Source organism: Carya illinoinensis, chromosome 16, assembly GCF_018687715.1.
Source record: "Carya illinoinensis cultivar Pawnee chromosome 16, C.illinoinensisPawnee_v1, whole genome shotgun sequence".
Classification (NCBI taxonomy): Eukaryota; Viridiplantae; Streptophyta; class Magnoliopsida; order Fagales; family Juglandaceae; genus Carya; species Carya illinoinensis.
The window spans coordinates 815,549-867,232 of record NC_056767.1 but is presented as its reverse complement, the minus strand read 5'-3'; the positions used below and the strand labels follow the sequence as shown (position 1 = coordinate 867,232).

The window sequence follows — 51,684 nt, the reverse complement described above, 5'->3', positions numbered from 1 at the left end:
TTTTGAATTCTATTTCATAATTATTCGGTTGAATTATTGGAATGAAATATTTTGATATTGATATATTTTGATGTATTATTTTAAAATTAATTATTAAATAAAATATTTTAATATAAATAGGTTTTGAGATACCGTTTTGGAATTATATAAAACTCACGAGTTCAATAGTTCATAGTGGACAACATTTTACAATTTATATTTTACATTTTACAATAATGGTTTTTAAAGTCTAGATTTTAAAACTTAACGACAAAATAATTTATTGAACCCTTCAAAGAGAGAGAGAGAGAGAGAGGGGTAGGAATTTAGGAAAAGTGAGGGATGTAGCTGAATAGCCACGAAGAAGGCAATTTTTTTTTTGATTTATTTTTTTAATATTCGTAAATATTTTTAAAAAAAATCACATCACTAAAAAATAAACTCTTAATCATTAAGTTATAATAAAAAAAAAACATTTCGGGACACAATTTGAATCCCAAATTCGGGATCCAAAACATTTCTCAAAGTGAAAACTACTAAATGAATTTAAGAATTTAGGAAGAGATATAAGATGGTAGAAATATTTTTCAAATTGTCATTCATTTTTAGAATATTTCTCAAATTGTCATTTAGCCCAATTCAGGATCGAAATGTGTGTTTAGGCCGAAATATTAGAATTCGGTCGAAATGGATCAGAACAGGCCAAAACGGCTAAACTTTAAGCCAAAATGGAACAATCGATTATAGCATACCTGTTATTATTCCGGCATATTCCAACCATAAAGGAACAGTTTTTAAAACCTTGAATCATACTAAACAATTTTGATAGGTTACAATTTCTGCTTTATGTTGTAGCAGTGAGTAAGGCTTTATTTGGTTATGCAATACAGATGAGATACGATAAAATGTTTTGTTAAAAATTGAATAAAATATTGTTATAACATAATTATTTTAATATTAATTTTGTTTTAAGATTTGAAAAAGTTGAATTATTTATTATATTTTGTGTATAAATTTAAAAAAGTTATAATGATTACATGAGATGAGATGAGATGAAATGAAATAATTTGTTTTTTATTAATCAAACCAACCCTAATACTTAATAGATTATTTCAAGGAGGAGAGAGAGAGGAAAGCATTCAATATATCCTACAATAATTTTTTTTTAATGTTTTAGATTTTTAATTTTTTATTAAAAGATTTAATTATATGGGAAGATTCATACGTATGTGTTATAAAACCTATGTTTTATAGTTATAAAATTGCCAAGATTTTATTAATAAAGAAATTCAAAAACAGATAACAAAACCTTATATGTTTCGGTTCTAAAACTCAACAAATATATTTCTGTTTCTTGACTTAAAACTGAAATGCTCAAGATTCACAATAGCCACAATATTACCAACTATGTTCACAAAACCAACAGAATACCAACACAGATCTATACAAGAATATACAGCACCTTCCAGATCCAATATAAGCACGAATCAACAAAATAACCGAGAGCAAATATACCATAAATTAGCAAGGAAATAAACATGAACAATGAAATAAGAAATAATAAGTAAAACATAGAAATAACACACCGAGATACGTGGTTCGACCCTAATGGTCTACATCCACGACAAGAATGGCCTCAGAGATCTTTATTGATAACCAATACAACATAGAGAAGTCTCAGTTCAATAGAGTTACAAGCCCTTTCATAAATCACAAGAAATCGCACAGATTTCTCTCTATAGAGATCAAACCCCGAAATCCTAAATAGCCTCCTTCTCCCTTTTCTCTCTATCCCTCTGCCTCTCGAGAAAGACCCAGTCGCTACACACACAAATGACTCAACACTCTTAGGGTTTACACGGTAATGATGCAATATATATGTTACAACAGATGGTGACAAGTGTAACAATCCAGCGGCTTGGCTTATGAAGAATCAGATGGAAGCACGGGCTCCTCACGTGGTCTGGCAGCTCATCACTTAATGATATCAACGGCCCTGATCTTTCCACCTTATACATCATTCACTTATTACACATATAAGAGAATACATTAATTGATTAAATAAATAATGTAATAGATAAATGTATTGACATACATATTACAAATCTCCACTTTGGCAAAACATTTATTTGCCTTATGTTTATAAAGACCCTCATCATTGGCCTATTCCTGCACTGTCCCCCTAATGGGAATTGACTCTTGACTCCATACCTACTAAATTCAGACAATGTCTGAACTTTGACCATGGGACAGACTTGGTCATCATATCTAAGGGGTTATCCTCAGTTGAGAACTTTTCCACATCTACTACTTTGGATTCTATAACATCTCTTACAAAGTGAAGCCGTATATCAATACGTTTAGACCTCTCAAGAAAAACTTGGTTTTTAGCTAAGTGAAATGTGCTTTGATTATCACAATGCACTATGATTTTACCACTGAAAATATTTAATTCACTTGCAATCTCTTTTAACCATATGGCCTCTTTAATAGTTTTCGTCAATGTTATATATTCTGCTTCTATGGTGGACAATGCCACTACAGATTGTAAGTGTGATTTCCAGCTAACAGCGCCCCCAAAAGCAGTAAATACATAACCAGTTAATGACTTCCTAGTATCTATGCTCCCAGCAAAATCAGAGTCTACAAAGCCAGCCAATTCACAACCCTCTTTCACATTATTCCCAAAAGTAAGACCCAAGTTAGTAGTACCAGCCAGGTATCTTAATACCCATTTAATGGCCTGCCAGTGGGTTTTCCTGGATTACCCATAAATCTACTAACTACACTCACTGCATAGGTTAGATCAGGCCTAGAACAGACCATTGCATACATTATACTTCCCACCATGCTAGCATAAGGGATTTGTTGCATAAAACTAATATCAGAGTTTGTTTTAGGAGCTTGATCTAAAGACAATTTGAAATGTTGTCCTAAGGGTGTAGCTCCATGCTTAACATGTTCCATACCAAATCTATTGAGAATTTTAGAAATGTAATTTTTTTGAGATAAGTAAAGCAAACCAGCATTCCTATCTCTTTCAATTTCTATTCCTAGAATTTTCTTAGCAGGACCCAATTCCTTCATTTCAAATTCTGATTTTAGCATGCTTTTAACTTGATTAATTAAAACAATGTCCTTACAAGCTACCAGCATGTCATCAACATACAATAGGAGATAAACAAATATTCCCTTTTCTTTCTTTTAATAGACACAACTATCATAGCAGCTTCTTTTAAAATCATTATTAATCATGTGTGTATCAAATCTCTTATACCACTGTCTAGGTGATTGTTTGAGACCATATAAAGATTTTTTAAGAAGACACACTTGATTATTTTTAATTTCTTTGGTAAAACCTTCAGGAGGATGCATATAAATTTCTTCTTCACGTTCTCCATGCAGAAAAGCAGTTTTTACATCTAACTGTTCTAGATGCAAGTTTTCAAAAGCCGTATAAGCTAGCAGTAGCCTAATGGAGCTGTGTTTAACCACATGAGAGAAGATTTCATTGAAATCAATTCCTTCCCTCTGCGTAAATCCTTTGGCTACTAGTCTAGCCTTATACTTGGTCCCTTCTATCCCTGGCATGCTTTCCTTTTTCTTATAGATCCACTTGGATCCAACAAGCTTAACCCCTCTAGGTTTAGGCACTAAAACCCAGGTTTTATTTTTATTTAGAGATTCCATTTCCTCATGCATAGCAAGGGTCCATTTGGAAGAATCCTTGCTAGCCATTGCCTTTTTATAAGTTTTAGGTTCCTGATTAACTATTTCATTAGCTATTGTTAAGGTATACATAGTTAAGTCAGCTTGACCATACCTTATAGGAGGTTTAATAACTTTCTTTTGCCTATCTCTTACTAGATTATAGGAGTTAGCTCCATCTTGAACCATGTCTCCTAAGTCTTCTTCCTCAGGGTGATTACTTTCCCTAATTTTAGGTTCAGATTGGGTCTTTACTTGCTCTACCTCAATCTGAGATCCTCTTAGGGACTTAACAGTTTCTTGGTCTACCCTTTCTCCCTGTACCCGAGCCATTTGTGACTCATTAAAAGTCACATCCCTGCATACTATGCTATTATATCTTCCTGGTCCATCTACCCACAGCTTGTAACCCTTAACACCTTCAGGATACCCTATAAAGATGCACTTAAGTGCCCTAGGTTCCAACTTTTCAGTTTTTTGAATGTGCATAAGCAACACACCCAAAAACTCTTAGGTAGTCATACTTTGGAGGTTTTCCAAACCATAACTCATGAGGAGTTTTAAAACCTATGGCAGATGAAGGACACTTATTAATAAGATGTACAACAGTAGTGGTAGCTTCTGCCCAAAATGTTTTGGGTAGCCCTGAGTTTGACAACATGCACCTTACCCTTTCCAAGATGGTTCTATTCATTATTTCAGCTAAGCCATTCTGTTGTGGGGTTTCCCTCACTGTCTTATGTCTAAGAATTCCTTCCTTTTGACAGTATATGTTAAACTCATATGAGAGAAACTCTAAACCATTGTCAGTCCTTAAGATTTTGAGTTTTCTACCTACTTGATTTTCCACAAGGGTCTTCCACTCCTTGAACTTTTCAAATGTGTCACTCTTGTTTTTAAGGATATAAATCCAAACCTTCCTAGAGTAGTCATCCACTAAAGAGAGAAAATAGCTCCCTCCACCATGTGAATTTACTCTTGCTGGTCCCCATAGGTTAGAATGAACATAATCTAGGATTTGCTTAGTGTTGTGGGTTGTTGACTTAAAACTAACCCTCTTTGCCTTTCCATAGATACAATCTTCACAGAAAGGCAAGTTTCCTAGATTTGGATCACTCAGCAGCCCTTGTTTTTGTAATTCTAAAAGCCCCCTGACTTACATGCCCAAGCCTCTTATGCCATAGTATAGCTTTGTTCTCTACTATGTTTTGAGTTGGGGATACTTCCCCAACTACTGTTTTTCCAAGTAGTGTATATAACCCATTTTTTATTTCTCCTTTCATGATAACTAGAGAACCTCTAGTAACTCTAAGTACCCCTGCCTCAGATTTGAAAGAATAACCTGCCAAGTCAAGCATACCAAGAGAAATTAAATTTCTCTTTAATTCAGGTATGAATCTGATCTCACTCAAAACCTTTTCAATTCCATTATGCATTTTAAGTCTAACTGACCCTATACCCATGACTTTACAGGCCTTATTGTTACCTAGAATTACATGTCCCCCTTCTTGTTCAGAGAATGTCTCAAACCACTCTCTTACTGGACACATATGAAAAGAGCATCCAGAGTCCATTATCCACTATGTTTTTGAATCAACCTCACTCACTGTGAGTACTTCAACACTCTCATACCCTTCTAAAACCACAGAGGCATCCCCTGCCTGTTTGGTTTTATTCCCAGGATTATTTTTCCTATCAGGGCAATCTTTCTTAAAATGTCATTCCTTGTAACAGTGGAAACATTTGAATTGTTTCCCCTTTGACTTAGACCTATATATCTTATTTTCATTTTTGCCATTCTTTTCTCTCTTTTCTGTTCTGCCCCTAACAGACAAGCCTTCCCCATGTTTCTGTTTGGTATCTCCCCTACTTTGAAGTTCCCTAGTATGAAGTACAGATTGTACTTCATCAAGTGTCAAAGAGTCCCTACCATACATCATGGTTTCTTTTAGACTTAGGTATGATGAGTCCAAAGAACTCATCAAGAGGATGGCCTGATCCTCATCCTTCACCTTAATGTCTATATTAGCTAAGTCTAATATTATTTTGTTGAACTCATCTAGGTGCTGTCCTATTGGAGTCCCAGGGATCATCTTGAAGGTATACAGTTTTGTTTTCTTGTGTAATCTGTTTGCTAAAGACTTTGTCATATATAGGTTTTCTAATTTCAGCCAAATGTCTGCAGTCGTGTCTTCACTAGCCACCTCTCTCAGGACTTTATCCCCAAGAGAGAGGATTAGGGCACTATCAGCTTTCTGGAGAATGTCCCTCTGGACAGACCCCTTATCTTCCTTTTTCGAGGAAGAGCCCTTCTGTTTCTCACCTATGAGAGCATCCTGCGGTCCATGTTGGACTAGCAGTGCTCTCATCTTGATTCTCCATAGGCCAAAATCATTTTCACTAGTGAATTTCTCTATATCAAATCTCATGGTCCCTATGAACCTGGCTCTGATACCAATTGTTATAAAACCTACGTTTTATAGTTACACATATAAGAGAATACATTAATTGATTAAATAAATAATGTAACAGATAAATATATTGACATACATATTACAGTATGTAAGTAGATTTTGATGTAGATCTTGGGTTGCATTCATTCAACCATATGGAATGATTTGAAAGAAATAATATGGAAATATAAATACCATAGTCATAAAAGATCTTATAAAAATAAATCTGTAAATTAATATGATTTTATATGATACGTTCGCTCTACTTTACAATAAAAATAGTTTTATAATTTAATATACCATATCAAATTATATCAATTTGTGCGATTATTTTATAGTTAAAGCATTTATCATATTTTGAAAATATAGAAGTAATTCGACATGCATTCAAAGTTCCTTTGAATTCAACTCAAGTTAATGATGAGTTCTAATGAAAATAGGAAATTAATTAACTACGTTTGAAAAAAAGTTACTTAGGTTTAGCCGTTTCAATAAAAGTTAAGTTTTTTCCAATAATTATTAATCCAAGACTAATTCGAAGTTTTCAAGAAAGAAGCTTTTCAATTTCTTATTATAACATCAAATTATTAGAAATTCTTCAAATTTAGATAAGATCATAGAAGTAATGCTATGTATAATTTTTGAGTGTGTAAATATCGTGCATTTATTTTAAAAAAGAGTGAGATCTATTATTAAAAAGAATTAATTTTTTTTTATATAGATTTCATATTTATTTATTTTTATCAAAATGATTGTACAGTGCTTGCACATTCACAACTACAAATATCAAGTGTCAAATAAAATATTACATACAATTGTTGAGCGTGTAAATGCCGTATATTCATTTTTAAAAAGAGTGAGATATTCTGTTAAAAATTAATTTTTTTTGGGATCTATTGTTAAAAATTATTATTATTTTCATATAAATTTCATATTTATTCATTTTTATCAAAATAATTATATAGTACTTGCGTATTTACGATTGCAAATGTCAACTACCAAAAGAATGAGACCAAAATAAGTGGACACTTGTAAAGATGCCAAGTGCCAAGTTTTCTCCATTCACAAAAAGGCAATTACCTTTTGGATGAGAAACCCCGCACCAATGTTTGAAGATTACGACTTCCCCATTCCAACTAATTTATGTAAGGGAAGGACTTTTAAAAACATTGGCATCATTCTTGTTGAGCAATAACCAAAAAGGGTGCCAACATTTTCTCAAGAAAATGCAAACATGACGTCTTATGCTAGCTAGAAAGATTGGATTGTTGTATAAAATGAGTTTTAAAATATTTATTATTATTTTATTTATACAGATTGCTCGAATAGCATTAAAATCATCTCGATAAATGCTGTAAGATCTATTTTATGTATTTATATATCTTATACTTTTAATTATTAAGTAATTTAGATAAAAGTTTTAAGACGAGATTATATATATATATATATATATGATATGGTTTTTCCACCTTTCTCAAGCACTAGTGCATGTACGTACGTCCTCAACCATATATGTAAATAAACTAAAACCCCACTTTGTACCTCTTGTTTGGCATTTCAAAATGAGTGAAAGACACCATCATTTTATCCAAAGAAATGGATGCCGAGAAGGACGGGTTGGACTCTACTTTTGTGACAAATGTTGCTGCATTTTCAGCCAAGAATACCTAAATATCAGTAAAGTCTTGTGTGTGGGAAGACATTAACCCAAAACAATGTATATATATATATATATATATGAGAATTAATATATACAAATCTCAAATACATAAATTCGGTACAAATATTTTATAAAAATAAGATTTTTAAAACTTATTTTTTAAATGGAATCTATATTTTTATAAAATGCTTATACATATGAGTCGACAGACTTGTACCAAGCATTGTTATATAGGTAAGCATAGAAAGATTGAAATTAAGACATGAACGTACGTACGTACCAAGCTAGCTAGTCTTGTAAATGGTCCTCATCAATGTAGACTCGAATTAAGGAAATGCTTGGTAGTGATCAAGCCAAACAGATTTTTGAAAGTGAAATGATATTCACTGTCATAGAGTTTATAAGTACTGTATAATTGTTTTGAAAAAATGAGTAAATATGAGATTTACATGAAAAAAATTAATTTTTAATATGGACTTCACTCTTTTTCAAAAGAATTATACGACACTAACACACTTAATAATTGTATCTAACATTACTCTTTTTGGAAAGAAAAAAAAAAGCAAAATTCGGTTGGAATAATGCTGCATTAATTAGAGCTAAATTTAATTTACTGATCATATCATTACAATATGTCGTTATATAACGAGAACTGACTTGTTTTGATATGAAATAATTATTTTTATATCAAATAATAACTATCCATAAATAAATATTTTTCTTATAAGGTGTGACAATTGCTTCATTCTTTCCATTTCTTTATTTAATTATACCCAAATTAAGCCTTATAATGAGTTGAAAGTAGAAACTGAGTTCTCAAATACTTTGTTACTACTTTGGTCTAAAGCCATTCTTCCTAAAAAAGAAATAAAAAATAAAATCTAAACTCCAAAGCCATGTTAGTCCAAAGTTTCAGATAATAAAATAGAAAGGATCAAGTATATACATGTTGTCACTTATTTATTGTAGAGTTTGTAGGTTTATAATATAATTTCTATTTTTATAATTCACTTAATAGGCTAAGTATTTGTCTGAAATAATTATCCAAATTTTAACTAAACAAAACAGAAAGTGAGATATAATAAAATAAGTCTTGCGATATTTATAACTTTTTTTGTGCATTTTTCTATACAACCCATTTTATGTATTTATTTATATTTCATTTAAATCTTAAAATTCGAAAAAAAATGCTTCAGCTATAAAGAAATCTCAAAAAAATAAATTTACAAATTGACATAATTTCATATAATGCTTTAGATCTATTTTATAATAAAAGTAATTTTATAATCTTACGAACGACACAAACACATGTCAATTTATATAAATTTACTTTTATGATACATCTATTTGACTAAAACATTGTTTAACGATAAGTGTTACAATTATAAAGAGGTATCGTAAAAATAAATTTATAGATTGACGTGATTTGATATGCTATTTTAAATTTATTTTATAATAAAAGTTGTTTTATAATCTAATTTATTATATTAAATTACGTCAATTTATAATTTTATTTTTTATAAAATTATTTTACGGCTAAAACATTTATGTTTCTTAATTTAAAAATAAGTTTTAAGTCCCGTTTGGATGTTGAGATGAATTTAGATAAGTTGAGTTATTTGTAAATAGTAATGAGTTAAAATAGTGAATAAGTTTTGTGGGGCCACCTAAGATATATTTAGATGTATTTATAGAAAGTTGAAAAAGATTATGAATTCTGCGTGTAAAGAGATGTTGAGTTGAAAAAAAATTATAGATTTCGTATAAATATTTTAAATTGAGACGAGTATAATAATTTAAAAATTATATATATATAAATATTAGATTTAATTTAAAATTAGATTAAATTAAATTGATTTCAATTAAATATAAATTCCAAACGGAACTTAGTAGATGATGATGATAGCAACAAGGAATAAAAGAAGAAAGAATGGCGATACAGCGGAGAAAGCAATGTGAACTGGAGTCCCAAGTCCAACCATACCATAAAAGCCGTTTAAGAAAAAAGAAAAAGAAGAGATCCCCATTTTGACGAATTGAGAAGAAAGGAGACCGAATCTGACGTGGTAAGAATGTGGGGCCACGTTACATTTTTTATTCTAATTTTTAATTTGGTTTTGACCAGCAAAAAGAAATTCACTTTGAAAGAGAGGAACGGGGAGTGGTGGTCCCTACCTTGTGTCACGTCATTTTCCACGATATAGCGCGCAAGTAGTTTTGACTGCGTTCGGGCAGCGGTCAGCACCGTTTCGGGCAGCTCGCCCCCCGTCCCCCCTCTCTCTGTGTCTGTGCACGCTTCACTCTAAAAAAAACTTATAAAAAAGAATATGAGAAAGAAATAGAAAAAAAAAAAAAAAAAAAAAAACAGATAGATTAGCAATCCCACACACTTGACACTCTCGCACAGAGTGAGAGAGAGAGAGAGTGTGAGCTAAAAGGGAAAGTTCTTTTCTTTCAAAAAGGGAGAGCATAAAATGTTTTGAAAATGATTTTTTATTTATAAATTTTTTATAGTGTGGTAATGTTAATGGGTTGCTGGCTTTCGGGGCACTCTGTCGAGCGTTCCGGACGAGATCGGGCTTTTGATTGAGATTCTTTGTGGGTGTAACTTTGTTGTGTATTTTGTCTTGGGGAAAGTTACAATGTTGGACGTCGTTATGTGAGATTTGGGTGCAAGGTTTTTTGTTGAGGTTGTTTGTGATGGTGGGTTTTGTGGGTGTGGCATATTTTTTGGATCTGACATAGATTTACTGACAGATGGAGGTGAAGGTTATTTGGGTTTCTGTTTTGCTCTGGTTGATCTTGGTGGTTCGTCCATTATGCTTAATTTCAGCTAACATGGAAGGTTTGTTTGAATATACTTGCTCTCTAGTTCTTTCAGTGGTTTTTTTTAACACTTTTGATCTTTTTGTTTTTGTAATATTTATCGATTTTTGTAATTTTGGAGAAAGAGATTTTTTGATACAATTATGCTTGGGGGGGGGGGGGGGGGTGGGTATGTTTGAATAAGTTTAGTTATTCATATTATAATTGATATTGATGTTATTTCTAAAGTTTGATTATTTTTTCATTTTATTGATTGCTTTGTGTTAATCGGTTTCCATTGAGAGTTCGAATGGATGGGTGCTGATCTTTAAGTGCAGCCGAGATATTATGCCGGATATGACCTGCAGTGTGGTATTTACTGTTAAAACAGTTTTATTGATACTTGAAAATTTATTTTTAAAGGCAATTCATTCTTTTCTGGATGCCCTTACCAGCTGCTTCTGATATGCTTCATGGTAGCCGCATGCAGTAGCGTTCATTGAGTAATGGTAGTGGATGATCCTGTGAGCAGTGGCACTGTTAGACAAATTGAGTAGCCTACAAACCAAATATTTGATGCAAAGGGATCCATTTGTCCCTATTATTGATCAAATGGGGATCCACTAATTTAACTGAGGCACACCTGATTTCTTTTTAACATTCAGTTTTAGTTCTCTTCAAGTTGAGAAGCATGTCTCCTGAAATCTGCAAGTTTCAATGTATTACATTGACCAACATTATGCTAAATCCTGAATTATTTAAGAGATTTAGTGCTGTCTATGGCAATTTTGAGTTTACTTTCTCATTATGTCTTTTCAGGTTCACGGTCTCTAATTGTGTTTTCTTGCAACTCAAAACAGGTGATGCTTTACACAGCCTAAGAACCAGCTTATTAGATCCTAACAATGTCCTGCAGAGTTGGGATCCTACCCTTGTTAACCCATGCACATGGTTTCATGTCACCTGCAACAATGATAATAGTGTCATAAGAGTGTAAGCTGTCTGCCTCTTTGTGGCTTTTATTTATTTTTTATTTTTTAAATTTATAAATAATTCAAATTTCAGCAGTAGTGTAAAGCTGCAACTCAAGTACACATTGTGTGTACAATGGAAAACACTCGATTAGGAAGGAGAAAAACAATAACCATGAGGGCCAGAACCACTCTGAGCCAATATCCATACTGGAGTGATTTTGGATCTAAGGAATTAAGCTCGTTCATTGTCTTCTTGCAATATTCAAAATCTTGCACATTGTGCACATTTCATTAATAGTCTTCTTGCTGAATTCAATTTGAGAAAGGTGTAATAGATATTTCCTTGGTTGGTGGAAATTTCAACATGGTGGACTTCTCTGGACTTTTCTTGTTGAGTAGGGTCTTATGGACTTTTCTGAATGGTTTTAACGTCATTTGGTTTCTGTCTTCTTAGTGCATGCATATGATGTTACTTTACTTTTTTGTTTTAATGTAAATTATAAAAAGTGCTTTGTATCACATTTTGCATAGACATATTTTTATCCTAATTTTAATGTGTTATTGCAGTGATCTTGGAAATGCAGCTTTGTCTGGTCAACTTGTCCCACAGCTTGGCCTGCTCAGGAATCTACAGTATTTGTATGTCATTCTTGGTTGCTTCAAAATCATTTAGCTGTTTTTGTCAATCGAAATCGTGTATTAATATATCTAAAAAACCGAAACACAATACTTGTAAAAAAAATCAGAAACACTATCCTTTAAACTCTCTTTGTTCCTATGCTAAATGATATTGTCAGTAATCTAAAAAGCCGAAACACAATACTTATAAAGAAAAAATCAGAAACACTATCCTTTAAATTTTGATCCTATGCTCAATGATATTTTCAGTAGGATGTAAACTTTTCCTTTGACAGCTGCTATAGGCTTCAAATGGGCTTAAAACTTTCTTGAATTTCTTGTATATTTTTCTACTCCTAGATAGGTGTTTCTTTTGTATACACCCCATGTACTTGGGTTGCGACTTTTAGGCTTTTTTATAAATTTTCAGGTTCACGTTGGTTTTATTACTTTATGTACTTGTGAATGTTGTCTGGAGCTGTATCCCATTTAAGTGGCTGAAGGGACGTTCTCTTAGTAAAAATTATGGTTAAAGGGACTCTTTCGGTGATTTAACCAGATGCTAGTATTTTATATGTTTTTGTTGATATTGTGTGCTACTTTAAACCTTTTATTGCACATCATTTTTTTAATTTTTATGACAGGGAGCTTTACAGTAACAACATAAGTGGACTGATTCCCAGTGAGCTAGGGAATCTTACTAGCTTGGTGAGCTTGGATCTTTACTTGAACAGCTTTACAGGTCCCATCCCAGACACATTGGGCAGGCTGTCTAAGCTAAGGTTCCTGTGAGTATACTTGTCTTTGATTTGCTTTCCATGTTGTGTGTGCATGTAAAATTATGTCTCATATTGTGTCAGTTGTGTATTCTCCATATCACGCTTTATCTAGTGTTGGGGCTGGAGATAAGTTTAGAATTCTTTTGGAAAGGAAATCCCGAATCAATTTTCTGGGAATCTACCAAGCTCAAGGCCTAACAGAGAGTACAAAGGTCCAATAACTGCAATGAGCACCTTGAGAAACAAAGATTTAGGCTACGTTTGGGTAGTGAGGTGATCTTAGATGATCTTAGTGAAAACGTGGTGAAAAAATATTGAATAGTAATGAAAAGTATGTGAAAAGTAATGATAAAATATTGAACAGTAGTCTACTACCCAAACACAGCCTTCACATAACAGAACACCTATGCTTCATGTTTAAGGTTGGTTTTTTTTTAATAATTTTTTAATTTTTTATTACAGCCTAATGAAATACTTTTGGGGGCCTTGGGTTGGGGGGGGGGGGTGTTTAAAGTATGAACATATTTTTTGATAAACATTTGCATGACTCAAGGAGCTTCTACATTTTAAAATTACAAGAGAAAGAGAGAATTTTTATTGGTTGGTATCCTTGAATTGCTCAAATCTCTTTTTTGCATCCAAATAGGATAATGATGGTTCAACTTTTATATATCCCACGTGGTACAAATGCATAAAAAAGGGTACTTAGGTTTCTAGGTAGTTTCCTTTTGACGTTTTACGATCCCTATTCATTTTGATTCTATCTGAGTAGCATCCCTTGAATTGTTTTGGTTTTCAGATCTTAACATTATGTTTACTTGTATGTGTGAGGATAGCCGGCTTAACAACAACAGCCTGACGGGTGCAATTCCTATGTCATTGACTAATATCTCATCACTGCAAGTTCTGTGAGTGTCAAGATTATCTCAACTCTCTCTCTCTCTCTCTCTCTCTCTCTCTCTCTCTCTCTCTCTCTCTCTCTCTCTCTCTCTCTCTCTCTCTCTCATTTGTGTGTGTGTTTGTTGTTGTTTTGTTTTTTTTGGGGTGCCGGGGGGTTTGGGGGGGGGGGGGGGGGGGGTGCATTATCTGATTGCAAGAATTTTCTGTTACAACTTTGCATTTCCTGAATGCAGGGATCTGTCTAATAACCGCCTCTCTGGGGCAGTACCAGACAATGGATCCTTTTCATTATTCACACCAATCAGGTTTCCTCGCTAATGTGAACTGACGTTGTCTCCACTGACTGATTTGAAGAGTATGCTGATAGCTTGTTTTTCCTATTTGCAGTTTTGCTAACAACCAAGGTCTATGTGGTCCAGTTACCGGCCACCCTTGCCCAGGATCTCCTCCATTTTCGCCCCCTCCCCCTTTTGTACCACCACCACCGATTTCTGTACCAGGTGATCTTTTTGTTAATTAGGATTTGTTGCTAAGATGGTGCTTGTTGCTATATTTTCTCTCAGTATGTCTGCATTCTGTGGTCATAATTGTGTCAGTTCTATTTTTTGATAAGTATGATTGTGTCACTTTTTCAAATCTGATATGCCTTTTTGTTTATAGTGTGTTCCATTGATCATCTGTTGTCAATGACATTTTAAATTTCATTTAAGAATTAGTCTTTAACTGAACATTCATTATATAGCAGCCTAGCATTTTACTTCCCTTTATTTTTTATTTTTCTAATTTTTAATTTTAGTCTTCCATTTGCAGGTCAATTTCATTGCATCTTGCACAGTCAAACCTCTTTTTTTTCTTCAATGCTATCTTTTTTCAGTACCCCTTTTTTTATTAGTAATTTGGTTAGGAAAATGCTACATACTACATCCTCACCTCACTTTTATCCTACTATGATAAGGTAACATTACTCATCAATCTTTGAATTTTCTAAAAAATATAAAGGATGATCCAAGTGTGATGAGAAGTGACACACCTACATAGTGAGATAAAAAGTGAGATAAGAGTGTAGTATATAACATTACTCATTTGGTCAACAGAGTTGAACTCCACCTCCAAACAATTTCTTTATGCATTGACAAGTAAGAAGATTTTCTGTTAATTACATTTATTTTTTATACATGCTTTTGATCATGCTTTTATTATTTTAGGCTGCTGCTATGTACATGAAGGCATATCAGAAAGTGGATATGGCATTTCTGAATGTTCTAACTTTTTCCTCATCTCATTTTAGGTGGGAATAGTGCCACTGGGGCGATTGCTGGAGGAGTTGCTGCAGGTGCTGCTTTACTGTTTGCTGCCCCTGCAATTGCATTTGCTTGGTGGCGTCGAAGGAAACCTCAAGAATTTTTCTTTGATGTACCCGGTTAGTGATTTAACCAAGAAAATAACTTCTATCAAGACCTGATGAAAACCAAGTCATTTTTACCATCCAATACTCTCTTTTAACTTCTATTCTGATGGACTGGAGAGTCAAGAAATTGGCCACACAATTATCTATTTAAAATAAGAAGATAAAACAAAACAGATACTAAAAAAGGCATGGCTGACCACCATTTGGAGGCCTGGTCCAACCACCGTAAGAGGGCTGGTTAGGGTGAGCTGACCACCCTATCCACTCCCATGGATGTCCAACTACCACCTTTGGAGTAGGCCAACCACCATGTGGGGGTGACAAGATCCTCTCTGTGCTGGGTGGATGCACAGCCACTCCACACAGGGTGGCGAGAACCACTCCAGGGTGGCTGAACTCATCCCAAATGAAGTGGATGACCACCCTTTATTCTTTTAAGTTTTTGAATTGTCAAAAAACAATTTGATTGGGAATGATTTAGTTTATCTTTGCTTTTTAAGAAAAACATATAGTGCTGATGTGTCAGCCTTCCATTTAACGCTGTAAAGCTGAGCTTTATATCAGTTCGTGGCCATTGATGCTCTCTTTAAGTAAATGATGAATCAGTTTTATTGTTTGATCAATAGATTTTCACTTCTTTACATCTCTTGCAGCCGAGGAGGACCCAGAGGTCCATCTGGGGCAGCTTAAAAGGTTTTCACTACGAGAACTACAAGTGGCAACAGATAGTTTTAGCAACAAAAACATTCTGGGTAGAGGTGGATTTGGCAAGGTTTACAAAGGACGCCTGGCAGATGGTTCACTTGTAGCTGTAAAAAGACTGAAAGAAGAGCGTACACCTGGTGGTGAGCTGCAGTTTCAAACAGAAGTAGAGATGATCAGTATGGCCGTGCATCGAAACCTCCTCCGATTACGAGGATTCTGTATGACACCAACTGAAAGGCTACTTGTTTATCCCTATATGGCTAACGGAAGTGTTGCATCATGTTTAAGAGGTATAGCATGTTATCATTTTCTACATTTTTTATACTGTTTCCCTGTAGATTGTTTCCTTTGCCCTGTGGGTGGTATTTGTGTGCCTGTTATCAGCTTTTGACTTTTGATGCCTGCATACTATTTTTTTCTTTCTTTCATGCCTTCGTGTGTTTTCCATAAAATAACAAAATGAAGTCATATAAAGAGTGAGATTTGTGAACTATCTAATTGGCCCAGGAATGGCCTTTGTAATCTTTATCTAATCTACTTACGATATTTGTATTCCTCTAGAACGCCCACCATCTCAACCACCCCTGGATTGGCCAACACGGAAGCGGATTGCATTGGGGTCTGCAAGGGGTCTTTCTTATCTGCATGATCATTGTGACCCCAAGATCATACACCGAGATGTGAAAGCTGCAAACATTTTGTTGGACGAGGAGTTTGAGGCTGTTGTCGGGGACTTTGGGTTGGCTAAACTTATGGATTACAAGGATACCCATGTTACAACTGCTGTACGAGGCACAATTGGGCATATAGCTCCAGAGTACCTCTCTACAGGGAAGTCATCTGAGAAGACTGATGTTTTTGGTTATGGGATCATGCTTCTGGAACTAATCACTGGACAGAGAGCTTTTGATCTTGCTAGGCTTGCAAATGATGATGATGTTATGTTGCTTGATTGGGTATATACTCTTAGTATCTATTAATCTCTGCTTATTTATTCAATTCACTTTTCGTTTCATTTTATTTTATTAGCTGACCTATGCAATAACTTCTCTGAGTTCATCTTCATATTGCATTTCCTTTTTCTTTGGACCGTCATAACTTTTACGGGGTCCTAGACCAAGTGTTATTCTTTACACGAATAATTTCTGAGAGCTCTTAGCAACCCGTGTTGTGAGAACCAGATCTCCAAGTATTGACTGAGTGCTTGCAATCAAGACCTTTCAGTTTTGAAAGCCTTGTTTATGCTTGTTGGTGTAGTATTTGTATCTTGCCTTTTTAGGCCTGGTGCATCTTGCATAGCTGTTACTCTTTCCGAGACAAACAGATGAAACATTAAAATACCTATGGGTGTATTATTCTGCACCAGTCGTCTTTCTTTCCTGGCCTTCAAGTGTTATACAGTCATCAACGTTTCAATATCTGATACAACTGAATAATTTTTCAGGTTAAAGGACTTCTGAAAGAGAAGAAACTTGAAATGCTAGTTGATCCTGATCTCCAGAACAATTACATAGGAGCAGAGGTAGAGCAACTAATACAGGTTGCACTGCTTTGTACACAAGGCTCTCCAATGGACCGGCCAAAGATGTCGGACGTGGTGAGGATGCTTGAAGGTGATGGCTTGGCAGAGAGATGGGATGAGTGGCAAAAGGTAGAGGTTCTTCGCGAAGAAGTGGAACTCGCTCCCCATCCTAACTCTGATTGGATTGTTGACTCCACAGAAAATTTACATGCAGTCGAGTTATCTGGTCCAAGGTGACCCTGGCGTAGAAGTAAAGAAAGAAATCAATATAAATTTTTATTCCTTTTTTTTTTTCCCTTAATGACAATTTTCTGATGACGTCCCCTGTAAGTCCACTCTGCATTGTATTCATTACATTTGTGCATATGAGTCGGCTTTGTCAAGGTGCAATTTGTATCCTTCGCTGCAGTTTGACGAAGCCTAGATGAAGCTTTGGCAGTTCAATCTTCTGTGCACTGCAGGTTTATGCACCCAACTTCATTGTTATTCTAATTTGATTATGATATGGGAGGGGAATTAGTGTTAGAAACCTTTCATAGTGGAACTTTCCCTGTGGCCACTGAAGCATTTACGCCCACAATGGTGGATGAAATGATTAATTCCAATGGATCATTTGCAGTCGGAATCTTTAGGTTTCCAGGAGATGCATGTTTACTTGTTTGAATCCAAGCTTTAGTTCTGTGGCTTCAGCACTTCCAAATCCATCCCATTATAAGAGCATTAGCATTGGCTTCGCCAAATACATTTTCAAATTTAGTCAATATCAACTTGAAAATACATTTGCCTATTCTATCTAAATTCAGTCCCCACATTGGATTGGCCATTCATTATCTATATAATAATAAAATATTATTAAATTAATATTTTTTAAACTTTTTTTTTTATCACATTTTATAATTCTACCAATTTAATTTTAAGCAATATTATATTATAATTAAATTAATATTGAAAAAACACATTTTCAAAGCCCATTTAATCCTAACAAAATTCTATCAACTAATTTTTTTATTAAATATCTTAATTAAATATCTAGCAACATATAGAAGTCATGCAAAAAAACAAAAAAAATTGCACTTACATAAATCAATATCAAGAAAACACCTTAATTACAAAACACATACATAAACACCTTAATCAAGAAAACATCTTAATTTCAACACTTCTACATAAATAGAATTAAGAAATATGCACTGATAGTTGCCATCTTAATTACAAAACATATACATAAACAACATCAGAAAATCTACACTTCCTCCACCAGCTTAATTACAAAACACCTATATAAACACCTAGAGGATCCAAATATTCTAACACCATCTTAATTACAAAAAACACTTACATAAACACCTAGAGGAAATACATAAATTAGCACTTTAGTTAACCCGAACAGCAGCACAAAAATAATAATTGTTTTTGGGTGTGCAAAACCATCAGCAAATAATAAAAGGTACCAAAAATAGCAACTACCAAATATTTTTAAATTTACATGGTATTACCATGTGTTTAAAAAACAGCAACTCGAGTGCACTTCTCCCTCCTCCAGCTACTGCATTTCATTCAATTCAGTCCTATGTTTCTCTAGGATCTCAATTTGAATTGACTTGAAGTATTCTCGCTACATTGTATTCATGTTATCAACATTCAACATCATGACTTCCATCTTAATTTTCTTCTTCTTAATTGAGATTATCTCAGCCCTGTCCTTTTCAACCTTCATTGCCTTCTCCCGTCTCTCAATCATCATTATCCTCCTATCATGCTCCATGTTACTTAACTTTTCATCAAATTGACTATTACAAGATTCTTCATGTTTCCTTTTCCTTTCCCTTTGTTTTTCAGATTTCTTGCCTAGCGGCCGCTACAAATTGGTAGACATGCTCTCATTTTTCTCAACATCTATGACATTGGCAGCTGGAACAGTAGAGCAGCCCGTCTTTCTCTTTGTTGGCAAATTATCCATATGCACTTGCCACTTTGGTTGGTGCCTCAATAAGTTCCAACAATGATCCAAATTATAATTGCTTTTTTGTGTCGATCGGTACAATGCCTTTGCCTTGTCAATCTAAACATCAATCATAAAAATATTAGTACATATTACAATCCAAATTTATGATAATTAGAAACATACCTTGTCTTGTTCATTGGTACCACTTGGATGCATTGATTCGACTTGGGCCAAGCAACCACAAAACTTGTTTGTGGCTTTTTGGATAGTTGACCATCGATTAGTCAACGACCCCACAGAATGTTCAGGCCAATTAAGTTTTTTATAAGTATTGAAGTAATCATGGATTCTTATCCACAATTGGGTGGACTTTTGATCTGTCCCCCTAATAACGTCTATACTAATGTTGAGCCACCCTGATATAAGGAGGTTGTCTTCCTCCACAGTGAAGGACACACCCCGTTGTGATAGTTTAGTTCGTGCCCTTACTTGCCCTTCGGGTTGTGTCACTTCAACCTCAACCTCAACATTATCATGCAAGACACGAGCCATGTTACAGTTAATAATACATTCTCCACCACTTTGCAATAGTGTGGTGAAAAAGGGATCATCCAATAAGTGTGAATCCATCCTAAATAAAATAGTCAGCAAGTAATACAAAAACAATGAGCAAGTAAGAACACTTTTAAAAACAGTGAACAAGTAAGACCAATTGGTTGCTAAAAATGGTGGAAAAGAAAAAAAAAAAAAAGGAAATATATATTTAAGTATTTAATCACAACACTGACTTGCTCCTAAGCCTTAGAGGTTACCTTCATGATTACTAAACTCTTTATCTTTATGATTCTGGAAATGCATTTAGGACATGGAATAGTTCCTAAGCCATCTATTGTCATCCTCTAAGGCCATGCCTATGGGATAAATGGCATAGAAGGTAAATGCTATACTAAGTATCCCATGTTCAAAGTCAGAAGTCCTTTCAATGAATTAGCAAATACATTTTACACAGATGCCTTAGCTAACCTTTTTATCATGCTCATACTTGATTATCTATTCATTCATTTTAATTTGTAAATCCCTTTGGCAGTTCACCAAATGGAGATGAAAACTTTGTGGAAAACAAAGCTCTATTGGACTATTCAAAATTGTCTGAAAATGCTGAAGTTGTTAAACCCAGTTCAATGGCAGTGTCTGAATTTCATTTCTTGCTTCTTATTGAGAATAGGTTCAAGGTGAGTATTTACTTAACACTCATGTACCTTTACTTATCAAGAGGCCCATTTTTTGTCAACCTCATGACTGCTAGGTAATTCTTGGTGCTAGTAATAAGTATTACGTTCTGAATCAATGCTGGTAACAAATATGAGGTACATTAGTAACTTGGGCTTTGCCTATTTATTTCAATAAATGTTATTTTACTTATCAACATAAATAAATAAATATGAGGTACAGTCAGTGGGTAACCTCTATAATGGGATTTTGTAGTTTTTTTTTTTTTTTTTTTACATAAATATGCCTGCACAACTCATTTGCTAAGTACCTTTCTATGTTTGTAGGTTGTAAATAGAATTAGCGAGTAGATCATAGAGGAACTTCAGTTTGATCAGGCATCAGAGTCCGTTTCAAGGCCTTGTTCTCACGTTGAACAGAACTAACAAAGAATTGAAATATGCTCAAGCCTTTCCCCTGCCCTCCGAGAAAACCATCTCGGAAACCAAACAGAAAACCAAAAACCATATCTTAACCAAACAGAAAACCATCTCGGAAACCAAACAGAAAACCATCTTACTTCGTCTTCAATCACTTAGTTCTCAGAAACCAAACAGAACTACACCTGTGATTTGTGCTCAATGAAAAACCCTAACTGTCAATCCCACTTCTAAATCCGTTTCTTAGTATGGTAAGAAATCGATAGGCAATCCATAGTGTAAGAAATACAAACCAACAGAAACTTTTAACTGAAAAACCGAGAGCCTAAAACAGAAAAAATGAAAGGAAACTTACAAATCGGGATCGTCCGTGAGAGAGAGAGAGTGGCGGGCCCATTCGTAGGAGTAGACGTGCGTAGCCGTGGGAGTCGACGGGCTCAGCCGTGGGTTGTGGACTGTTTCCGTTTCAGCAAATCGAGAGAGACGAAGAAAGAGTTTAGGGAGAAAGGGAGTTCGGTACTGAAATGCAGGGAGTGATTTTTCCTTCCCGCCTCTATGTGTCTGACTTCAGCTTCCTCGGTTCAAGTGATAAAATGATTGTTTATTATTTGGCCAACGAAAACCGGCTTCCATATTTGGAATGGGACTGTAGCAGACATCTAAATATTTTACATTTGCCCAATTCAATGTGGGGTATTTTTGAGTCAAATTATTCTAAATTTAGCCAAGTACCTCATTTGGCGTCAAATTATTTTAAATTTAGCCAAGTACCTCGTTTGGCCAAGTCAACGAGGATGCTCTAAAGCATGTGCTTTTGTCACCTTTTTCTCTCTGGTTTAGTGTCATAAAGGAACGTGGCAGTACCTATCAGTATCCATAACATCTCCTGTTTGAAAAAATCTCTTGTAACTGACACACCAAACGATATTACCAGTCTCCCAATAAGATTAACAGTGGGGAAAACTTCAAAGGATTGGCCTTTAAAATCCCCCTACTAGCCACCAAATTAAAGTCTTTGAATTTCATTGAGTGCAGGGGATATTATATTTGACAAGCAATGGAAACCATATCCTTTCTGCAAAAGGGAAATTTAAAAAACAAACGATAAATATTTTCCTCCCCAAAATTTGCATCTAGCTTGCTGAACAACACCAAGATTAGACGACAGCCCATCTTGCTTACTGAGTCTTCCTCAGATCGCAAACCAAATAAAGCATGTTGGGAATCCTGACTTTTAAATCATTTTAAGTTTGTACCAATTGGTTTAACGCCTCCACCGCACTCTTAATGGATAACATACCGCTAGACCCCTGGCATCCATCTTCTCTTCTGCACTGCATATTGGAATCCATCAGGAGCTGCTCCCCAACACTTAAAAATGACTGGAAAAATGGAATAGATTTCCTTGCAGAGGGAGCCATATCGAAGTAATAGATTTCAGATGCTCCAGAGTCAAAAGCTAACTGCAAAATCTAACTGTATAAAAGAATGGCAGTTGCTTCTCCCTTGTATGGCAAATCATGCGCTTCCTTTATTCAGTGTCATTTAACCAGTGAGTGATCTACATTCTTGCCTGTCCGCCTTTACACATGAACAACCAGATGTCACCATGGCATGGCAATAAATGCTTGTTCACATAAACAAACAAAAGCAATACATGTTTGTACACTCAACAAAATGTAGCATCAGCCATCAAAGATGGCTTCTCTACTACAAAAGCAGTTTAATACTGTTGATGCTACTCGTTCATGGATAAAGGGATTTGAAGCAAATTACACACTTCTAATACCTAATAACTGCACTTTTTACAATAAATAAATAATAGAATGAAAACCATAACGCAATATGTGAAATTGAATCCCCAGTAAGACGTTGCAACAAAGCTGAGCAAAGGCCTATAGGTAGATAAAATTCAACTTAGAGCTCATTGGAGAATCGGGAATTGTCTGTGGAAGAATGTGCAGCAGGATTCTGCGATGTAAACAAATTTGGGTATGAGAAGTATGGATCTTCATCCATTGAAGTCAATCTCTGGGGCCGGTGAGGAGTAAGTTCATTTCCACAATCCTGATCAATGGGAAGAGAGGAATCAAAATCCATTTTGGGCGTGCCAAAGGCAGGAAAACTTGAGGCCTCTGTTCTCTGGCAGTCTTCAAGACCTTGATTAGGTTCTGGAGAATCTATAACATCATCTGCATTGCCAACCAAGTTTCGATGATCAAAATGTGGATTTTCTTCGGTAGCTGACTGGTTAGCCATATCCTTGTAAAACGGATTCTCAGAGCTATCTTCAGGGAATTGATCACTATTTTTCCTAGTGAGCTCATTAATTCTGAGCTTTGCAAGACTAGCTGCAGAGCGAGCCGAAGCAGCTGCACATTCAGCAGTTTCTACAGCAGTCCGAGCAGCAGTTAAGACATCCTGCAAATCCACATTAGCCTCACTTTTTGATCTTGAGGGAGAGGTTTCTGATTTACTTGGTGCCGCAGAAAATGATGCAGAAGATAGTGATGGAGGAGAAATAAAAGGCACGAATTGTATATCTTGCACACCACCGACTGGAACACTAGGTTGTTCATTTTTTATAGCAGCAGATCCTTCTTGCACCATTTTCTCAGGTTCCAACTGTGGCTCCTCTGGTGGATTTTCAATGACCCTAGAATGCTTTGATGACTCATGATCAATATTAGGGTGTGGAGCAGCTTGTAGAGATGAGACCATCACTGGTGCTGGAGCAACATTTGCATTTGGCCATAGCGATACTTTAGGAGCTTCAGGAAGATCAAATGAATCAACGCCAGAATCAGAATCTAGCTGTTCTTCGTGGGGTTGTTCAGAGGCAGAAAACAATGTTTCATCATATTTTTCTCTTAGAAGGGGCAATTTAGATCCTCTATCAAACTGTGTTGGACCATTCTGAGAAGAAAATAACACATGCACAAGAGGGAGAGATTAAAATGGCTTGAAAATAGATAGATCAAGGCACAGGGAAGTATTTCACATACCAACAAATCATCCTGAGGTTTGAAAAACTCCACTTCAGAGGCGGTTGGATCCCAATCTAATCCATGCTCCTCAGCTATTTCTTTCAGAAGCTTTAATTTCTTTTCAGGTGAAGGAGCACGAACTGACAAAAGTTCTATTAACTGCAGCAAATTTCAGAGGAAATGTCATCAAAAGATGGAGGAGGAAATCTTACTTATCCTAACAATTAAGCCACACTGTGGAAAAAGTGACTTGAAAAACAAAAAATAAAGTTCCACCATGTGGCCAATGGGCTGCAGATCATATGGCACTTCCCCCATCCTTAGGGACGGTGGGGGCCTTATGTTAGGGTCAAATTCCCTGACTACCCGAGGCCATGGATCCCATAAATAGTGTCCTAGAAAAAATTCACACCATATAATAGAATCTCAAAAAACCTGGCGATTAACACCACAATCTGGCAGGAGCTCCGTTGCAGCTGATACAAATTCCTTTCCATATTTGGACGCAAATAGCAATTGAACATGCAGCAACTCTTGTAGATCTGCACATCTTGGCGCTGCAAAGCACAGACTGGATATTGCCTCCTTCAAATCAAGAGGACATTCCCTGGGAAACATTTAGGTCTTAAATCATCAATAGGGTGATTCTCAAAAGTAACTAGAAAGCTTCTAATGACTATCACATCTCTAGTTTAAGGCCCAAGAAACTTTTTATCACTAAGGGCTTGTTTGGAAATAAATCTCATCCCAAACTTTTTATCACTAATCATTACAAAAAATAAAAATCAATTCAACTTTTTCAAATTCACAAACAAAAATAATGTTATAAAACTATATTCTACCAATATTTTAATTTTATAATATTTTTTATTCAACTTTTTCTCTCTCATTTTCCAAAACCCAAAAAATACTCAACTCAAACTATCTCGCTACTATTCACAAACTATCTTACCATTATTCACAAAATTCTCATCTCATCTCACTCCCCAAACATGCCCTTAGGCTCACAAGAAATTAAATGCTAAATCTAAATCACAGTGTAGTATGCATATAAGTATATAGACATTCATGGCATCCACGGGACCAACTGGTTGGTATATTGTAAGGCATACAAAAATTTGATGCATGAGCTACCATACAGCTCCATGAAATACAAAGGCAACCAATGACCTTTTGCTCACAGATTCTCATAAACTTAAATGCTGACTTAAACATTGAAGTACCTGATGTAAATGGCATTAAGACAACTGAAGGGAATATTGGGAAACACACAAATCAACAACATGAACTACTGTAAAGCGCTATTACGACCAAAGATAGCTGAACGGGCCTATTGCAAGCTTCTTTAACCACCATAACACAATAAGGGCTCGTTTGGATACTAAGGATATCTCAAAATATCTGTAAATAGTAGTGAAATAGTTTGAGTTAAGATGTTTGATTGGATTTTGGAAAAAGAGAGAAAAAGTTAAATAAAAATACTATAAAGTTAAAATATTGTTTAAATATAAAATTTTTAATATTATTTTTGTTTGAAATTTTGGGAAAGTTGTAATGATTGGGTAATGACCAAATGAAAAAGTTGAAGATTTGAAATTGAAAACTGTTTTGTATTTGAGTAATATTTGGAAATGAAATATTTGGGAATACCTGAGAATAGTTGTGTTCCCAAATGGGCCCTAAATCTGTAAAGCTTCCCACAAACAATGGCATTGGCGAGCACTACATCTACAACAATTCAGGCAGTGAAGAAACACTGAGTTATTCTTTTTCCTTTATTCATGGAGTGGCCATTCTTTAAACCCACAAGGTAACAACCACTAGTAAAGTCCCATTATGACCAAGGAACTCTTTTCGATTTTGGGTCTAGAGAGTGCCACGCCATCACAAAGAATGGTAGTATTATATTCCAAGTCATCTCTCCAAAGAACCCACTTAAGTCAGACCAGCACTGGGTGATATACCTTTGATTAAAGAGTTCAGGGAGCTTCCAAATATATAACTGAAGTTTCTTACTCCCACATTAATGAAACTTTCGAGCCACTTAGTAAAAGACTTGTATTTCTCACTATAGCCCCAAAAATTGACTCTGAGACTTCGTGATTAAATTCAGCTTATAGCCGGGCCACGCTTTTTTGCTAATGTAACAAAACAAGAATCAGAACGAGAGTCCCACATGCCAAACTTTAACAAAACAAAATGCACAATAAAACATAGTACAAGACAAGTATAGTAATTAGAATTTTTTTTGAGTAAGTGTAGTAATTTTTTTGTATAGGTATTGCAAGTGTAGTAATTAGAATCATAAAGGTTTTAACCTTTGAGTTTCAATAATCGGAAGGCGGACAAGAATAAGCTCACAGAACAGCTCAATGATCTCCTGAGCAGCCATCATATTCTCTTCCCTAACAATATGCTCGACCTGAAAGGGAAATCTCAACAACTCGTTACAACCTATCATGCCAGCAACAGCCTCACTTTGTCCTTTCTAATTAGGGTAAGGGATTCGCCAAAAAGGCAAAAAGTAGTAGCGAAGGATAACTCTATTAATGAGAATATCATACCCGAATGCGAGCGGTGGCTTCTTGACCTGTCTCAAGAAGCTTGGCAATGTCTCGACGCATCTGCTTTATCTGAAGCGCTCTCCTATTCCTCAGCAGCTTTATCCGCGGAATCGTCAGTTTAAGCAGGGTTTTACTGTTACGCACATATACCAAAATATATACCAGGAATTACACTTTAATCTTCCAAAACCAGAAAACTACGACTAAAAAGATCCAATTTTTTAATCATTTAGGAAACATAGATGATTAAAACAGTCCGTAATCCCTCCGCCTGGTAGTCAAGAATATAACAAAGAAAGGAAACTCCAACTATACAGGGCCCAATGGTTGTAAACGAACTAAAGGTTTAAAAACATGGTAGTTGAGTACTACACCAAATGGGACCTAGCAAATCAATCTGAAATAAAAGTGAAAACTTCAAGGATTGAGAGAACCATTTGGCAGCTTTGAAGCCCTTATTGAAGAAGGAATCGAGCATCGACATGATCCAATCCTTCCAGATCACAATCAGACCCTTTATTCCAAAAATAAAACAATACGGGGTTGAAAACGGAAACTGAATTATCGATATGAGAGGAAGACTATGGTAAACGGAAGAAAGGGAAATGAATGGAGGCTTTAAAGAGGATGGGGGAAATAAGAGAGACAAAACTGCTCCACTATAATACCAACAGTTTTGGCTTATGGACGAGACGAGTACTTCCAAGAAATAGAACCGAAGGAGTTTGCTTACGTGAGAAGGCAACCAAACAAAAACACGATGTGAACACGCGGGACTCTTCCCTTCTCTCTGCGGATTGATCCGAGGTCTCGGTCATGGTGGGGACAGAGAGGGAGCTTCTGGCGAAGCTGCAAGGCCTAGGCTTGTGCCACAATTGGGCCTCTGGTTTTGTTTTAAAATTCAGTTACGTGGGCGTTTTTCTATTCATCTTCCTACGTTATTCACCACACAAGTTTTAAATTTCTTTTTTTTTTAACTAATTATTTAACTAATTAAATTCTTTTATTTATCATTCATATATTACATATTTATTAAAAAAAATATAAAAAAAATTATAATAAATGTAAAGATGATGAGTAGAATTTTTCTTTCGTATATATTTACACATGAAAAAAAAATAGAGATTGTTTTTAGAATAATACTATGTGTATTTACACTTTTACTAATAATTTTATTTACAAAACTTATTTTATTAAATTTTTTGAAATTCAAATTTTATATTTTAAATTTTATGATTTTCAACGTAAGACCAAGTTTTTTTAAAATACATTTAGTATTTTTTTTATATGTTAAAGATAGTTTGAACTTATTAATATTATGTTGGAATACATTTTGTTTAACAATTGAGTCGCACTACAAATCCAAAATCATGATGGCATAAAAGATTGAGAAATGAATATTTGTAGTTTTAGGCCATGCAAATCTTGCGTATTCGTTTTGGAAAAAAGTGATAAATTTAATATTCACATGAATGATGAATGTCACTTTTTTTTTAAAAAAAAAATTATGCAGGACTTGCACTCTCTGAGATTGTATCTAATATTACTTTAAAAAATTACATCATTACATCAATACCATGTGACTCTTGAATTGTGAAGAATGAAGCTGGCATAAGTAATAATTTTGAAAAAATTCTATTTGCAATCTCCAAGTGAGGATTGCATGTGTAGACTCTTTGTTAAAAGAGAAAAACATTATTTTAGGAGAGATATTTTAGTAAATTTAAGACGTTTTAAAGATAAAATTACTTATATCTACATTGCAGTCCCCAAATGAGGACTGCACGTTTCTAATGAAGATAATTTGGCGATTGGTAGAGCTCCCTCCTTAGAGGAAATCAAGGATGCTCTTTTTACTATTCCTATTGATAGTAGCTCAGGACCGAATGGTTTTGGTTCTTATTTTTTCAATTTGTTGGGATTTTGTTAAAGATGATATTTTTGAAGCTATTGTTGAGTTCTTCCATACTCATATGCTTCCTAAAAGCTACATGGCTTCTTATATTGTTTTAATTCCTAAAGTGGACAAGCCTTCTGGTTTTGATAAATTTTGCCCTATTAGCATTTGTTCTGTGGTTTATAAGATCTGCACTAAGATTATTGTGAATCTTATGACTAGCTTGCTTTCTAAAATTATTTCATAAGAACAGGAGGCCTTTATCCCGGGTCGCAGTATTTTTGAGAATATTAGTTTGACTTAGAAAATGGTTCATTCTATTCACAGGAAGTCGATTGGGGGTAATGTTTGGTTAAGCTTGATATATCTAAAGCTTATGATCACGTGGATTAGAATTTCATTTTACATGTTTTGATGAATTTTGGTTTCTCTTCTAATGTTTGTGATCTAGTGAAGGCTTGTATCTCTTCGCCCTGGTACTCGGTCATGATGAATGGTACTCCTCTTGGGTTTTTTAAAGGAGCGAGGGGCTTAAGGTAAGGTGACCCCCTTTCTCCTTATTTATTTATTATAATGTAAGAGGTTTTTTTTCGTCTTATTAAGAAATCCTTTGAGGAAGGTAAGATTGGTACCTTCACTCAAGATAGAGGGACTCCTATTATCTCTCATCTCATGTATGCTGATGATATTATTATTTTTGCTAATAGTAGCAAGAAATCGATGAGAGGTTTGATGGAGGTTTTGAACACTAATGAGGTTTGGACGGGTCAACTTCTTAATAAAGAAAAAAGTGCCATTTTATTTTCTAAGAGAATTCCTATATCTAGGAAAAATTCTCTTCTTAACCTTACCGGGTTTTCAGAGGGTTTTTTTCCTTTTAAGTACCTGGGGGTTCCTATTATGGCTGGTAGGCTGAAGGCCAGTGATTTTAGCGATTTATTGGCCAAAGTTAAAAAGAAGATTGCAGGTTGAAAGATGAAAATGCTTTCTGCTAGTGATAGAACTACTCTTTTACGTCATGTTTTATCTAGTATGGCTATCCACTTTCTTGTTGTATTAGATGTACCCAAAGTGGTGTTTCTTAATCTGAATAAGATTTTGAATTCATTTTTTTTTTTGGGTGATTCTGAGGGTAAGGGTTGCAGAAAATGGATTTTCTGGAAGTATATTTGCACTCATTGATGAAGGTGGCTTGGGAATCAAGGATTTTGGAGATGTTCAAAGAGCTTTACATATGAAACTTGCTTGGAGGCTTCTCAAAGGTCAGTCTCTTTGGGCGGATTTTTTCAGAGGTAAATATGTTAAGAGGCATCATCTGTCCATTTTGGACTCTACTAAGAGGACCCAGTTTTGGAGGTCCATTGTTCGTAATCTCCCGACAGTGTTAAATAATTCTAAATGGATTGTGAAAGAGGGTAATATTTCTTTTTGGTATGATAATTGGGATGAGAGTGGTCTTCTCAATAGCCAATTTCCTGTTATTGATCATCCGTTGATCAAGATTAAAGAGTGTCATATTGAGAACGGATGAGATATTTCTCTTTTGACTAGTTTAGTGGGCCATCAGAAAGCTTCTGAGTTATATGATTTTTTGGCTAGACATAAGGAGAGTCAAGATGTGCTTGTTTGGTTGAAGGATAAGAATGTCCACTTTACTACTAAGAGTGCCTGGGATTGTATTAGGATTAGGGCGCCTCCTTTACCTTGGGCTTAGTGGATCTGGCACCCTAACATTCCTAAGAAGATTTCCATTATGATGTGGAAGGCGGTTAATAATTGTTTAAGTGTTTATGATAAGATTAAGATTGTGGGTATTCCAATGGTTTCAAAATGTAATTGCTGCCAAGAGGGTCATAATGAGGACTTGAATCATGTCCTTTGCACGGGGGAGTTCACTAGACACGTTTGGCATTTAGCGGCTAGTCATTTTGGGGTTCATATGGCTGCTTTTTACACTTAGACGGAATAAACAAATTTTTGGTTTCGTCATGCGAGTAAGTCCTCTCAGGTGTGAATTACCTTTGGTATTCTTCTTTTTATTATATCCTAGAAACTCTGGGAGAGGTGTTGTAAAGCCTGGTATGAAGATAAGGCCAATATGGTTGAGTCTGTTTGGCACGCTATTAAATTATGGCTCCGTTGTGTTGTAGATCAGGTTATGAAAGTCTCTTCTATTTCTACTCGAGATATTGATATTTTGAATAGATTGGATATCTCGATTTTGAATCCTAAGCCTAAGAGAGTTCGTGTCATTAAATGGACTCGGCCTTGCCAAGGTTGGGTAAAACTTAACATTGATGACAGTAGTCTTGGAAATCCTGGCCATTTTGGTGCGGAGGGTGTAATTAGGGATGAAAATGGAAGACTGATAGTGGCTTACTCTGTCTCTCTGGGTCATGGTACTAATAATATTGCTGAATTTCAGAGTTTATTCGAAGGAGTTTGCAGGTGTCATACTCTTGGTTTTTCTTGTGTTCAAATTGAGACTGATTCTCAACTTTTGGTTAATTGGATCACCAAGAATGTTTGCCCCAACTGGTATCTAGAAGAGTTTTGGGAAGAACTACATGCTTTTTTTATTTGTATGGATTATACTATGAATCATATTTTTCGTAAAGGTAATGCAGTTGTTATTTTTTAGCAAAGAGTGGTGCTGAGGGTTTGAACTCTGATTGGTCTGGTGATCAGACGTTATCCAGTCTTTTAAGAGGACTTATTCACATGAACAAATTGGGTATTCCTTATTTAAGGGTTTTGTAAGGCTTGTGCTTGGTAAGTGTTTTTCTATTTGTTTTGTTTATATGCTCCATATTTGTTTGCTTGCTTTTTCTTGCAGGTTTTCTTGTCCTCGGTTGGTTTTGAGTTAAGTTCTTGTATTTTCTATTGGCATTGTATTTCAATGATTTGGTTATTAAGGATTTTTTACTTATGGGTTTTGATTTTTTGTATCTCCACGCGTAAATTTGTCATCACGGTTTTCCTCCATCACAAGTGAGAATTTTTTAATAAAATTAGAGTACTGTTCTCTTCTTAAAAAAAAAAAAAAATGAAGACTGTACGTAACATTAATCATAATCTTGTATTTTGTTCTTTATTTTTTATCTTCTTTTTCACTATCAATGAACGATCCTCGTAGAAAGTAAGTGATTTTATGTGGCAGCTTATCCAAAGGTTAGTTTTATTCGACCTGGATAATATAATTTTATGAGTTTGATGAAATAGTCAATAGTTTAACGATAATTGAACACTTGTTCTTCATAGAACTATCAGAATCAATACATCCGAGGAATTGTAGTCTTTACTTCTGACTTAAGATGTTAAACTTTCAGTACTGTCCGGTCTGGATAGAAAGATTCTTTATCTTATTTTTAATGTTAAGCATTTTTTAATGTTAAGCATTTTTTAATTTTTGTTATTTAGTTATAATTTAATTATTATAACTTTTTTAAAATTTTAAATAAAACATAAAAAATAATTTAATTTTTTTAAATTCTAAAATAAAAATAATATTAAAAATTTATATTTTAACAATATTTTAATTTTATAATATTTTTATTTAAAATTTTCTCTTTCATTTTTTAAAACCCTATCTTACATTTTAACTTAAGCTATTTTTAACTCATCTTATCTCAACTCAAATATCTTACTTCTATTTACAAACCATATGGAGATGAGATGAGATAATTTTAAATAAAAAATAAGAAATAAAAATTGAATAAAATATTATTATTAGTGTTTAGAGATTTGAAAAAATTGAATTATTTATTATATTTTATATAAAAATTTAATAAAATTGTAATGATAGGATAAAATAAGATGAGACACCTTGGGAATCTAATCGGTGCCTAAAACTTTGTCCTTGGGTATTAACAGTGAACAAGTAAAAAAGGCTAGACAGCTATTATGCCAAAAAATGGAAATAGAAGAGGGTTTTGTGGAGAGTTAACTAGCCTGATATGAAATCAGCAAACCAACTGTACAATTCGCCCAACCAAACTTAGGAAGTGATCAATCTGCTACCTCACTCACACCAACATATCCATCCACCAGACAACCAACACCATAGCCAGGACAAGCCAACGTCTCCATACCAAATAGCCAACAAGCCAGCCAAGCAACCATATCCATTCCAATGCCAGAAGAAACAGCACCAGCCACACCATCCATAATCAAGAAAAGCAAAACAACCAACATATCCGTACCGCTGCAGCAGCCAAGAAAATACACACCAAACCATAGCATAGAACTGAGTTGCGGAGAAAGCATAGTAATACCAGTACCAACCAAACATAGCCAACGGACACCTACAGGTACACAGCCACCAGAAATACATGCATCTAACACCAAAGACTAGCCCAGCAATCATGGCCATACAGCAGCAGCAATGGAGTTTTCAACTGCCGCTCCCCTGCCCTCAAAAACTCCTTCTGAGAATCCCCATGGATGGGGCAACAGTTTACTAGTGGCTGGAGCCTGGACGCCATGCAAAAAATTAACTCAGGACGTAATATGGAAACTAATCTCCATCAATAGATGAATCAGCTTCCTAGCATCCCCACCATAAAACCCCCACATTTCTTTTCTTCCAGAAAGGAATACACTATGGCAGCCAGCTTTTTCTTCACAATAGTGCGGAGAAAAGAGTAATCCGTTACCCTTAACCCACTAGCTGCCCCCTGAATTGTCTCTACCTTCTCTTGGTCAGTGGCAAATTGCACCCATCCCCTAAGATGCACCAGATTCGATGGGCAAAAGGGCATAGGAAAATAAGTGGTTCATGTCATCCTCACTAGATCCACAAAGCATGCACTTTACCACATTAGCCATGTACCTAGTCTACATCTGATGGCAATCCGAAGGACAAAAAAGCATGGCAGGTAACCATTTTCCTAAACTGTACAAGCTCGTGCCACTTCACTACCAGACCTCTAATTCAAGTAACTTCAAGTGCACTCCTAACAGGGAACGTACCTTTGGCGTCTATTATATAGCTTTGGCCCTGCTTTTTGGATCTGCAGCAAGGGAAAATGAAAAAAGACGAAACAGAACTCAGGCAAACTCCTATTGTATATACATTCCATCAGAATACGCCTCGGTCCATAGGCAATAGCATCTGAAAAATGTGCATCCTACTTTTAAGCATCCACAATCTAACTGCTTGAAACTGATTGTAATAAAAAGCAGCCGAGACCCGTTTTCCAAAACCACTTAACACAGTGGAAGGAGCAGAAGATCAAACTCTGATTTCCTTGTCTAGGAAATAGAAAACCAAGCTTTCCAAAATACAAAACGAGCACATCTTTCAATTTCAAGTACATAAAGAAAATGGAGGTAACCGAACAAAAGGAGAAGAAAAAGTTAAAGCTTTCCTCGCAGCTTGAAGCTTGCAACTAAGATCACCACAGCTTAAACTTCATTAATAACAAATTCTATAGATCTCCAATACCATTAAGTTGCAGCAAAATGGAGAGGAATTGGATAATTGAATTAATATATCAATTAACAGTGAAATTAGTTACCAGGTCTTGTATGTCACCGCATTGAGCATTCTTTAGAACTAAATAATAACCCTAACTGTAAGTATACATGGTGAATACAGAGATGAACGCCAAGAAGTATACTAAAGCAGAAAGAAAGCCATAAACAGAATTCAATCTCCATGAAAACCAAAGTCATCTGAATTTGATTCATTGATTTATCAAAGAGAAACAGTGCGTCTGTAAAGAACTTCATCATCACTCTCATCATCCTCATCTGACACAATCTCATTGCCAGGTAGCTCTAACTTCCCACCCATACAAAATGTTGGGCCAATACTCTCTGTTTCAATATAATTACCTTGCAATCTTTCTTCAAATCTCTGGTCACTACAGTTGAGAAGCCAATTCAAGGAAGACCTGATCCCCCTGCTTTTTAATCTCTGGTACCTGGGTTTAATCCTGGACTCCAAGCTATATGTAAAATATTCCGGGAATTCCAAAAGTTCTTTTAAAGGTCTCCCCATCTCAGTCTTAAAAAAGTAGTAACTATTCTTCAATAGCTCAACTCGCACGGCAACCAATTGGGGACATTTGACAACCATCTTCGCAACATCCTCAGACGGTATCCCCCGCCCCAAGAGGAACTCAACAGGTTTCATAATCACATTTTGATTAAGGCTAACTATCTGTGGCATTTTCTCTATTACTTGTGAAAACCCTTCGGGATCAATTTTGAGCTTCAAATTGAAAAAGTACTGCTGCACAGACAACTTAGCTTTCAGAGGCAGCCCAATAATTTGTGTGTATTGAGCAATAATGAAAGGAAGCGCTTCCCTTCTAATCCCAAAACTAAGCAAACATTCCACATTTGGTTTCACAGTCTCTTCAAGATCATAACCAAGTATATAAGCCCGCTTTTCAAACATCCTAGCCAAAATCTTCTTGGGTAAACCCAATGAAACCAGATAATCCACGAGCGGTTTGATCATAGTCCCAACTCTCATCCCCAGAAAGTAAGGATACTGGGTAACCATCGGACCAATATCTCTAGGACAGACACCAATACTAACAAGATAAGCAACCGAAGTACTCATTGTCCCCTCAAGCTTAAACCCAAGAAGCTCAGGATACTTCTGCAACACATACCCAATATCCTGCTTCTCCACATCAATGCCACGAAGAAACTTAACAACCGGCGCGAGCTCGACGACCACGCTAGCGTGCAACACTTGAGGGTAATTCTTCACAAACTCGCCCATCTTCGACCTCTGAATCCCGATTTTCTCCAAGTAACCCAAAACAGGTATCATATTCTTGCGCACACTACATCCTAGCATTAATGGGTACTCGTTAATATCATCAATGGTCAAGCCTAGCTTCTGTAGGAACTCAACGCGCTCCCTCATGATCTCGACGGTCGAGGGCAGTTCCAGGTGTTCCAGTTCCTCAGGGACTATGCCTAAAGTCTTCAAGAAATCGCATACGATTACCCGGGAAACAAGCTTTTCTCTCCGGCCCTGTACGACACCCCAGGTGACCGTAGGCATCTCGTACTCGGGGAATTTGGAGGAGGAGGAGGACTGGGTCGAAACTGTGACAAACTGCAAAACCCTTAAAGGGTTTAGGGTTTGGGGTTGCGGGGGACATTGGTTTTGATGGGGTTGGGTTGGGATTGGGGTTTGAGTGAGATTGTGAGGGATCTGTGCAGGGTTTAGGAAGGCTTTGATGGGTTTTGTTCTTCGAATGAGTGAGGTCATTGCTAAGAGAGATTGGAGTCGGTGAAAGGAAAATGGAATGTGCGTGTATGATTGGTATCAAGGAAACTGAATTCAGAAAATGGGATATTATAGACTTGCGTGGTTGAGAACAAAGGTATGGTTTTGGCTTCCCAGAATTACGAGGAAGGAAGGGGGCGTCTAGAGCTTCGAAGCAGTGAGCGAAAAGACAGCAGGGAGGGACAGGGAGCCGGCAACAGAGGGAGAGGTAGGGCTCTAATTCAGCGGGCCGACTGTCTAGTGTTAAAAGCTCGCTACTTTTTTTTTTTTTTTTTCGATGGATAAAAGCTCGCTACTTGAAATCAATGTTTATTACCAAAAAAAATTGATTAATTATTTGATCCATTTTTTAATAACAATTTTGAAAGTTATGAATAATGCTATATTGATAAAATAAAATTAGAATTAACGTGTAATATATAATATATATTGAGATGAAAACGCAGCATATTTTTTTTTTTTACAATTTTTTTTTATAGAAATGTAATTTATTTAAGAATAAAGTCGTAAAAAGACCTATATTTCTATCATTTTCTTTTTTAATAATTATGCTCCAAAGAGTTTTGAGAAATGAGAGAATGACCAATTTGTGAAATCAATGTTTTTTCTTTTAGATTAAAAATACACTATACAGCAATATTGTTGAACTCGAAGTCGAAGGTGTCTGCTTGGTCTAATTTCTGTGGCTAAAGTATTTCATTTCTGTTTGTGTGGAAACCGTGCAGAGGCATGTTCTCGTTAAACAAGCTTCAGGCTCTATGGTTGATCATGTAAAAGCGAATTTGAGGAATAAAGGGCCCGAAAATGGCTTTTTCATCCAAAAGAGGAAGAAGAAGAAGAAGATACATACATGGGCAAAACAGGAAACAGATGAACCACCCCAATAAATATGCAGAAGTGGAACCATAATACCGTTCATCCGCATAAAAAAGGAATGGAATGAACCTAGTTTATTTAAGCTTCATTTAAGCCAAAGACCTGAACTTCACGTTTGTGGCAGAGCCCTTCTTCAATTCCCCTTTGGACAGTTCATGATATCTCTCATATTATAGTACTTATCTGTATATACACGTGAACTTCCTCCTGTCTTCTTCCCCACTTATTTTGTCATATTTCCCCCCTATTCATCTGTGTGTTCCATGCCTGAACAGTCATTAAATCTAGACCCATCTGACCCAGTGGGTCAATGAATAGGTGATCCGGCACCTGTACCTAAGTGTTGATAATTGTCTCTGCAACCTCTATTTTTGCAACTATTTATGACAATATAACGTAGGGAGTTTGAATATTCGAGCTAGTTCCTTCCTAAATATACATATAATCAGCAGGGGTTTGTTCTAGTAAAGGCCCTAGTGTTGGGAGTATGTACATAATTGACGAAGTCAATTAATTAGAGTTCTCAACTTTATCTATCTAATTAGCTGTGCACTAATGTTTTGAAATGAATCATAATATGCTTTGGTCCCAGAACACTGAAACTGCTGATATTTGCTTCTTATTATCTTAACTTGCTGGCCTCTATTACCTTTCAAAGCCTAGCTTAGGAATCTACTTCGTAATTTGAGGTTGCAAAACAGGTTCCAAACCTTTCTGTACTCATATCCATGCCTTCACTCATGCAAAACTTTAATGATTTTGATTTTCTTTTCTGGCGACTGAACAAAACATGTGAAACTTTCAAAAGATGGCCGTGGATCATGTGAAGTGCCCCAGGTGTACCTCTTTCTCCATTTAAAATCTTCTTCCTTTCCTTCTTTATATATTGTTATCTAGTTCCTCATTGAATACCCCCCCACAGGCACTTCTTTGCTATCATGGGTTTTCATTAGCTCCCAGCATTTCCCTCTGGAATGAAACATCCCTTGAGCTCTCTTCAGATTCTGTGTATTTGCTAGGACATAGAAACATGAAGAACTTGTCTCTCGGAGCCCACACTTACTTCCTATTTTTGTTTTTCTTCCTGCTACTTATAACTAGTAGTACAAGCCTTCGAGTGACTACTAGTTGTAAGTGCATCTCCCTCCTTTACTCTTCAAAAGAAAACAGTCATCATTCAAGCATTATTGTCAAATGTATATTACAGCTATGTCAGTTTAATCCTAAAGTTGCTCATTTTTTCATCATTTTCACTTTCTGCTAGATTTTTCAGTCAGTTTCAACGAAGAGGGAACCAACTCTGGAGATCAAGGTCACATCTCCCCCAAGGTAAAATGTTCTCCATAACTGCATATATGTAGAGTTTCTAAGAAGAAAATACTGCACTGAAAAGCACAAATATTCAGAGGATATAAACAATGAGATTGATATGTGTAGGAAGATGCAAAAGAAGAACTTGGGATGGAACTATACCCAACAGGTTCAAGCTTGCCGGACTGTTCTCATGCCTGTGGACCATGCTTTCCATGCAAGAGGGTGATGGTTAGCTTAAAGTGCTTCACAGAGTCGTGTCCCATTGTTTACAGATGCATGTGTAAAGGAAAATACTACCACGTTCCTTACAATTGATTCAATACAAACTCAACATGCAAGGAAAGGGATGGTTTTGATTTTTCATTAAGATCTGATTACTGAGTATGCCTGCCAAATTTGTGGGTGCGGATTTTGGGTAGTACTGTTTGTTAGCTTGTATCAGCTGTGTGGACCCTGGTTTTACAAAACCATGATTCATCATTCCACGTATTCTACTTAAGCATTTACTCTCTCTCTCTCTCTCTCTCTCTCTCTCTCTCTCTCTAGTTTTTTGGGTAGGTACGCAAATGGTCTTCTCCATGCCATTAACTCATTTATGAGCACAAAGAGGTAGCAAGTAAGGTGAAAATTGCAGGCAAAAAAGATTGTAAATAGCATAATGAGTTTTTGGTAGTTAGAAAGACTAGCTTTTGATTATCTTGTTCAGATAAATTGACTTTGCTGTCTGTTTCTGTTGTTCTCTGCAATCTTAGTTTTCTTTTCTTTATATGCTTATGCACGTTTGGTAAACTGCCAATATAATCCCTTAATATTAAGATGAACCATCTCTTATTTTTCCTGCAAAATGAAATTCAATTGGTGGCAAAAGTATTTATTAAAAGAAAAAAGTATTTATAATATGTAGAGATCGATCGATGCTGGAAGAGTTCTGGTGCAAGTAAATATACATAGAAGTGTAAATGGTATTCATTATGGTGCATGGGAAATGATCAAAAGATATTATAAATTATCAGAATCCAATCAAGACCCAAAACTGTTGATAAGAATAGCATTTTTCTTATCAATTTAACCTAAAACAGAAAGAAAAATGATGTCAATGCAATAAGAGAGAGCTTAATTTATAGTTATAAATAATATGGTCCTTCAAACCTAAGATATTCCAACAAAAAGGAATTCCTCATTTCCCACCATATTCAACCCTCCAAGTCTGTAGTCTGTACCTAGTTTAAAGCATTTACTTCAGCAGTTATGGCGAATGACATCCTCCACCGACTGGTAGATATTCAATTTAGTAAATTTATAATACTTTACTTCAAAAAAAAAAAAAAAAAAAACAAATTTATAAGACTTCTTTTCTGTACTAAAAAAACAAAATGCTTTCTTACATATTTTGTGGCATTGGCGTCTATTGGCTGCAGGTCTTGCTGCTTTTATGAGAGGATTCTCCAGAATTTTCTCTTTGGAATGTGTTATTTCTTTCAACATTACAAAACTAGTTGTCGTTTTTTTTTTTTTTTTTTTTTTTTTTTTTTTTTTTTTTTTTTCTAGGAGAAAAATCCAATGGGTATAACATGTTGATATCATCATGGTTGACGTGTCAAATTGGAAAAAACAAAAATTTAAATTTTAAAATTTTTTAAACTGTTACTACAATTCATAAAAGTAAAATCTTAAACTGACATTATATTTATATTGCAATGAAAACAACTTTACAGTATGGCATATCATATCAAATCATGTTGATTTATTTTTGTAAAATTCCTCTTTTAATAAATCTAACATGTTAAGTTTGAGGAGCCAACTCTGCCTATATAGCATTAAGATTCAAGAATGTATGTAGGGCGAGAAGCTATGAAAGACATTCCTTTCTCTTTTCAATTTGAATGGCAAAGCATAAAACCTTCCCTTAAACCATAAGCAAGAGCCAAAGAAGCGTAGGGAGTCTAGGGACAGGATAGCTTGTCCCCCTAACCAGAACAAAGAATCCCCACTCTTCCATGCTAAGATGCTACTATAAACTTTCCTCCTTCGGCCATGACTGTGCATAGCATAGCCTCCCTCCTCCAAGATGGACGACACGTCCATCCACCTAGACTTGATTGAAAGCCATGAAAGCGAAGATGATTATTTCTACCTAAAGGATGATGGGGCCGATGAACAACATTGCATATCTGTTATCAATGCAATCCTAAGTGGCACTGCACGTCTCAACGTTCTCTTACCCACAGCCACCATCCTTGCCTTCACCATTCTAACTCCTCTCTTGACCAATGATGGTGAATGCACGAGCTTGAACCGCTGGCTAATGTGCAGCTTCTTGGCCCTTTCAGCAGCCTCTTGCATTTTCTTTTCATTCACAGACAGCTTTCGGACGGCTACCGGTAGGTTGTACTATGGGGTGGCAACATTTAAAGGGATATGGACTTTCAATGGAGGCCGGAAGAAACCGCTCGTTCCATCTGATTATAGGCTCAGATGGGCTGATCTTTTTCACGCCTCACTCTCATTAACTGCATTTCTTACCTTTGCAGCGCTACACGGTGATGTGGTGCTCTGCTATTATCCAAAAATGCCCAGGAAAGTGACCAACACCGTTCCTCTTGTTGTTGGCTTTGTGATTAGTGTCTTCTTTGTAGTTTTTCCTTCCAAGAGAAGGGGTATTGGGTATCCTTTCTTGCTGCAGAGAGACGCTCTGTACTCAAGAAGTTGAGAAACAATCTTTTTTCTGTATGCATAATTTCCACAAATAATGTTTCTCAAAATCATCTAAGAACAGGTAGGTTCTGGGAAGGCAGAGTGAACGAGACTTGCATTCAAATCGTAATGGTCCACCCAGATATTACCGAATTATAAAAGATAGAATCGCTTAGGAAAGAAGAACATCGGCATCTTTAGTATCATAACAGTTTTCTTTTGGGTGCCATGATTTAGTATCAAAACATTCAACGAAAATGGAAGAGGTTAGAAATAGAAATCGCTTGAATATTGGAATGATGTTATCACGACAGAAGCAACAGAATAAACAAAAAATTATTATTATTTTGATAAGTCAAAAAAAAAAAAAATTATAACTGTCATTTCAAGTACAATGGCAACGAAGTGGTATTGATGCACCTGGTGGTTTTCTATTCTCTCTGACAATGGCTTCCTTAATCGTGGGCAATTTCTGGTGAACCTTCTGCCATATGTGATTCACGGCACCATCCGAAGGAATTGGTCCAATACCACCTGGATACCCATTGTCGTACTTAAAAATAGGCTGAATGCGGGACATATTTTGTCGATATTTGTCCTTCTGCTCTTTGGAAAGGCTTCGGAGATAACCCACTAGCCAATTCGGCCTTAATGCATCATTAACCGCCACAAAAACTGAAAACTCTGAATAATCTACCATACCTTCAAATGGAAGCTCAATGTTATCACTGACAATAACAGGAATACAGAGACTTTGAACGGCATCAAAAAGTCGGCACGAAGTGGGGGTGTCCCCAGCTGGGTGCAAGCAGAACTCTGATGTCCTCATCCCTCTAATTGACTGCTCCCTCCCAGTGGCATTTGGGAAGCCTTCTTCCATGATAACGCCTGGCTCATTAACCAACAAGTCCCACAATTTCTCTCGAACTACACCACCCTGTTAACGGAACAAGATAATTTAATTTACATGCACAGCTGGGAATTCAGGATTATTTATAATTCAAAAACATAGCAGATCTGAAGAACCATTTGTAACAATATTGTATGAAAGTACCCATTATCTTATATGACACGGTAAAAATGATCCAAAGAGATCAAATGAGTACTTTTAATCTAGAAAAAAAATTCAGAATAAAAAATTCTCATAAAATATATGCACAGTCATCTGTGGGAAATTTAACATGCCTTCACACCGTGTGCTGTGTTTCATAAAACAATAAAAAATCAACAAATGAAAATAAAGTGATCACATCCTTGGTTAGAAGAGATGCCAAAACCGTCTATGTTGAAATGTCCCAAGCAAAATAGGAACTTTATTAAAGAAGAGCTATGGGTGCACGACAAATCAGGCAAGACCACAAGGGGCAGCACTGTTATATTTTTACCAATGAGAGAGAGAGAGAGATGTCAGTAGAGAAAGGAATGACCCACAACTAATTTATATCTGATGAAGATCGTTAAGGCAGGAGGGACTTATCTTCAACTGACAGTCCACCTCTTGAGTCAGATGTGGAGATTGAAAAAGGCAGTTTTGAAATTCGGCTAAATGGAAAAAGTTGGATATCAAAGCAGAATAGAAAAGCAAAAACTATAGCATACTAATCTGCAATGAAAAATAAAGCCATGTCTAGTCCATGAAAGAGATTTAGATGTCACTGACCCGGTGCCTATGTTTAGCCCCTTTAAAATAAAGAAGCATTTGCCGTCTCTGGTCTTCTGACAAGTGTAATCTAGGTAGTAGATGTGTGTAAGGCACAATTACATCTTTGAGTAGAGAAACTTGGGTGTGTTGAATCCTATCTGGTGAGCTACCATTGGATGATTTCGAGTCAAGCCGGTACCATCCACCAAAATCTACCACAAGGAGGATAGCTGGGGCTATCTCAGCTCTGACATGCCACATTGCAACTGGGTCTGCCAAAGAATGCTTCAAGTTTAACATAACCTGACAATCCAGAGACTAAATTATAAGCTGCTAAAACATACAATACTTTTTCTTCTTTCGTTTCTTTCTCCCTCTCAGATAGTGTGATATGGCAAAAAATGCCATAAGGGAAACTCATGGACAGATCCCTTTACATGATAGATTGTACTTAATCCTACCAATTTTTTTGCCGGAATAATACTCATGATATTATAGGTGAACATCCATAGGAATCAAATATCAAATTTGATTATTTTCTTAAGTGGCACTTTGATGACCCAACAACAACAACGAGGCTAATAATTTGCCAGAATAAAAATCTCTCAGAGAGTGACTAAGAACCCATCAGATTCTGTCAGATTGTAGGAAACTCACACAGCACCCAGGATCCAACCCTTGTACATGAATCAGAGAAATTTCATTCTTTTTCTATTGGAGGGAGGGACTCGGGTAAGCCGTTAAGACATTTTAACAGGATGTATGGATGTGGCTCGCACATATAGAGGTAATAAGTTGCTGAAATAGTAATCACAAGCTATTATTGTTGTATTTATTAGGATTGGGTCAATCATCTGCTTAACATTAGTCTTGACATTCCATTTCAAATCTGGCACTCTTCTTATACTGAATGCCATCCAATCAACGATGATGGCTACAATTTTAGGCGTTTGGAATTCAGATGGTTTTTTATTACGGCAAAAAAGAAAAGATAAAACACACACACACACATACACACAGAGTTATTTAACTGTTGCATACTTTGAGATTGGGTCATTACTCATTAACATAGAGATGAACAGAAAGGAGCATAAATATGCTCCACACCCCAATATATAGATCTTAGGAAAGCATGAACAGAATTAAAGTAAAAGGACTCAAATTTAGAATTGTCCATAGAGTTTTACTACATACAAGCACAGTCGCGCACTAATCTGTACCAATACTGATTTATTCATACTTAAAATTTAAATTAACACTATTTTCAATAAAATTTACTTTTTGACCCATCACATTGGTACACAGAGTAGTGCATAATTGTGCTTGCAACTATATTTTTCCTTGTCCATAAGAGGTCCTTGAGAAAAACAATAACTTCCATCCACAGATTTTAATACAGTAATTGAAGCAAATTTTTAAAAAAAAAAATTCTATAAGGAAATCAGCGTACTCCTAAATCATATATTCATTTCGTTTCTTATTTTATTCCCATTTCTCGGTAACCCAACAGTGTATATTCAGAAACAAGTTCAACAATTTCACAAAACACATTGAACAATAATAGAACACTGATCATTTACCCAAAGAATTTAATACCCATGAGGAGAGGTCGATCGTGAAAACGCTAACAATCAAAACTGAAATAGAACTGAAACAAACAAAAAAAGAAAAAAGAAAGAACAATGTACCAGTCAAAACAAAGACGTGGTCCCGCCCTCCGGAGCGCTTCCAAGCCGGAGTTTTCCTCACCAAATCCACAACCTCCCTCTGCCTCTCATAGTCCTCATTTCCCACCTTCTTATTAAACGCTCCTTTCGCCGTTCCCAGCTGCAACTCCGCGCTCAAAGTCGCGAAGAAGGGCACGAAAACGACGTCCGCTTCGTCTACGTCGTAGACCCGCTGAGCAAACGACCCGGTCCGCAAGTAATCCGGGGTCATGAGGTCCCCCAAGATCCAGTACTCGGCGCTGTACTGCTTGATCAATGGGTTCTCCGGATAGGGAGGAAATTTGAGGTTTTTGGGGAGGTGGGTAGAAGTGATCTGACGGTCGGAGTCGGAGGATATGCGGGCGTCGGGGATGTAGGAGGACCAGTACTTGTCAAGGAGGCCATAGTTGAAGGATCTGGAGAGGTCGGCCACGAAAACTTTGATGGAATTGTGGGATTGTAGATGGGCTGTTCTGGGAATGAATTGAGTGTGGGGGCGAGAGAAGAGGAAGAAAAAGGTAAGGGAGAGAGTCGAGATGAGGGAGGTTAATGCGAGGAATAGAACGGGGACTGAGCATGGAAAAGAAAAAATGGCGGTGGCGATGGGGCTGCTGCTGCTGCTCCTGAGAGCCATGTTTGTGTGAACTTTGCATTTGTTGTTCTCTCTTTATGCGACTCCCAGTCAGCTGTCTCAACTGGATCAGAACTGTGCTTGAAATAAGTTTCAGGCTTTATTTGTATTAAGATTTCTGATTAAGATGTTCTCCTTGGAAAAAGATAATACCAAAATGAATTGTAATTTGTAATGGTTTTTCTTCTCCTCTTAAATTTTCAGTTAGAGTTTATGATCTCTCAAAAATATGTTTGGAAATAAGATTCATTCACCTTTTTTTTTTTTTGTTTTTTTTTTTCTAAGCAAGCTTGTATATATATTATAAATGAGAATTACAAAACTATTCAAGAGGATCCTTTCTACTGTCAATAAGCAAAATTCTAGAAGGAATAAAATCTACTGGAATACTATCGAATAAAAAGTTTGTAGCTGCCCATTGCACAACTGAGTGTGTAAATTGATTTTGTGATCGATCAATTTTGTTATAGTTCTATCCAGGGTGAGAATGTAAGGAATCTACAATGTCATTCGAGATGGTGGATATTTGCCAGACCATTTCCGTTTTAGAGATAGAAGAGATAACCAACTGAGAGTCCCCAACTAGAGAGGTTGATGGATAGTTGATAGATTCTGCTATCTTGAAAGCCAATTTTGCCGCCAGAGCCTCTGCCAAAACCGAGATAGTAGTGGGGTTTTCCTCAGTTCAGATTTGAATGATTTTTCCTTTCGAATTTCTGCTTATTGCCGAGGCTAAAGAGAAGGAGTTTCTAACCGTTGCATCAAAAGATAAACAGATTTGGTTTGTAGAAGGATTCTTCCATTTTTCCTCCCTTTTGGTGCTAATCTTTTCTTACCAGACCCATAGATTTTCTTCATAAGAAGAATTTAGCTGCTGTGAAATCTTTTGGAGAGATAAATCTTTTTGGTTGTGAACCAAGTCATTTCTTAGCCTCCAGATAAAATATAAAATTAGCCCTGCAAAAATTTTGAAGAGATGTTCTTCTCGTGAAGTTAGACTCAGTTTAAGCATGGGGTTTAAGATGAAATGTAGCTAATCCTTCATTGAAGTTATGCCCAAGGAGGTGAGATTCAATGGCCATTTGCTCTGACTCCAAAGTATTCTAGATATGGGGCATTCTATAAAAAGGTTAAGCAGGGTCTCATCTGTTTCATCACATAGAGGGCAATTTATGGAGATTAAGTTTGGAATAAAGCGTTTGATGCGTTCTCTTGTGGGTAGAATATCCCAAATAATTGTTCATAAGAGGAGTTTGTGCCAATCGTGGATTTGGAGGCTTCAAAATTTTCTCCATTGAATATCAGGAGTTGCTTCCACGAGAGGGAGAGCTAGATTGGAAGCAAGGTGGTGGGCAGTCTTAATAGTAAAAAATCCATTTTGTGTTTTGGTCCAGATAAGACTATCCGGCCCTTGGTTGGAACGAGGTAAATGGATTTTTAGGATTTCATTGATGCTATCCTGTTGAAAAAGAGAGATTAAGATAGGAATATTCTAGGATTCGGTGGCTTGAATAATCAACTCTGAGACTGTTAGAGTGGTCGAGATTTTTGATGAAGGGTCAAGAGGAGTAGGCTTGAAATCTTCTAAAGTCGAGATCCAGGGGTCTAGCCAAACTCTAACAGACAGACCATTTGTAATTTTGAAACACATACCTTTTTCGAGTAACGGTTTTGTATTGAGTAAACCCTTCCAGAATGATGAATCTATGACTTTTGGGGTTGCTTTTTCAAATACACTTTGTTTCAAATATTTTTTTTATTAGAGCTTTTGCCAGATACTGGTATTTGTTTTGCACATTTCCCATCCTGCGGCCTGCCTTTGCTAGCAGAGCTACATTCATATTTTCCATCAGGCGTAAGCCCAGTCCACCTTCTTTTTTTGGTTGGCATATGGATTTCCAAGATTTTATGTAGAGCTTATGCTTTTGGTCTTTTGGTTTTCCCCACTAGAAATTTCTGAAACTATTGTTCAGTGTCTTACAGATGGATTTTGGAAGCATGTGAATTGACATCTGGTAAGTGGGAATGACTCTTGCTACTGTATTGATGAGCATAGTTCTGTCTGCTTGAGAGAGCATTTTTTATTTTCAGCCATCCAATTTTTTATCTATTTTTCCCAGCAATTTCTTGTAATCCTCTTTTTTGGATTGACCAAATGTTGTCATCACTCCCAGGTATTTCATTTTTGAGGTCGATTCTTTGTATGGTAGATTTGCCGAGATTAATCTTCCGGTTGCTTGACTTGTGTTTTGAGTAATAAAGATGGAGGACATGCTTTGGTTTATTCATTGACCAGACCAAGTTTGATATTTTTTTAAGACATTATCAATAGCTTGAATTGACTTTGCTTTTGATTTCTCAAAGATAATTAAGTCATCTGCAAAAAGAAGATGTGAAATGGAGGGGCACTCTCTGCTGAGTTTAATACCTTCTAGGTTCTTTAACATTTCTGATCTCGCCAATAGTCTTGAGAGAACCTATGTGCACAATATGAAGAGAAAGTGTGATGTTGGGTCACCTTGTTGGAGCCCTCTTTGTGCTTTAAAGAATCATTTTGGGGATCCATTGATGAGGATTGAGAAGGTAGCCGTCGATATACATTCTTTGATGAGATTTATCCAAGTAAGGCTGAAACCCAAATCTTTCATTACCGCAAAAAAAAAAAAAAAAAAAAAAAAAAAAAAAAGTCTCATTCCATATAGTCAAATGTTTTTTCCATATCTAGCTTTAACACCATCTAGCCTTTATTCCCTTTATGGTGTTTTAGATGATGAAACATCTCTTGAAGTTCCACATTGAAGATCTTGATGTCAACCTGTTTCTCTTTACTTTTCAAAATGATGGTGACAAAAGGAGAATCTTGAATTAAACTCCTTGGAATTTCAAAGGACGTCTGCTTATCCTAAAAAACTATCCTGCAAAATCTACATGGAAAGATATTAGTCTAACTACATCACCATTGCATGTTCAAATACATGGCCTAACCAGAAACCACATGACAGAAAAAATTGCTTCCAAGATAGGGAGTTCTCTCGGTACGTTCCTTGGAGTGGATGTGAACCTTTTATTTGGTTTGTCCTGCAAGAAATTCATTAAGATTAAAGTGGAGATTGATATTACAAAGCCCTTGAAACAAGGCCTTTGGGAGCCAAGAGATTTTAATCTTAACACCTGGGTTTCGTTCAAATATTAACGATTATCAAACTTTTACTATGCATGCGGTAGGATTGGTTATTCACAAATTTTTTGCAACTACCTCAACTCAATTCCAGAACAAATGCCATTTGGACCATGGCTTCGTGCAGAATCTCCTATTTTCATGATCGTTAACCCAATGCACCGTAGTCAGGAAAAGGTTCCTAGACTCCCGTTCACTCAATGGGTAGAAGAAGACATGGGACAAGAATCTCCACTTTTTAGTGATGAGTTAATGGATAACAGGGTAAGTGATCTCTCGGCGCCAACTTTGCTTTTGCCTCCTCCCATGGATGTACGTAAAGACCCACTTGCAAAAGGCCCGATTGGAAAAGGCAAAGAAGTAGCCGAGGATAGCACTTTCTCGATTAGAGGAAACTCATTTGTGAGAGGAGCATGTGAAAATAGCATGGATCTTTATCAGGAAAAAAATAAATTCATGCAACCAATCAAAATTAAAAATCCAAATGAATTAATTTCAAGTCTAATCCAACCTGAATTTCACTACAGTACTAAAAAAAGAGCAATCGGCATCACTGAAAATACGCAACTCACTTACTGGCAATCAGATAAACCGAATTCCTCTATCCCATTTACAGGTTTCCAGCATGTTTCCCACTCTCCAGGCGGTGGAGCTCAAGGCAACTTCCCTTTTTCGGATCCATTGGAGAAGATTGTACCATCTACTGTAAGCTACAGTAGTCACATGAATGCTAGAGTTATTTCCTCCTCACCAACCGGAAGCTCCTCATCAATTTTGGAAGTAAATGCATCTCCACCTACCGAATGTCCATCCGTCACTCAAACTTTTTCTCCAGAGCAACTTGTAGTACAACAAACAAGTCAAAGCAACTCAAAAGGGGCGGAACCTATAGTGATTGAAGAGTGGGTCTCTCAATGGTGGAAACATATTTATGACATGCTTATTCAAACCAAACCGAGGGCTATCAAGCTAGTTGAAGAAAATGAAGGCACGAACACAACTGGACACATTTGGTTGGGTCAGCAAGAACACGAGACTTTAAAAGGCTTTCAAAGCTCAGCGGTGGAGCAGCTTATACCAGGCCCAAAAATGAAGATTGACGGCGTCCAAAGCCCAAATGCAACCCAGCCCATTTCGAACAACAAGGTTCCTCACATTCAAAGGAAGTCAGGCCCTCTGTACAATGCCAATGCACCATTGAACGTAAAGCCTAAGGTAATACTTTATGAGCCCTCTATCATTTATCATCCAGTCCAATTAATTTTTCAAGTAGATCATCTATCTAGCTCCAAATCAGTTTCAAAGAAGCCAAAAAAACTAGGGTCAACAGCATGTAATTTGGCACAGAATTTGGCAAAGAATAGAACTCCATTTTCAGAAAGCTCTATAGATCATGAATTCACCCACTCCTCTTCTGAAGGGCCAATTATTAAGACCCCCTTATCTGAGATGGAAGCCTCACAAAAAAGATTGGCAAATTCTGATCCCAATGATCCAAACTCCTAGAGATAAAAAATGCAAAAATTAGCTGAAGTTGGGAACCCATTTTCAAAAATCAAAAGCAAAGAAATTGGGGTTGAGGAAAAGGAGGCAGCAGCCATGCTCCTATCTATAAAATCAAAGTCAATTGGGGAAAACCAAAAAAACCAAGAATGTAGCGAGATCAAATCCCTACAGTAGGATCTCATCAAAGGCATCACAATCTGTTAAGAAAGCTAATGAGGCAGGCTCAACCATGCCTCTAGTTAATCCATGAAGTCTTTAGTATGGAATTGCAGGGGTTTAGCTGGCCCCAAAGCAATAAGAAGTCTTAGGGCTTTTATAAATAAGTTTAACCCGGATATTATATTTTTGTCGAAAACTTTGGTGGCTAATGATAGCACCCATTCTATTGTAAATAGACTAGGTTTCCATCTTTTTGTAAATGTACCAGCCTCAGGAAAAAAATGAGGCCTTTTGTTATTATGAAGACCGGGTGTTGATATAAAACCGGTACATACTAATGAAAATGTTATTTCTATTTTGATTTACTCTGATCCCCCTAATCATCCTTGGTTAGCCTCTTTCATTTATGCTCCTGCTCAATGGAAATTTAAAGCAAGCTTTTGGAATCACTTGAGCACAACTCATAGTTCTTTTATAGGACCTTGGCTCTGTATAGGAGACTTTAATGACTTATTAAGCCAACAAGATAAATTCGGAGGAAGACCAGTCTCGTCAACTTCCATAGGAGGTTTGCAAAATCTTATGGATTCTCATGGTTTACATTGGCTTCTCAAGGCCTTCTTTCACTTGGACTAATAACAGGAATGGGAAAGCGTTGATTAGAGAACGGGTGGGTCGCGGAATAGACAATGCGCAATGGCGCTTACTCTTTCAGGATGCCACTATCCAACTTATTTCTTCTGCGGCTTCAGATCATAATCGTGTCTTACTAAATACTATGAAGACTAATAAGAATCACTCATCCTTTAAATTTGTGGAATTCTGTACTAGAGAACCTCTCAGCAATGTTATTGTTCAAGAGGCTTGGCGTCATCAATTTTATGGAAATCTAGCTTTCACCCTCTGCAACAAAATCAAAGAAAGAAAAAAGGCTCTCAAAATTTGGAACAAAAATCATTTTGGGAAAATCCAAATAAATATTCAATAGCTTGAAATGGAGCTTAGTAATCTTCAGAGCAATCTCCCAACTCAATGGAGTCTACAAAGAGAAAACTTCTCCATCACAAAATCCAAGAGCAACAAAAGAACGAAGAAATTCTATGGAGGCAAAAGTCAAGAATCAATTGGCTCACCACAAAGGATCTAAACACAAAATTCTATCATTTGATAACTACCATTCGGTGTAGAAGAAATGGGATAGAGTCGATCAAGATTAATACAGGTATTTGGACTATGGATCAGAATCTTATTGAAGCTACATTCATAAATTATTTTGTTTCCACCTATACCTCCACGAATCCAATTTTTTCGGAGTAACTTGAAAATCTTTTTAAAAGCCAGATTTCAAACGAAGAAAATGAATTTCTAACAACTTTGCCCTCAGAAACCGAAATTCATGGCGCCCTAAAGAAAATCCCAAACAATAAAACTCCAGGTCCTGATGGGATGATAGCCTTATTTTACAAGCATTACTAGCAAATCATCAAGATAGATGTGGTAGCGGCAGTGCAAAATTTCTTTAGAAGTGGGAAACTATTGAAACAGATAAATCATATCCACATAGTCCTCATCCTAAAAATTGCAAGCCCAATCTCTCCTCAACACTACAGACCCATAAGCCTAACAAACGTCATATACAAAGTTATCACAAAAATCCTTACAAACCGTTTAAAGAATTTCTACATTTTTGCATCTTTATTATTTGTTTTTTCATTTATTTGGCTCTTATTATATATAGCATATAAAAAAAATATTTTTTTACTTTCATTTTTTTTTAATGCAGTAATGGGTCTCACAATAATTACTTATAAATAAAAGAAACTCGGCCAGTGGCAATCCGAGCCAATCGATATCAATCTTCCTATTATATTTTTACTTTCTCTAACTAATGATCTTGAGGCAAGGGATACCAATCTCTTCATAAACATCTCATAACAACAAATTACAGTGCACCACCAACATCCACTACGTTCAGCAGGTGGCAACACAATTTGCATAACTGTACAAACAGTAAAAAGCGTTATTTAAGACGATACCCTCTTTGCAGAGAATGAAATGACTAGATTTTTGGTTCCAAAATTTGATTTATTTTCACTTTTACATTTTGTTTATTAGAAAATCTCACCCACTCTTCATGTATGTTGATTTTTTTATGTTAATGAAATATTTG

At 36.0% G+C, this 51,684-nt stretch overlaps 7 protein-coding genes across 9 annotated transcripts; 3 read left to right on the top strand and 4 right to left on the bottom strand.

The window, feature by feature from the left end:
* The first annotated feature begins 10,182 nt into the window (after positions 1-10,182).
* LOC122299502 (somatic embryogenesis receptor kinase 1) lies at positions 10,183-18,136 on the top strand. 2 transcript variants are annotated; one of them, XM_043109851.1, is made up of 12 exons: positions 10,183-10,490; positions 10,558-10,645; positions 11,466-11,598; positions 12,147-12,218; positions 12,842-12,985; positions 13,813-13,884; positions 14,110-14,181; positions 14,264-14,376; positions 15,165-15,296; positions 15,938-16,279; positions 16,551-16,945; positions 17,434-18,136. In XM_043109851.1, exons 2-12 carry the CDS (start codon positions 10,558-10,560, stop codon positions 17,746-17,748), a joined length of 1,878 nt encoding a protein of 625 aa, XP_042965785.1. In that variant the 5' UTR covers positions 10,183-10,490; the 3' UTR covers positions 17,749-18,136. The 2 variants fall into 2 exon arrangements, with proteins under 2 accessions (XP_042965785.1, XP_042965784.1); XM_043109850.1 differs by having other exon boundaries at positions 10,184-10,645.
* A 1,233-nt stretch (positions 18,137-19,369) lies between these two features.
* Positions 19,370-20,008, bottom strand: LOC122299579 (glutathione S-transferase T3-like). The gene is made up of 2 exons (XM_043109958.1): positions 19,640-20,008; positions 19,370-19,573 (listed from the first exon to the last, which is right to left on the bottom strand). The coding sequence occupies exons 1-2, from the start codon at positions 20,006-20,008 to the stop codon at positions 19,370-19,372; spliced, it is 573 nt and encodes a 190-aa protein (XP_042965892.1).
* Positions 20,009-22,614: 2,606 nt separating this feature from the next.
* Positions 22,615-27,536, bottom strand: LOC122299386 (IST1 homolog). 2 transcript variants are annotated; one of them, XM_043109639.1, is made up of 6 exons: positions 27,390-27,536; positions 26,657-26,789; positions 26,411-26,514; positions 24,528-24,699; positions 24,111-24,251; positions 22,615-24,021 (listed from the first exon to the last, which is right to left on the bottom strand). In XM_043109639.1, exons 2-6 carry the CDS (start codon positions 26,714-26,716, stop codon positions 23,023-23,025), a joined length of 1,476 nt encoding a protein of 491 aa, XP_042965573.1. In that variant the 5' UTR covers positions 26,717-26,789; positions 27,390-27,536; the 3' UTR covers positions 22,615-23,022. The 2 variants fall into 2 exon arrangements, with proteins under 2 accessions (XP_042965573.1, XP_042965571.1); XM_043109637.1 differs by lacking the exon at positions 27,390-27,536 and adding an exon at positions 27,091-27,378.
* Positions 27,537-34,017: 6,481 nt separating this feature from the next.
* Positions 34,018-36,067, bottom strand: LOC122299663 (transcription termination factor MTERF4, chloroplastic). Its single transcript, XM_043110060.1, has one exon. The coding sequence runs from the start codon at positions 35,788-35,790 to the stop codon at positions 34,252-34,254; it is 1,539 nt and encodes a 512-aa protein (XP_042965994.1). The 5' UTR covers positions 35,791-36,067; the 3' UTR covers positions 34,018-34,251.
* A 1,508-nt stretch (positions 36,068-37,575) lies between these two features.
* LOC122298684 (protein EPIDERMAL PATTERNING FACTOR 2-like) lies at positions 37,576-38,762 on the top strand. Its single transcript, XM_043108545.1, has 3 exons — positions 37,576-37,814; positions 37,949-38,013; positions 38,122-38,762. Exons 1-3 carry the CDS (start codon positions 37,715-37,717, stop codon positions 38,311-38,313), a joined length of 357 nt encoding a protein of 118 aa, XP_042964479.1. The 5' UTR covers positions 37,576-37,714; the 3' UTR covers positions 38,314-38,762.
* Positions 38,763-39,807: 1,045 nt separating this feature from the next.
* Positions 39,808-40,728, top strand: LOC122299760 (protein DMP2-like). Its single transcript, XM_043110188.1, has one exon. The coding sequence runs from the start codon at positions 40,067-40,069 to the stop codon at positions 40,706-40,708; it is 642 nt and encodes a 213-aa protein (XP_042966122.1). The 5' UTR covers positions 39,808-40,066; the 3' UTR covers positions 40,709-40,728.
* Positions 40,729-41,014: 286 nt separating this feature from the next.
* Positions 41,015-44,767, bottom strand: LOC122299759 (probable arabinosyltransferase ARAD1). The gene is made up of 3 exons (XM_043110187.1): positions 44,023-44,767; positions 42,353-42,606; positions 41,015-41,629 (listed from the first exon to the last, which is right to left on the bottom strand). Exons 1-3 carry the CDS (start codon positions 44,672-44,674, stop codon positions 41,078-41,080), a joined length of 1,458 nt encoding a protein of 485 aa, XP_042966121.1. The 5' UTR covers positions 44,675-44,767; the 3' UTR covers positions 41,015-41,077.
* Positions 44,768-51,684: the final 6,917 nt, after the last annotated feature.

Excerpts from the sequence above, each read along its gene's own strand:
- LOC122299502 (XM_043109851.1), top strand. The coding sequence starts at position 10,558 with ATGGAGGTGAAGGTTATTTGGGTTTCTGTTTTGCTCTGGTTGATCTTG. Across the intron at positions 11,599-12,146 it reads GATAATAGTGTCATAAGAGT|TGATCTTGGAAATGCAGCTT; the intron begins GTAAGCTGTCTG and ends GTGTTATTGCAG. Across the intron at positions 15,297-15,937 it reads ATTTTTCTTTGATGTACCCG|CCGAGGAGGACCCAGAGGTC; the intron begins GTTAGTGATTTA and ends CATCTCTTGCAG.
- LOC122299579 (XM_043109958.1), bottom strand. The coding sequence starts at position 20,008 with ATGGCTCGTGTCTTGCATGATAATGTTGAGGTTGAGGTTGAAGTGACA. Across the intron at positions 19,574-19,639 it reads GTACCAATGAACAAGACAAG|ATTGACAAGGCAAAGGCATT; the intron begins GTATGTTTCTAA and ends ATTGATGTTTAG.
- LOC122299386 (XM_043109637.1), bottom strand. The coding sequence starts at position 27,140 with ATGTCGATGCTCGATTCCTTCTTCAATAAGGGCTTCAAAGCTGCCAAA. Across the intron at positions 24,700-26,410 it reads CCGATTATTGAAACTCAAAG|GGAATGTCCTCTTGATTTGA; the intron begins GTTAAAACCTTT and ends AATGTTTCCCAG. Across the intron at positions 24,022-24,110 it reads AACCTCAGGATGATTTGTTG|AATGGTCCAACACAGTTTGA; the intron begins GTATGTGAAATA and ends TTTTCTTCTCAG.
- LOC122299663 (XM_043110060.1), bottom strand. The coding sequence starts at position 35,790 with ATGACCTCACTCATTCGAAGAACAAAACCCATCAAAGCCTTCCTAAAC.
- LOC122298684 (XM_043108545.1), top strand. The coding sequence starts at position 37,715 with ATGAAGAACTTGTCTCTCGGAGCCCACACTTACTTCCTATTTTTGTTT. Across the intron at positions 37,815-37,948 it reads CCTTCGAGTGACTACTAGTT|ATTTTTCAGTCAGTTTCAAC; the intron begins GTAAGTGCATCT and ends ACTTTCTGCTAG. Across the intron at positions 38,014-38,121 it reads AAGGTCACATCTCCCCCAAG|GAAGATGCAAAAGAAGAACT; the intron begins GTAAAATGTTCT and ends TGATATGTGTAG.
- LOC122299760 (XM_043110188.1), top strand. The coding sequence starts at position 40,067 with ATGGACGACACGTCCATCCACCTAGACTTGATTGAAAGCCATGAAAGC.
- LOC122299759 (XM_043110187.1), bottom strand. The coding sequence starts at position 44,674 with ATGGCTCTCAGGAGCAGCAGCAGCAGCCCCATCGCCACCGCCATTTTT. Across the intron at positions 42,607-44,022 it reads CCACGTCTTTGTTTTGACTG|ACCCAGTTGCAATGTGGCAT; the intron begins GTACATTGTTCT and ends ATTCTTTGGCAG. Across the intron at positions 41,630-42,352 it reads GGGCTAAACATAGGCACCGG|GGTGGTGTAGTTCGAGAGAA; the intron begins GTCAGTGACATC and ends TTCCGTTAACAG.